This window comes from Aristolochia californica, unplaced genomic scaffold, assembly GCF_029961685.1.
Source record: "Aristolochia californica isolate CCGP_79_NKW_82.1479 unplaced genomic scaffold, dmAriCali1.0.hap1 SCAF_6, whole genome shotgun sequence".
Classification (NCBI taxonomy): Eukaryota; Viridiplantae; Streptophyta; class Magnoliopsida; order Piperales; family Aristolochiaceae; genus Aristolochia; species Aristolochia californica.
Genome location: NW_027182257.1, coordinates 30,497,805 through 30,569,893, shown reverse-complemented (window position 1 = coordinate 30,569,893; position 72,089 = coordinate 30,497,805).

The following is a 72,089-nucleotide window of genomic DNA, read 5'->3' as shown; positions in this document are numbered from 1 at the left end:
TAATAAACGTAAGAGAAGAATATTAATTCACGCACTGAAAATGAACACCAAAGTTTTGTTAGCCATGTTTGGGAAATTCCATTAGTACAACCCACTAATGGCGCCGTGGAATTTTATAAGAAAGAGATTTCTAATTGATCCTAACATGTTTTAAATGTGGATATGCAAGAATAAAACATGTTGATCATTTAAATGACTTAATAATCCAAAAAATTCGAGTACAAAAAATTAAATTCTCAAGCTAACGTGCGGTGGGATATTTACCAGAGCCAAACAACCACTTTTTGCCAATTTTACAAAAAGCAGACCTAACAATCATAGATCATCATAAATGTTTTGATCTATTAATGATGTGTAAGGGCTATAATTTTTATTAGAAATGCTTTATGGTTTGGGAGTCAACACTCAGTTAAAAATGCCTTGTCCCCCTTTTCCGATGATTGCAAAACCTAATATATAAAAAACTAAAAGAGTTTACAATCCATAAAAATCACAGATACTTTTTGGAATTATCTCTCTTAGCATTTGTGCATTTCTATTTTGGATGATCAATTTTTTCAAAACCATACTTAAGTTTTGTTATTCAAGTTTGGGAAATTCCACTAGTACAACACCCGAATGTCTTGGTGGAATTTTATAAGAAAGAGATTTCTAATTGATCCTAACATGTTTTAAAAGTGTATATGCGTGCCTGAAACATATTGAAGATGCAAATGACCTAATGATACAAAAATTTCAACCAATAGAATAAAATAAATCCTCTAGTTTTACCACAGCCAAACAACCCACTTTTTGCCAATTTTACAATAACCGGACCTAACAATCATAGATCATCATAAATCTTTTGATCGATTATTGATGTGTAATGGCTATAATTTTTGTTAGAAATGACTTATGGTTTGGGGGACAACACTAAGTTAAAAATGCCTTGCCCCCCCCTCCCCCCCTTTTCTGATGATTGCAAACCGTAATATAAAAAAAACTAAAAGAGTTGACAATCCTTAAAAATCATAGATACTTTTTGGAATTATCTCTCTCATCATTTTTCCATTTCCATTTGGGATGATAAGTTTTTTTTCAAATCAAAACTTGAGTTTTTACTCTCCCATTTTTTCATAAACAAAAAGATAAGGCAAATAGATCACCAACAAATGAAAATTTTAGAGTTTATGTACGCAAAAAAATTGAAAACAATAATAAATGTAAGTGAAGAAAATTAGTTCATGCACTGAAAATGAACACAAAAGATTAGTTAGCCGTGTTTGGGAAATTCCACTAGTACAACCCTCTCATAGCTTGGTGGAATTTTATTAGAAAGAGATTTCGAATTGATCCTAACATGTTTTAAATGTGGATATGCATGCCTGAAACATGTTGAAGATGCAAATGGCCTAATGATCCAAAAACATCAAGGAGTAGAAAAAATTAAATTCTCAAGTTAACGTGCGGTGGGATATTTACCAGAGCCAAACAACCCACTTTTTGCCTATCTTACGAAAAATCGCACCTAACAATCATGGATCATCGTAAATGTTTTGATCGATAAATGATGAGTAACGGCTATAATTTTTTTTTAGAAATGACTTATGGTTTGGGAGTCAACACTCAGTTAAAAATGCCTAGCCCCCACTTTTTCGATGATTGCAAAACCTAATATATAAAAAACTAAAAGTGTTTACAATCCTTAAAAATCACAGATACTACTTTGGATGTTCAATTTTTTTTCAAATCCTAACTTAAGTTTTCACTCTTCACTTTTCTCGTAAACAAAAAGATAAGGCAAATTGACCACTACAAAATGAAAATTTTAGACTTTATGGATACAAAAAATTAAAAACTATAATAAATGTAAGAGAAGAAAATTAGTTCACGCACTAAAAATGAACACAAAAGTTTAGTTAGTCATGTTTGGGAAATTCTGCTAATACAACCCCTTAATAGCTTGGTGGAATTTTATAAGAAAGAGATTTCTTATTGATCTTAACAAGTTTTAAATGTGGATATGCATGCATGAAACATGTTGAAAATTTAAATGACATAATGATCCAAATCTATCAAGGTGTAGAAAAAATTAAATTCTCAAGTTAACGTGCGGTGGGATATTTACCAGAGCCAAACAACCCATTTTTGCCTATTTTACAAAAAGCGGACCTAACAATCATAGATAATCGTAAATTTTTTGATCAATTAATGATGTGTAACGAAAATAATTTTTGGAAGAAATGACTTATGGTTTGGTAGTCAACACTCAATTAAAAATGCTTCGCCCCCCTTCTCCGATGATTGCAAAACCTAATATATAAAAAACAAAAAGAGTTTACTATCCTTAAAATCACAGATACTTTTAGGAATTATCTCTCTCAGCATTTGTGCATATCCATTTTGGATGTTAAATTTTTTTCAAATCCAAACTTGAGTTTACACTCTCATTTTTCTCGTTATCAAAAAGATAAGGCAAATAGATTACAACAAAATGAAAATTTTAGAGTTTCTGGATGCAAAAAAATTGAAAACTATAATAAATTTAAGTGAAAAAAATTATTTCACGCACTAAAAATGAACACCAAAGTTTTGTTATCCATGTTTGGGAAATTCCACTAGTACAACCCCCTAATAGCTTGGTGGAATTTTATAAGAAAGAGATTTCTAATTGATCCTAACATGCTTTAAATGTGGATATGCATGCCTGAAACATGTTGAAGATGCAAATGACCTAATCATCCAAAAATTTCAAGGAATAGAAAAAAATAAATTCTCAAGTTAATGTGCGGTGGGATATTTACTAGAGCCCAACAACCCACTTTTTGCCTATTTTACAAAAAGCAGACCTAACAATCATAGATCATCGTAAATATTTTGATCAATTAATGATGAGTAACGGCTATAATTTTTGTTAGAAATGACTTATGGTTTGGGAGTCAACACTTAGTTAAAAAAAACCTCGCCCCCCCTTTGCGGATGATTACAAAACCTAATATGAGAAAAACTAAAAGAGTTGGCATTCTTTAAAAAGCACAGATACTTTTTTTGTATTTATCTCTCTCATCATTTGAGAATTTCCATTTTGGATGTTTAATATTTTTTCAAATCCAAACTTGCTTTTTCACTTTCCCTGTTTTTATCGTAAACAAAAAGATAAGGCAAATAGATCACAAGAAAATGAAAATTTTAGAGTTTATATATGCAAAACATTGAAAACTATAATAAATGTAAGTGCAGAAAATTATTTCTCTCACTAAAAACGAACACCAAAGTTTTGTTATCCATGTTTGGGAAATTCCACTAGTACAACCCTCAAATAGTTTGGTGGAATTTTATAAGAAAGAGATTTCTAATTGATCCTAACATGTTCTAAATATGGATATGGATGCCTGAAAAGTGTTAAAGATGAAAATGACCTAATGATCCAAAAAATTCAAGGAGTAGAAAAAATTAAATTCTCAAGTTATCGTGCAGTGGGAAATTTACCAGAGCCAAACAACCCATTTTTTGCCTATTTTAGAAAAAGCATACCTAACAATCATATATCATCATAAATTTTTTGATCGATTAATGATGTGTAATGGCTATAATTTTAATTGAAAATGACTTATGGTTTGGGAGTCAACACTCAGTTAAAATGCCTCGCCCCCCCTTTTCCGATGATTGCAAAACATAATATATAAAAAAAAAAAGATTTTACAATTCTTCAAAATCACAGATAATTTTTGGAATTATCTCTCTCAGCATTTTTGCATTTCCATTATGGATGTTCAATTTTATTTCAAATCCAAACTTTAGTTTTCACTCTCCCATTTTTCATGTCAACAAAAAGATAATACAAATAGATCACAAGAAAATGAAAAATTTAGAGTTGATGTATGCAAAAAATTGAAAAATATAATAAATGTAAGTGAAGAAGATTATTTGACTCAACAAAAATGAACACCAAAGTTTTGTTATCCATGTTTTGGAAATTCCACTAGTACAACCCTCTAAGAGGTTGTTGGAATTTTATAAGAAAGAGATTTCCAATTTATCTTAACATGTTGTAAATGTGGATATGCATGCTTGAAACATGTTGAAGATACAAATGACCTAATGATCCAAAAATTTCAAGGAGTAGAAAAAATTAAATTCTCAAGTTAACGTGTTGTGGGATATTTACCAGACCTAACAAATGTACAATCCACTTTTTGCCTATTTTACAAAAAGCGGACCTAACAATTGTAAATGTTTTGATCGATTAATGATGTGTAAGGGCTACAATTTTTATTAGAAATGATTTATGGTTTGGGAGTCAACACTCAGTTAAAAATGCCTCAGCCCCCTTTTTCGATGATTGCAAAACCTTTTATATAAAAAACAACAAGAGTTTACACTTCATAAAAATCACATATACTTTTTGGAATTATCTCTCTCAAAATTTCTGCATTTCCATTTTGGATGTTCATTTTTTTTTAAAACCATACTTGAGTTTTCACTCTCCCATTTTTTCCTTAAACAAAAAGATAACGCAAATAGATGACTCAAAAATGAAAATTTTAGAGTTTATAAATACAAAAAATTGAAAGCTATAAAAAATGTAAGTCAAGAAAATTATTTCACGAACTAAAAATGAACACCAAAGTTTTGTTATCCATGTTTGTGAAATTCCACTAGTACAACACCCTAATGTCTTAATGGAATTTTATAAGAAAGAGATTTCTAATTGATCCTAACATGTTTTAAATGTGGATATGTGTGCCTGAAACATATTGAAGATGTAAATGACCTAATGATCCAAAAATTTCAACCAGTAGAAAAAAAAATTGTCTAGCTAACATGCAGTAGGATTTTTACCAGAGCCAAACAACCCTCTTTTTGGCTATTTTAAAAAAAGTGGACCTAACAATCATAGATCATCATAAATTTTTTGATCGATTATTGATGTGTAATGGCTACAATTTTTGTTAGAAATGACTTAAAGTTTGGGAGTCAACACTCAGATAAAAATGCCTAGCCCCTACTTTTCCCTTGATTGCAAAATCAAATATATAAAGACCTAAAAGAGTTTACAATCCTTGAAAATCACAGATACTTTTAGGAATTATCTCTCTCAGCATTTGACCATTTCCATTTTAGTTGTTCAAATTTTTTTCAAATTTTCTCGTAAACAAAAAGATAAGGCAAATAGATCACAAGAAAATGAAAATTTTAGAGTTTATATATGCAAAACATTGAAAATTATAATAAACGTAAGTGAAGAAAATTATTTCTCGCACTAAAAATGAACACCTAAGTTTTCTTATCCATGTTTGGGAAATTCCACTAGTACAACCTTCAAATAGTTTGGAGGAATTTTATAAGAAAGAGATTTCTAATTGATCCTAACATGTTCTAGATATGGATATGGATGCCTGAAAAGTGTTAAAGATGCAAATGACCTAATGATCCAAAAAATTCAAGGAGTAGAAAAAATTAAATTCTCAAGTTATCGTGCAATGGGATATTTACTAGAGCCAAACAACCCACTTTTTGCCTAGTTTACAAAAAGCGGACCTAACAATCATAGATCATCGAAAATATTTTGATCAATTAATGATGTGTAACGGCTATAATTTTTGTTAGAAATGATTTATGGATTGGGAGTCAACATTCAGTCAAAAATGACTCGCCCCCCTCTTTTCCATTGATTGTAAAACCGAATATATAAAAAAATAAAAGAGGTTACTATTCTTAAAAATCACAGATAGTTTCTGGAATTATCTCTCCAAGCATTTTTGCATTTCCATTTTGGATGTTCAATTTTATTTCAAATCCAAACTTTAGTTTTCACTCTACCATTTTTCACGTTAACAAAAAGATAAGGCAAATGGATCGCAAGAAAATGAAAATTTTAGAGTTGATGTATGCAAAAAATTGAAAACTTTAATGAACGTAAGTGAAAAAAAAATTTCACTAAAAATGAACACCAAAGTTATGTTAGCCTTGTTTTGGAAATTCCACTAGTACAACCCCCTGATAGCTTGGTAGAATTTTATAAGAAAGAGATTTCTAATTGATCCTAACATGTTTTAAATGTGGATATGCATGCCTGAAACATGTTGAATATGCAAATTACCTATTGATCCAAAAATTTCAAGCACTTGAAAAAATTAAATTCTCAAGTTAACGAGCGGTGGGATATTTACCAAAGCCAAACAGCCCAATTTTTTCCTATTTTAGAAAAAGAGGACCTAACTATCAAAGATAATCATAATTTTTTTGATCGATTAATGATGTGTAACGGCTATAATTTTTGTTAGAAATGACTTATGGTTTGGGAGTCAACACTTAGTTAGAAATGCTTCGCCCCCCTTTACCAGTGATTGCAAATCTTTATATATACAACACAAAAAGAGTTTACAATCCTAAAAAATCACAGATACTTTTTGGAATTATCTCTCTCACAATTTGTACATTTCCATTTTGGATGTTAATTTTTTTTTCAAATCCAAACTTGATTTTACACTCCCATTTTTCTCGTTAACAAAAATATAAGGCAAATAGATCACAACAAAATGAAAAATTTAGAGTTTATGTACGCAAAAAATTGAAAACTACAATAAATATAAGCGAAGAAAATAATTGCATGCACTAAAAAAGAACACCAAAGTTTTGTTATCCATGTTTGGGAAATTCCACTAGTACAACCCCCTAATAACTTGGTGGAATTTTATAAGAAAGAGATTTATAATTGATCCTAACATGTTTTAAATGTGAATATGCATGCATGAAAGATGTTGAAGATTTAAATGACCTAATGATCCAAAAATTTCAAGGAGTAGAAAAAATTAAATTCTCAAGTTAACGTGCTGTGGGATATTTACCAGAGCCAAACAACCCACTTTTTGCCTTTTTTTATAAAAAAGCAGACCTAACAATCTTAGATCAGAGTAAATGTTTTGATCAATTAATGATATGTGACGACAATAATTTTTGTTTGAAATGACTTTTGGTTTGGGAGTGAACACTTAGTTAAAAATGCCTCACCCCCCCCCCCCTTTTCGATGATTGCAAAACCTAATATATGAAAAACTAAAAGAGCTTACAATTCATAAAAATCACAGATACTTTTTAGAATTATCTCTCATCATTTGTGCATATCCAATCTGGATGTTCAATTTTTTTTCAAATCCAAACTTGAGTTTTCTCTCTCCCATTTTATCGTAATAAAAAAGATAAGGCAGATAGATCACAACAAAATAATAATTTTAGAGTTTATGAATGTAAAAATTGAAAACAATAATATATGCAAGTGCAGAAAATTATTTCACACACAAGAAATGAACACCAAAGTTTTGTTATCCATGTTTGGGAAATTCCACTAGTACAACCCCCTAATAGCTTGGTGGAATTTTATAAGAAAGAGATTTCAAATTGATCCTAACATGTTTTAAATATGGATATGGATGCCTGAAACAAGTTGAAGATGCGAATGACCTAATGATCCTAAAATTTCAAGGAGTAGAAAAAAATTAAATTCTCTAGTTAACGTGCGGTAGGATATTTACCAGAGTCAATAAACCCACTTTTTGCCTATTTTACAAAAAGTGGACCTAACAATCATAGATCAGGTTAAAATTTTTGATCGATTAATGATGTGTAGTGTCTATAATTTTTTTTAGCAATGACTTATGGTTTGGGAGTCAACACTCAGTTAAAAATGCATTGCGCCCGCCCCCCCCCCCCTGCCCTTTTTCCGATGATTGTAAAAACTAGTATATAATAAACTAAAAGTGTTTAGAATTTTTAAAAATCACATATACTTTTTGGAATTATCTTTCTCAGCATTTGTGCATTTCAATTTTGGATGATCAATTTTTTTCCAAATCCAAACTTAAGTTTTCACTCTCCCATTTTTCTCATAAAAAAATAGATAATGCAAATACATCACTAAAAAAATGAAAATTTTTAATTTTATGTTTGCAAAAAATTGAAAACTATAATAAATGTAAGTGAAGAAAATTATTTCACGTACTCAAAATGAACACCAAAGTTCTGTTATCCATGTTCAAATTGATCCTAACATGTTTTAAATATGGATATGGATGCCTGAAACAAGTTGAAGATGCAAATGACCTAATGATCCTAAAATTTCAAGGAGTAGAAAAAAATTAAATTCTCTAGTTAACGTGCGGTAGGATATTTACCAGAGTCAATAAACCCACTTTTTGCCTATTTCACAAAAAGTGGACCTAACAATCATAGATCAGGGTAAAATTTTTGATCGATTAATGATGTGTAGTGTCTATAATTTTTGTTAGCAATGACTTATGGTTTGGGAGTCAACACTCAGTTAAAAATGCCTCACCCCCCCCTGCCCTTTTTCTGATGATTGTAAAAACTAGTATATAATAAACTAAAAGTGTTTAGAATTTTTAAAAATCACATATACTTTTTGGAATCATCTCTCTCAGCATTTGTGCATTTCAATTTTGGATGATCAATTTTTTTCCAAATCCAAACTTAAGTTTTCACTCTCCCATTTTTATCGTAAAAAAATAGATAATGCAAATACAGCACTAAAAAATGAAAATTTTTAATTTTATGTTTGCAAAAAATTGAAAAATATAATAATTGTAAGTGAAGAAAATTATTTCACGTACTCAAAATGAACACCAAAGTTCTGTTATCCATGTTCAAATTGATCCTAACATGTTTTAAATATGGATATGGATGCCTGAAACAAGTTGAAGATGCAAATGACCTAATGATCCTAAAATTTCAAGGAGTAGAAAAAAATTAAATTCTCTAGTTAACGTGCGGTAGGATATTTACCAGAGTCAATAAACCCACTTTTTGCCTATTTTACAAAAAGTGGACCTAACAATCATAGATCAGGGTAAAATTTTTGATCGATTAATGATGTGTAGTGTCTGTAATTTTTGTTAGCAATGACTTATGGTTTGGGAGTCAACACTCAGTTAAAAATGCCTCCCCCCCCCCCCATGCCCTTTTTCTGATGATTGTAAAAACTAGTATATAATAAACTAAAAGTGTTTAGAATTTTTAAAAATCACATAAACTTTTTGGAATTATCTCTCTCAACATTTGTACATTTCAATTTTGGATGATCAATTTTTTTCCAAATCCAAAAATTTCGAGTGGAAAAAATTAAATTCTCAAGTTAACGTGCGGTGGATATTTACCACAGTCGATAAACCCACTTTTTGCCTATTTTAGAAAATGTAAACCTAACAATCATAGATCATCGTAAACGTTTTCATCGATTAATGACGTGGAACAACTATAATTTTTAGTTAGAAAAGACTTGTGGTTTGGGAATCAGCACACAGTTAAAAATGCCCCCCCCCCCCCCCCCCCCCCCTTTTCGATGATTGAAAAACCTAATATATAAAAAAATAAAAAACTTACAATCCTTAAAAATCACAGATAATTTTTGGAATTATCTCTCTCTGAATTTTTTTATTTCCATTTCGGATGTTCAATTTTACTTAAAATCCAAACTTTAGTTTTCACTCTCTCATTTTAGTTGTTAACAAAAAGTGAGCCAAATGGATCACAACAAAATGAAAATTTTAGAGTTTATGTGTGGAAAAAATTGAAAACTATAATAAATGTCAATGAAGAAAATTACTTGACTCACTAAAAATGAACATCAAAGTTTTGTTATCCATGTTTGGGAAATTCCACTAGTACAACCCCCTAATAGCTTGGTGGAATTTTATAAGAAAGAGATTTCTAATTGATCCTAACATGTTTTAAATATGGATATGCATGCCTGAAACATGTTGAATATGCAAATAACCTAATCATCCAAAATTTTCAAGCAGTTGAAAAAATTAAATTCTCAAGTTAAGGAGCGGTGGGATATTTACCAGAGCAAAAAAAAACCCACTTTTTTCCTATTTAGCACAAAATGAACCTAACAATCATAGATCATCGTAAATGTTTTGATCCACCCCCCCCCCGATGATTGCAAAACCTAACTTGAGTTTACACTTTCCGACTTTCCTATTCAGCATTTGTCCATTTCCATTTTGGATGTTAATTTTTTTTTCAAATCCAAACTTGAGTTTACACTTTCCCATTTTTATCGTAAACAAAAAGATATGGCAAATAGATCACAACAAAATGAAAATTTTAGAGTTTATGTATGCAAAAAATTGAAAACTATAATAAATGTAAGTGAATAAAATTATTTCACGCACTAAAACTGAACACCAAAGTTTTGTTATCCATGTTTGGGAAATTCCTCTAGTAGAACCCCCTAATAGCTTGGTGGAATTTTATAAGAAAGAGGTTTCTAATTGATCCTAATAGGTTTTAATTGTGGATATCGATTCCTGAAACATGTTGAAGATGCAAATGACCTAATGATCCAAAAATTAGGGAGTAGAAAAAATTAAATTCTCAAGTTAACAAGCGGTGAGATATTTACCCGAGCCAAACAACCCACTTTTTACCTATTTTAAAAAAAGTGGACCAAACAATCATAGATCATCAGAAATGTTTTGATCAATTAATGATGTGTAACGGCTATAATTTTTGTTAGAAATGACTTATTGATTGGGAGTGAACACTCACTTAAAAAGTCTTTGCCCCCCCTTTTCCAATGATAGAAAAACCTTATATATGAAAAACTAAAATTTTTTAAAATCCTACAAAAATCACAGATACTTTTCTGAATTATTTGTCTCATCATTTGTGCATTTCCATTTTGGATGTTATATTTTTTTTCAAATCCAAACTTGAGTATTCACTCTCCCTTTTTTATCGTAAACAAAAAGAAAGGCAGATAGATCAAAACAAAATAATAAATTTAGAGTTTATGTATGCAAAAAATTGAAAACTTTAATATATGTAAGTGCAGAAATCTATTTCACGCACTAAAAATGAACACCAAAGTTTTGTTATCCATGTTTGGAAAATTCCACTAGTACCACCCCCTAATAGCTTGGTGGAATTTTATAAGAAAGAGATTTCTAATTGATCCCAACATGTTTTAAATTTGGATATGCATGCATGAAACATGTTGAAGAAGCAAATGACCTAATGATCCAAATATTTCAAGGAGTAGAAAAAATTAAATTCTCAAGTTAACGTGCAGTGGGATATTTACCAGAGACAATAAACCCACTTGTTGCCTATTTTAGAAAAAGTAGACCTAACAATCATAGATTATCGTAAATGTTTAGATAGATTAATGATGTGTAACGGCCATAATTTTTGTTAGAAATGGCTTAAGGTTTGGGAGTCAACACTAATTTAAAAATGCTTCACCCCCCCTTTTCCGATGATTGCAAAACCGAATATATAAAAAACTAAAGGAGTTTAAAATTCTTTAAAATCACAGATACTTTTTGGAATTATCTCTCTCAGCATTTGTGAATTTCCATTTTGGATGTTAATTTTGTTTTTCAAATCCAAACTTGAGTTTTCACTCTACCATTTTTATCGTAAACAAAAAGATAAGGCAAATAGATCACAACAAAATAATAATTTTACAGTTTATGTATGCAAAAATTTGAAAACCATAATATATGTAAATGTAGAAAATTATTTCACGTACTCAAAATGAACACCAAAGTTTTCTTATCCATGGTCAAAGTGATCCTAACATGTTTTAAATATGGATATGGATGCCTGAAACAAGTGGAAGATGCAAATGACCTAATGATCCATAAATTTCAAGGAGTAGAAAAAAATTAAATTCTCTAGTTAACGTGCGGTAGGATATTTACCAGAGTCAATAAACCCACTTTTTGCCTATTTTACAAAAAGTGGACCTAACAATCATAGACCAGGGTAAAATTTTTGATCGATTAATGATGTGTAGTGTCTATAATTTTTGTTAGCAATGACTTATGGTTTGGGAGTCAACACTCAGTTAAAAATGCCTCCCCCCCCCCCCCCCCCCCCCCATGCCCTTTTTCTGATGATTGTAAAAACGAGTATATAATAAACTAAAAGTGTTTAGAATTTTTAAAAATCACATATACTTTTTGGAATTGTCTCTCTCAGCATTTGTGCATTTCAATTTTGGATGATCAATTTTTTTTCCAAATCCAAAAATTTCGAGTGGAAAAAATTAAATTGTCAAGTTAACATGTGGTGGAATATTTACCACAGTCAATAAACCCACTTTTTGCCTATTTTAGAAAACGTAAACCTAACAATCATAGATCATCGTAAACGTTTTCATCGATTAATGACGTGGAACAACTATAATTTTTAGTTAGAAAAGACTTGTGGTTTGGGAATCAGCACACAGTTAAAAATGCCCCCCCCCTGCCCTTTTTCTGATGATTGTAAAAACTAGTATATAATAAACTAAAAGTGTTTAGAATTTTTAAAAATCATATATACTTTTTTGGAATTATCTCTCTCAGCATTTGTACATTTCAATTTTGGATGATCAATTTTTTTCCAAATCCAAAAATTTCGAGTAGAAAAAATTAAATTCTCAAGTTAACGTGCGGTGGGATATTTAACACAGTCAATAAACCCACTTTTTGCCTATTTTAGAAAACTTAAACCTAACAATCATAGATCATCGTAAACGTTTTCATCGATTAATGACGTGGAACAACTATAATTTTTAGTTAGAAAAGACTTGTGGTTTGGGAATCAGCACACAGTTAAAAATGCTCCCCCCCTTTTCGATGATTGAAAAACCTAATATATAAAAAAATAAAAAACTTACAATCCTTAAAAATCACAGATAATTTTTGGAATTATCTCTCTCTGAATTTTTTTATTTCCATTTCGGATGTTCAATTTTATTTAAAATCCAAACTTTAGTTTTCACTCTTTCATTTTAGTCGTTAACAAAAAGATAAGCCAAATGGATCACAACAAAATGAAAATTTTAGAGTTTATGTGTGGAAAAAATTGAAAACTATAATAAATGTCAGTGAAGAAAATTATTTGACTCACTAAAAATGAACACCAAAGTTTTGTTATCCATGTTTGGGAAATTCCACTAGTACAACCCCCTAATAGCTTGGTGGAATTTTATAAGAAAGAGATTTCTAATTGATCCTAACATGTTTTAAATATGGATATGCATGCCTGAAACATGTTGAATATGCAAATAACCTAATGATCCAAAAATTTCAAGTAGTTGAAAAAATTAAATTCTCAAGTTAAGGAGCGGTGGGATATTTACCAGAGCAAAAAAAAGCCCACTTTTTTCCTATTTAGCACAAAATGAACCTAACAATCTTAGATCATCGTAAATGTTTTGGTCCCCCCCCCCCCCCCCCCCCCCCCCCAATGATTGAAAAACCTAACTTGAGTTTACACTTTCCCACTTTCCTATTCAGCATTTGTTCATTTCCATTTTGGATGTTAATTTTTTTTTCAAATCCAAACTTGAGTTTACACTTTCCCATTTTTATCTTAAACAAAAAGATATGGCAAATAGATCACAACAAAATGAAAATTTTAGAATTTATGTATGCAAAAAATTGAAAACTATAATAAATGTAAGTGAAGAAAATTATTTCACGCACTAAAACTGAACACCAAAGTTTTGTTATCCATGTTTGGGAAATTCCTCTAGTAGAACCCCCTAATAGCTTGGTGGAATTTTATAAGAAAGAGGTTTCTAATTGATCCTAATAGGTTTTAATTGTGGATATGCATTCCTGAAACATGTTGAAGATGCAAATGACCTAATGATCCAAAAATTAGGGAGTAGAAAAAATTAAATTCTCAAGTTAACAAGCGGTGGGATATTTACCCGAGCCAAACAACCCACTTTTTACCCATTTTAAAAAAAGTGGACCAAACGATCATAGATCATCAGAAATGTTTTGAGCAATTAATAATGTGTAACCGCTATAATTTTTGTTAGAAATGACTTATTGTTTGGGAGTGAACACTCAGTTAAAAAGTCTTTGCCCTCCCTTTTCCAATGATAGAAAAACCTTATATATGAAAAACTAAAATTTTTTAAAATCCTACAAAAATCACAGATACTTTTCTGAATTATTTGTCTCTTCATTTGTGCATTTCCATTTTGGATGTTAAATTTTTTTCAAATCCAAACTTGAGTATTTGCTCTCCCTTTTTTATTGTAAACCAAAAAGAAAGGCAGATAGATCAAAACAAAATAATAAATTTAGAGTTTATGTATGAAAAAAATTGAAAACTTTAATATATGTAAGTGCAGAAATCTATTTCACGCACTAAAAATGAACACCAAAGTTTTGGTATCCATGTTTGGAAAATTCCACTAGTACCACCCCCTAATAGCTTGGTGGAATTTTATAAGAAAGAGATTTCTAATTGATCCTAACATGTTTTGAATGTGGATATGCATGCATGAAACATGTTGAAGAAGCAAATGACCTAATGATCCAAATATTTCAAGGAGTAGAAAAAATTAAATTCTCAAGTTAACGTGTAGTGGGATATTTACCAGAGACAATAAACCCACTTGTTGCCTATTTTAGAAAAAGTAGACCTAACAATCATAGATTATCGTAAATGTTTAGATAGATTAATGATGTGTAACGGCTATAATTTTTGTTAGAAATGGCTTAGGGTTTGGGAGTCAACACTAATTTAAAAATGCTTCACCCCCCCTTTTCCGATGATTGCAAAACCGAATATATAAAAAACTAAAGGAGTTTAAAATTCTTTAAAATCACAGATGCGTTTTGGAATTATCTCTCTCAGCATTTGTGAATTTCCATTTTGGATGTTAATTTTTTTTTTCAAATCCAAACTTGAGTTTTCACTCTACCATTTTTATCGTAAACAAAAAGATAAGGCAAATAGATCACAACAAAAAAATAATTTTACAGTTTATGTATGCAAAAATTTGAAAACCATAATATATGTAAGTGTAGAAAATTATTTCACGCACTAAAAGTGAACACCAAAGTTTTCTTATCCATGTTTGGGAAATTCCTCTAGTACAACCCCCTAATAGCTTTGTGGAATTTTATAAGAAAGAGATTTCTAATTGATCCTAACATGTTTTAAATATGGATATACATGCCTGAAACATGTTGAAGATGCAAATGACCTAATGATCCAAAAATTTTGAGTAGAAAAAATTAAATTCTCAGGTAAACGTGCAGTGGGATAATTACCAGAGCCAAACAACCCACTTTTTGCCTATTTTAAAAAAAGCGAACCTACCAATCATAGATCATCGTAAATGTTTTGATCTATTAATGATTTTAATGGCTATAATTTTTGTTAGAAATGATTTATGGTTGAGGAGTCAACACTCAGTTAAAAATGACTCGCCCCCTTTTCCGATGATTGCAAAACCTAATATATAAAAAACTCAAAGAGTTTACAAGCCTTAAAAATCACAGATTCTTTTTGGGATTATCTCTCTCAGCATTTGTGCATTTCCTTTTTGGATGTTCAATTTTTTTTCAAATCCAAACTTGAGTTTTCACTCTCCCATTTTTCTCATAAACAAAAAGATAACGCAAATAGATCACTACAAAATGAAAATTTTAGAGTTTATAAATGCAAAAAATTGAAAAATATAAAAAATGAAAGTGAAGAAAATTATTTCACAATCTAAAAATGAACACCGAAGTTTTTTTATCCATGTTTGGGAAATTCCACAAGTACACCCTAATGTCTTGGTGGAAATTTATAAGAAAGAGATTTTTAATTGTTCCAAACATGTTTTAAATGTGGATAGGCATGCCTGAAACATATTGAAGATGCAAATAGCCTAATTATCAAAAAAATTCAACAAGTAGAAAAAAATAAATTCTTCAAAATCACAAATACTTTTTGGAATTATCTCTCTCAGAATTTTTGTATTTCAATTTTGGATGTTCAATTTTTTTTCAAATCCATACATGAGTTTTCACTCTCCCATTTTTCTCATAAAAAAAGGATAAGTCAAATAGATCACTAAAAAATGAAATTTTTGAGTTTATGTTTGCAAAAAATTGGAAACTATAATAAATGTAAGTGAAGAAAATTATTTCATGTACTAAAAATGAACACAAAAGTTTTGTTATCCATGTTTGGGAAATTACACTAGTACAACCCCCTAATAGCTTGGTGGAATTTTATAAGAAAGAGATTTCTAATTGATCCTAACATGTTTTAAATGTGGACATGCATGCCTGAAACATGTTGAAGATAAAAATGACCTAATGATCCAAAAATTTCAAGGCGTAGAAAAAAATTAAATTCTCAGGTTAACATGCGGTAGGATATTTACAAGAGACAAACAACCCACTTTTTGCCTATTTTACAAAAATCCGACCTAACAATCATAGATCTTCGTAAATGTTTTGATCGATTAATGATGTGTAACAACAATATTTTTTGGTAGAAATGATTTATGGTTTGGGAGTCAACACTAAGTTAAAAAAGCCTCGCCTCCCTTTTCCAATGATTGCAAAACCTAATATAAAAAAACTAAAAGATTTTACAATCCTTAAAAATCATAGATACTTTTTGCAAAAATCACTCTTAATATTTTTTCAAATCCATACTTGAGATTTCACTCTCCCATTTTTCTCGTAAACAAAAAGTTAACGCAAATAGATGACTACAAAATGAAAATTTTAGAGTTAATAAATGTAAAAAATTGAATACTATAATAAATGGAAGTGAAGAGAATTATTTCATGATCTAAAAATGAACACCAAAGTTTTGTTATCCATGTTTGGGAAATTCGGCTAGTACAACACCCTAATGTGTTGATGAAATTTTATAAGAAAGAGATTTCTAATTGATCCTAGCATGTTTTAATTGTGGATATGCATGCCTGAAACTTATTGAAGATGCAAATGACCTAATGATCCAAAAATTTCAATGAGTAGAAAAATATAAATTCCCTAGTTAACGTGCAGTGGGATATTTATTAGAGCCAAATATCGCACTTTTTCCCTATTTTACAAAAAGTGGACCTAACAATCATAGATCATAAAAAATGTTTTGATCGATTAATGATGTGTAACGGCTATAATTTTTGTTAGAAATGACTTACGGTTTGGGAGTCAACACTCAGTTCACAACCAACCCCCCCCCCCCTCCCCCCCCAGCGGCCCTTCTCCGATGATTGAAAAACTAAAACAGTTGATAATCCTTAAAAATCACAAATACTTTTTGGAATTATCTCTCTCAGCATTTTGCATTTCCATTTTGGACGTTGAATTTTTTTTCAAATCCAAACTTGATTTTACACTCTCCCATTTTTCTTGTTAACAAAAAGATAAGGAAAATAGATCACAACAATATGAAAATTTTAGAGTTTATGTATGCAAAAAATTGGAAACTATAATAAATGTAAGTGAAGAAAATGATTTCACGCACTAAAAATGAACACAAAAGTTTTGTTATCCGTGTTTGAAAAATTCCACTAGTACTACTCCCTAATAGCTTGGTGGAATTTTATAAGAAAGAGATTTCTAATTGATCCTAACATGTTTTAAATGTGGATATGAATGCCTGAAACATGTTGAAGATGCAAATGACCTAATGATCCAAAAATTTCGAGTAGAAAAAATTAAATTCTCAAGTTAAAGTGAGGAGGGATATTTACCAGAGCCAAACAACCCACTTTTTGCCTATTTTACAAAAAGCGGACCTAACAATCATTGATCATCGTATATGTTTTGATCAATTAATGATATGTAATGACTATAATTTTTGGGAGTGAACACTCAGTTAAAAATGCCTTGCCCCCCCCCCCCCCCCCCCCTTTTCCCAATGATTGCAAAACCTAATATATGAAAAACTAAAAGAGTTTACAATTCTTAAAAATCACTGACACTTTTTTGAATTATCTCTCTCATGATTTTTGCATTTCCATTCTGGATATTCAATTCTTTTTTCAAATCCAAACTTGAGTTTTCACTCTCCTATTTTTATTGTAAACAAAAAAGATAAGGCAAATAGATCACAACAAAATAATAATTTTAGAGTTTATGTATGCAAAAAATTGAAAACTATAATAAGTGTAAGTGCAGAAAATTATTTCACGCACTAAAAATGAACACCAAAGTTTGTTATCCATGTTTGGGAAATTCTACTAGTACAACCCCCTATTAGCTTGGTGGAATTTTATAAGCAAGAGATTTCTAATTGATCCTGATATGTTTTAAATGTGGATATGCATGCCTGAAACATGTTGAAGATGCAAATGCCCTAATGATCCAAAAATTTCGAGTAGAAAAAAATAAATTCTCAAGTTAACGTTTAGTGGGATATTTACCAGAGTCAATAAACCCACTTTTCGCCTATTTTACCAAAACCCGACCTAATAATCATATATCATGGTAAATGTTTTTATCGATTAATGATGTGCAACGGCTATAATTTTTGTTAGCAATGACTTATGGTTTAGGAGTCAACACTGAGTTAAAAATGCCTCGCCCCCCTTTTTCGATGATTGCAAAACCTAATATATAATAAACTAAAAGTCTTTAGAATTCTTAAAAATCATAGATACTTTTTGGAATTATCTTTCTCAGCATGTCTGAATTTCCATTTTGGATCTTCAATTTTTTTTCAAATCCATACTTCAGTTTTCACTCTCCCATTTTTCTCGTACAAAAAAAGATAAGGCAAATAGATCACTACAAAGTGAAAATTTTTGAGTTGATGATTGAAAAAAATTGGAAACTATAATAAATGTAAGTGAAGAAAATTATTTCACGTACTAAAAATAACCACAAAAGTTTTGTTATTCTTGTTTGGGAAATTCCACTAGTACAACCCCTTAATAGCTAGGTGGAATTTTATAACAAAAAGATTTCTAATTGATCCTAACATGTTTTAAATGTGAATATGCTTGCCTAAAACATGTTGAAGATGCAAGTGACCTAATGATCCAATAATTTCAAGGAATAGAAAAAATTAAATTCTCTACTTAACGTCAATGGGATATTTACCATAGCCAAACAACCCACTTTTTGCCTATTTTACAAAAAGCAATCCTAACAATCATAGATCATCATAAATGTTTTGATCGATTAATGATGTGTGATGGCTATAATTTTTTTTTAAATGATTTATGGTTTTGGAGACAACACAGTTAAAAATGGCTCGCCCCCCTTTTCTGATGATTGCGAAAAAAAATAAAAAAAACTAAAAGATTTTTCAATCCTTAAAAATCACAGATACTTTTTGGAATTATCTTTGTCAGCATTTGTGCATTTCCATTTTGGATGTTCAATTTTTTTTCAAATCCATACTTGATTTTTCACTCACCCATTTTCTCATAAATTAAAAGATAACGCAAATAGATGACTCCAAAATGAAAATTTTAGAGTTTATAAATGCAAAAAATTGAAAACTATAATAAATGTAAGTTAGTACAACCCCTAATACCTTGGTGGAATTTTATAAGAAAAAGAATTCTAATTGATCCTAACATGTTTTAAATGTGGATATGCATGCCTTACACATGTTGAAGATGCAAATGACCTAATGATCCAAAAATTTCAAGTAGTAGAAATAATTAAATTCTCAAGTTAACGTGCAGTGGGATATTTACCAGATCCAAACAACCCACTTTTTGCCTACTTTACAAAAAGCATACCTAAAAATCATCGATCATCGTAAATGTTTTGATCAATTAATGAGGTGTAACGGCTATAATTTTTTTCAAAAATTACTTATGGTTTGGGAGTCAACACTCGGTTAATAATGCCTCGCCCACGCCGCCTCCCCCCCCCCCCCCCCCCCCCCCCCCCCCCCCTCTTTTCTGATGATTGAAAAACCTAATATAGAAAAAACTAAAACAATTTACAATCCTTAAAAATCACAGATACTTTTTGGAATTATCTCTCTTAGCATTTGTGCATTTCCATTCTGGATGTTCAATTTTTTTTTAAATGCATATTTGAGTTTTCACTCTCCCATTTTTCTCGTTAACAAAAAGATAAGGCAAATAGATCACAACAAAAAGTAAATTTTAGAGTTTATGTTTCAAAAAAATTGAAAACTATAATAAATGTAAGTGAATAAAATTATTTCAAGCACTAAAAATGAACACCAAAGTTTAAGTATCCATGTTTTGAAAATTTACTAGAGCCAAACAACCCTCTTTTTACCTATTTTACAAAAAGCAGACCTAACAATCATAGATCATCACAAATATTTTAATCGATTAATGAGGTGTAATGGCTATAATTTATGTTAGAAATGACTTATGGTTTGGGAGTCAACACTTTGTTAAAAATGCCTCGTCCCCGCCCCTTTTTTTAGATGATTGCAAAACCAAATATATAAAATTCTAAAAGAGTTTACAATCCTTAAAAATCAAAGATACTTTTTGGAATTAACTCTCTCAGCATTTGTACATTTCCATTTTGGATGTTCAATTTTTTTTCAAATCCAAACTTGAGTTTTCACCGTCCCATTTTTCTCGTAAAAAAAAAGATAAGGCAAATAGATCACAACAAATTGAAACTTTTGGAGTTTATGTATGCACAAAAATTGAAAACTATAATAAATGTAAGTGAAAAAAAATTATTTCACATACTAAAATGAACACCAAAGTTTTGTTATCCATGTTTGGGAAATTCCACTAGTACAACCCCTAATAGCTTGGTAGAATTTTTATAAGAAAGATATTTGTAATTTATCCTAACATGTTTTAAATATGGATATGCATGCCTGAAACATGTTGAATAAGCAAATGACCTAATGATCCAAAAATTTTAAGGAGCAGAAAAAATTAAATTCTCAAGTTAACATGCGGTGGGATATTTACCAAAGCCAAACAATCCACGTTTTGGCAATCTTACAAAAGTGAACCTAACAATGATAGATCATCGCAAATTTTTTGATCGATTAAAGATGTGTACCGGCTATTATTTTTTTTAGAAATTACATATGGTTTGGGAGTCAACACTGAATTAAAAATGCCTCGCCCCCGCCTCCCTTTTCCGTTTATTGCAAAACCTAATATATATAAAACTAAAAGAGTTTACACTCCTTAAAAATCACAAATACTTTTTGGAATTATCTCTCTCAGCATTTGTGCATTTTCTTTTTGGATGTTCAATTTTTTTTTAATCCAAACTTGAGTTTTCACATCTCTCTCAGCATTTGTGCATTTCCATTTTGGATGTTCAATTTTTTTTTCAAATCCAAACTTGAGTTTTCACTCTCCCATTTTTCTCTTAAACAAAAAGATAAGGCAAATAAATCACAAAAAAATGAAAATTTTACAATTTATGTATGCAAAAAAATGAAAAATATAATAAATGTTAGTGCATAAAATTTTTTCATGCACTAAAAAGGAACACCAAAGTTGTGTTATTCGTGTTTGGGAAATCCCAGTAGTACAACCCCTAATAGCTTGGTGGAATTTTATAACAAAGAGTTTTCTAATTGATCCTAACATGTTTTAAATGTGGATAAGAATGCCTGAAACATGTTGAAGATGCAAATGACCTATTGATCCCAAAATTTCGAGTAGAAAAAATTAAATTAGAAGTCAACATACGGTGGGATATTTTCCAGAGCCAAACAACCCACTTTTAGCAATTTTACAAAAAATGGACCTAACAACCATAGATCATCGTAAATGTTTTGATCGCTTAATGATGTGCAGCGGCTATAATTTTTGTTAGAAATGACTTATGGTTTGGGAGTGAACACTTAGTTAAATCTGCCTCGCCCTCCGTTTTTCGATAATTGCAAAACCTAATATATGAAAAACTAAAAGAGTTTAAAATCCTTAAAAATCACAGATACTTTTAGGAATTATCTCTCTCAGCATTTGTGCATTTCCATTTTGTATGTTCAATCTTTTTTCAAATCCAAACTTGAGTTTTCACTCTCCCATTTTTCTCGTAAACAAAAGGATAAGGCAAATACCTCACAACAAAATGAAAATTTTAGAGTTTGTGCATGCAAAAAATTGAAAACTATAGTAAAAGTAAGTGAAGAAAATTATTTCATGCTCTAAAAATGAACACCAAAATTTTGTTATCCATGTTTGGGAAATTCCACTTGTAAAACCCCTAATAGCTTGGTAGAATTTTATAAGAAAAAGATTTCTAATTGATCCTAACATGTTTTAAATGTGGATATGCATTCCTGAAACATGTTGAAGATGCAAACGACCTAATGATCCAAATATTTCAAGGAGTAGAAATAATTAAATTCTCAAGATAACGTGCGGTGGGATATTTACCAGACCCAAACAACCCACTTTTTGCCTATTTTACAGAAAGCGGACCTAAAAATTATAGATCATCATAAATGTTTTGATCAATTAATGATGTGTAATGGCTATAATTTTTGTTAGAAATGACTTTTGGTTTGGGAGTCAAAACGTTGTTAAAAATGCCTCGCTCCCCCCTTTTCCAATTATTGCAAAACCTAACATATAAAAAACTAAAAATGTTACAATCCTTAAAAATCATAGATAATTTTTGGAATTATCTCTCTCAGCATTTTTGCATTTCCATTTTAATGTTCAATTTTTTTTCAAATCCAAACTTGAGTTTTACTCTTCCTTTTTTCTCGTAAACAAATAGATAAGGCAAATAGATCACAACGAAATGAAAATTTTAGAGTTTATGTATGCAAAAAATTGAAAACTATAATAAATGTAAGTGAAGAAAATTATTTCACGCACAAAAAAGGAACACCAAAGTTTGGTTATCCAAGTTTGGGAAATTTTACTAGTACAACCCCTATAGCTTGGTGGAATTTTATAAGAAAGAGATTTCTAATTGATCCTAACATGTTTTAAATGTGGTTATGCATGCCTGAAACATGTTGAAGATGCAAATGACCTAATGATCCAAAAATTTCGAGTGGAAAATTTATAATTTAGGATCCGTTTTCCACGATCACGAACAAGAGAAAGAAGAAAGAAAAACGAGAAAAGGAGAGGAAAGCTCTCGATAGAGAAGAGAAAATATAAAAAAGAAAAGGGTGAGTTGCACAAGTAAGGAGAGGGAGAAAGAGAGAACCACGCAATTGAATGTGTGAATTTTTTTAATTTTGAATTACCGTTCCTCTATTTATAGTGGAGGAGGAAGTAGAGTCCTTATACAACTTGTCATTCAATCCTAATTACATTCCAACCCTAACTCTTCAGTATAAGTAAGTCAATTCAAACTAGAACTCCTAGAAGACTAATAGGAGTAGAACTAGGAGTCCTTTATTACCCATGAGATTATAAGGGATAAGCCAGCTCGTGGCCTTATCCTTGTGGGCCCTCATGATCCTCAAGCACACCTTGATAAGAGTGCCAGCTCGTGAGATCTTTGTGGGTCCCACTTGATCTTCATGTCTTCTAAATCAATTCAGCTTGTGCCTCTTGATTCCTTAACTCGTGCTTGCATTGGGAGAGGACTCTTCTTGGTGTCCCAAGTCCTCTAGTATTCTTCTTGATGACTTACGTCCTCATGGTGGGTCCCACCAGCTCGAGCACCATGGTGGGCCCACATTGTAACACTCCCCTTCAAACTGGGGGTGAGAAGACGTCATAAACACCTAGCTTTCTGCATATGATAGACATAATCTTGTGAGTGACTGGTTTGGTGAGGATGTCCGCAACTTGATTTTGTGATGAGATATGCTTGAGGGATAAGAGACCAGCTTGAAAATTTTCTTGTATAAAGTGTTTTGTCCTCTCATGGAAGACTGGATTCGATGCAATATGTATTGCTACTTGGTTATCAAAGTATAGGTCCATTGGAGCTTCTTTATTAAATCCCAATTCAGTGAGAAGGGACCTTATCCATAAAAGTTCACTTACAATGTGTGTCATGGCTCTGTATTCTGCTTCTGCACTTGACCGTGCTACTACATTTTGTTTTTTGCTTTTCCCTGTCACGAGATTTCCTCTAACCATCGTGCAATAACCAGAAGTAGATTTTCTATAAAATGGGGATCCAGTCCAGCCTGCATCCCTGAATCCCTCAATGTTGAAGTGACCATGTTTTTAATAGAGGAGCCCCTTTCAGATAACATAGTATCCTCTCAAGTGCTTGCCAATGACTAAGTTGTGGCTTGTGCATGTACTGACTTACCACACTTACTGCATATGAAATGTCTGGCCTCGTTACACATTGGTAAATAAGTCGTCCCAATAACCTTTGATATTTGCCAAGATCAACATCTTCTCCAGTGCCTCCACATAATTTTGTATTTGCATCCATAGGAGTGTCTACCGGTTTGCATCCCATCATACTTGTTTCCTCTAGTAGATCAAGTACGTATTTTCTTTGGGATAGAATAATCCCATGTCTGGATTGTAAGACCTCAATCCCCAAAAAGTATTTCAGTAATCCAAGATCCTTCATCTTAAATTCAGCACATATTCTTTCTTTTATTTTTTGAATGCCCTCATAATCACTCCCAGTTATAATAATATCATCAACATAAACAGCTTGAATCACCTTACCTCTTGTTGTGTTCTTATTAAAGACTGAGTGGTCTACGGAGCATCTATAAAAACCTGCCCATATGATGGCTTGACTAAATTTCTCAAACCATGCCCGTTGGGATTGCTTTAGCCCATATAGAAATTTTTTAAGGCGACATACGGACTCCCCCTCAACCACTTATCCAGGTGGTTGTTGCATATAAATCTCTTCTTTGATATCACCATTGAGAAATACGTTTTTAACATCAAGTTGATATATGGGCCAAGAGAATTAGCTGCCAAGGATAATAATATACGTACCGAGGTCATTTTTGCCACTAGAGAGAATGTCTCATCATAATCAATGCCATAGCATTGAGTGTAACCTTTTGCAACAAGTCGAGCCTTCAATCGTGCAAGGGTCCCATCCGGATTATGTTTTACTGTATAAACCCATTTGCAACCAATGGGTTTTTTATCTATAGGTAGTGGAACTAGAGACCATGTGTGATTATCATTAAGGGCCTTCATCTCTTCATCCATTGCTGCCTTCCACTGTGGATGTTGTAGAGCCTCCTGATGTGACTGAGAAGAAAAAAACTGACAACATAGAGGTGAGAGGCGATCATGAGACACAAAATTGGAGATAGGATGAGAAGTAGAAGGTTGAGTGCATGAACGAGGTTCTTTTCTTATAGCAATAGGACGAGTATCAAGTTCAGGACCAAAAATGACTGGTGATGAAGGACTTACCTCTGGTTGATATGACAACTCGGCAGGTGTGGTATCAGTCACTGTCTCTGGGGCCTGAACAATCTCTGTATCATGAGGCACAACCGGTTGAGTAGAACTTGGTACTGATGACATACCAGGTGGAGCGCTATCAGAATCATATGAGGAGTCTTCAAAGAATGTTACATCCCTGGACACAAATAAATATTGCAAAGAGGGACTATAAAAAACACAACCCTTTTGTGTTCAAGAGTATCCCAAAAAGATACACTTTATAGATTTACTGTCAAGTTTGGTGTGTCTAGGTAAAGTATTATGAACAAAACATTGACAACTGAAGACTTTCAATAGTAATGCAAATGGATCGTCATGTGGTAAAAGTTTCAAGTAGGGGGATTTATTCCCAAGAACAGTAGACGATAGATGATTTATAAGAAAACACGCTGTAAGGACAGTATGCGGCCAATAAAAATATGAGACTTTCATGGCATATAATAGACCTCGAGCTACCTCAAGAATATGACAATTTTTTCATTCAGATACACTGTTTTGTTGAGGAGTGTAGGAACATGATGTCTGATGGATAATGCCATTCTCTTGACAAAAGGAGTCAAAGTCTTTTGAAATATACTCTTTGGCATTATCAGACCGGAGGATTTTTATCTTCTGACCAAATTGTGTGAGTACCATCACATAAAAAGATTTAAAAATGGATGGTATCTCAGAACGCTCCTTAAAAATAAACAACCAAGTTGTGCGAGTGAAATCATCAATAAAAGTGATAAAATATTTGGCTTGAGAAATATTAGAGACACTCAAAGGCCCTCAAACATTAGTATGAATCAATGAAAAAAGGAATGTTACTTTTGACTTCTGGACGAGGAGAGTATGTACTCCTATGATGTATACTTAACTGACATACCTTTCAACTGAATTTTGACCTTATCTTAAGAGATGGAAACATATGTTTAAGAGATTGTATGGAAGGATGTCCCAACTGATTGTGCCATAAACATGTCTCATTCTCAGTAGTAGACACATATTTACCTTTGGCACGTCCAAGTAGTAGAGCCCCCCTTGTTCATGGCCTCCACCAATCACTTGCTTCATTATAAGATCCTGAAAAACATATGAAGTAGGTGAGAAGGTAATCGAGCAATTAAAATATATTGTAAGCTGACTCACAAAGCAAGTTTAAAGGAAAGGAAGGAACAAAAAGAATATCATTGAGTGGAAGTGATGGGGTGATAGAAGTGGAACTTTTTCCTTGGACTTGGGTTTGAGAACCATCAGCTAGGGTAACAAACTTGTGTGAAAGACTCGGAGATAAAGAATGTAATAAAGTTTTGTTACCTGTAAGATACTCGAAGGCTCTTGAATCAATTATCTAGGATGAAGAGGAGGCAGATCGCATACCAGAAGCAGTAGTGGCAGAGGGGCTACAGAAGACCCTAGTATGGTCTTTATTTTATAAAATAATTCATACTCTTTATCAGTAATAATTTTCTGTGCAGCTGGTGTTGAGGGATGGTTTGCTTGCTCATGACTAATGAGGGCTTGATTAGCCCTTGTTGATTCTGACTTGTAATTAGCCTTATAACATATTTCTTTATAGTGGCCATATTTACCACAGTAAGTGCATGTCCTATAATGGCACTGGTCTATAGTGTGGCCTTGAAATTTACAATGAGTGCATTTAATATTATCTGTTCTAGCACCACTATAGGGTCTATGCATTGTATCAGGGCTTGAATATAGTTTAGTACATTTCTCCAAAAATCATATCCTAACATGTTTTAAATGTGGATATACATGCCTGAAACATGTTGAAGATACAAATGACCTAATGATGCAAAAAATTGAAGCAGTAGAAAAAAATTAAATTCTCATGTTAACGTGTAGTACGATATTTACCAAAGCCAAACAACCCACTTTTTATGTACTTTACATAAAGCAGACCTAACTATCATAGATCATCGTAAATGTTTTTATCAATTAATGATGTGTAATGGCTATAACTTTTGTGAGAAATGACTTATGGTTTGGGAGTCAACACTCAGTTACAAAAGCCAAGCCCCCCCCCCCCCCCCCCCCCCCCCCCCCCCCTCCGTTTTTTATGATTGTAAAACCTAATATATATAAAAAAACAGTTTACCATCCTCTAAAATCACAGATACTTTTTGGAATTATCTCTCTGAGCATTTGTGTATGCAAAAAATTGAAAAGTATAATAAATGTAAGTGAAGAAATTTTTTCACGCACTAAAAATGAACACCAAAGTTTTGTTATCCATGTTTCATAAATTCCACTAGTACAACCCCAAATAGCTTGGTGAAATTTTATAAGAAAGAGATATCTCATTGATCCTAACATGTTTTAAATGTGGATATGGATGCCTGAAACATGTTGAAGATGTTTATGAACTAATGATCCAAAATTTTCGAGTAGAAAAAATTAAATTCTCAAGTTAACGTGTGGTGGAATATTTACAAGAGCCCAACAACCCACTTTTTTGCCTACTTTACATAAAGCGAACCTCACGGTCAAAGATCATCGTAAATGTTTTTATTGATTAATGATGTGTAACAGCTATAATTTTTGTTAGAAATGACTTATGGTGCGGGAGTCAACACTCAGTTAAAAAATCCTCACTCCTGCTTTTTCGATGATTGCAAAACCTAATATTTAAAAAATTAAAAGAGTTTACAATCCTTAAAAATCATAGATACTTTTTGGAATGGTCTCTCTCAGCATTTGTGCATTTCCATTTTGGGTGTTCAATTTTTTTTTCAAATCCAAACTTGAGTCTTCACTCTCCTATTTTTCTCGTAAACAAAAAGATAACGCAAATAGATCACAAAAAAATGAAAATTTTAGAGTTTTATGAAAAAAATTGAAAACAATAGTAAATGTAAGTGAAGAAAATTATTTCACGCACTAAAAATGAACACCAAATTTTTGTTATACATGTTTGGGAAAATCCACTAGGACAACCCCTAATAGCTTGGTCGTATTTGATAAAAAAGAGATTTCTAATTAATCCAAACATGTTTTAAATGTGGATATCCATGCCTGAAACATGTTGGAGATGCAAATGATCTAAGGATTCAAAATTTTAAAGAAGTAGAAAACATTAAATTCTTAAGTTAACGTACGGTGGGATATTTACTAGAGCCTAACAACCCACTTGTTACCTATTTTACAAAAAGAAGACCTAACAATCATAGATCATCACAAATATTTTAATCGATTAATGAGGTGTAACGGCTATAATTTTTGTTAGAAATGACTTATGGTTTGGGAGTCAACACTCAGATAAAAATGCCTCGTCCCCGCCCCCTTTTTTAGATGATTGCAAAACCAAATATATAAAATTCTAAAAGACTTTACAATCCTTAAAAATCAAAGATACTTTTTGGAATTAACTCTCTCAGCATTTGTGCATTTCCATTTTGGATGTTCAATTTTTTTTCAAATCCAAACTTGAGTTTTCACCGTCCCATTTTTCTAGTAAAAAAAAAGATAAGGCAAATAGATCACAACAAAATGAAAATTTTGGAGTTTATGTTTGCACAAAAATTGAAAACTATAATAAATGTAAGTGAAAAAAAATTATTTCACATACTAAAAAAGAACACGAAAGTTTTGTTATCCACGTTTAGGAAATTCCACTAGTACAACCCCTAATAGCTTGGAAGAATTTTATAAGAAAGATATTTTTAATTTATCCTAACATGTTTTACATATGGATATGCATGCCTGAAACATGTTGAATAAGCAAATGACCTAATGATCCAAAAATTTTAAGGAGTAGAAAAAATTAAATTCTCAAGTTAACATGCGGTGGGATATTAACCAAAGCCAAACAATCCACGTTTTGCCTACCTTACAAAAAGCGGACCTAACAATGATAGATCATCGCAAATGTTTTGCTCGATTAATGATGTGTATCGGCTATTATTTTTTTTAGAAATGATATATGGTTTGGGAGTCAACACTGAATTAAAAATTCCTCACCCTCGCCCCCCTTTTCCGTTTATTGCAAAACCTAATATATATAAAACATAAAGAGTTTACACTCCTTAAAAATCACATATACTTTTTGGAAATATCTCTCTTAGCATTTGTGCATTTTCTTTTTGGATGTCCAATTTTTTTTTAATCCAAACTTGAGTTTTCACATCTCTCTTAGCATTTGTGCATTTCCTTTTTGGATGTTCAATTTTTTTTCAAATCCAAACTGCAGTTTTCACTCACCCATTTTCCTCGTAAACAAAAAGATAAGAGAAATAGATCACAACAAAATGAAAATTTTAGAGTTTGTGTATGCAAAAAATTGAAAACTATAATAAATGTAAGTGAAGAAATTTTTTTCATGCACTAAAAGTGAACACCAAAATTTTGTTATCCATGTTTGGGAAATTCCTCTAGTACAACCCCAAATAGCTTGGTGAAATTTTATAAGAAAGAGATTTCTAGTTGATCCTAACATGTTATAAATGTAGATATGCATACCTGAAACATGTTGAAGATACAAACGACCTAATCATCCAAAAATTTTCAATGAGTAGAAAAAATTAAATTCTAAGTTAACGAGTGATGAGATATTTACCAGAGCCAAACAACCCAATTTTTGCCTACTTTACATAAAGTGGACCTAACAATCAAAGATCATCATAAATTTTTTTATCGATTAATGATGTGTAAAGCTATAATGGTTTTTTAGAAATGACTTATGGTTTGGGAGTTAACACTCAGTTAAAAAAGCCTCACACCCCCTTTTCCAATGATTGCAAAACCTACTATATAAAAAACAAAAAGAGTTTACAATCCCTAAAAATCACATATACTTTTTGGAATTATCTTTCTCAGTCTTTGTGCATTTCCATTTGGATGTTCATTTCTTTTTCAAATCCAAACTTGAGTTTTCGTTCTCCCATTTTTCTTGTAAACAAAAGATAAGGAAAATAGATCACAACAAAATGAAAATTTAAGAGTTTATGTATGAAAAAAATTGAAACTTATAATAAATGTAAGTGAAGAAAATTATTTCACGCACTAAAAATGAACACCAAAGTTTTCTTATCCATGTTTGGGAAAATCCACTCGTACAACCCCTAATAGATTGTTGGTATTTTATAAGAAAGAGATTTATAATTGATCCTAACATGTTTTAAATGTGGCTATGCATGCCTGAAATATGTTGAAGATGCAAATGACATAATGATCTAAAAATTTCAAGATGTAAAAAAAATTAAATTCTCAAGTTAACGTGCGGCGGGATATGAACCTTAGCCAAACAACCCACTTTTTGCCTCTTTTAGAAAAAGCGGACCTAACAATCATAGATCATCATAAATATTTTGATCGATTAATGATGTGTAATGATTATAATTTTTTTTCAAAATGACTTATGGTTTGGGAGTCAACCTTGAGGTAAAAATGCGTCCCCCCTTTTCCGATGATGGCGAAACCTAATATATAAAAAACTAAAAGAGTTTAAAATCTGAAAAAATCACAGACACTTTTTGGAATTATCTCTCTCAGCATTTGTGCATTTCCATTTTGGTTGTTCAATTTTTTTTCAAATCCAAACTTGAGTTTTCTCTTTCCCAATTTTCTCGTTAACAAAAAAAAGGGCTAATAGAACACAACAAAATGAAAATTCTAGAGTTTATGTATGAAAAAATTGAAAACTTTAAAAATGTAACTGAACAAAATTATTTCGCGCACTAAAATGAACACCAAATTTTGGTTTTTCCATGTTTGGGAAAAATTCCTGAAGTACAACCCCTAATAGCTTGGTGGAATTTTATAAGAAAGAGATTTATAATTGATCCTAACATGTTTAAATTGTGGATATGCATGTCTAAAACATGTTTATGATACACAAGTTAATGATCCAAAAACATTTAAGCAGAAGAAAAAAATACTACACAAGTTAACGTGCGGTGGGATATTTACTAGAGCCAAACAACCCACTTTTTTCCAATTTTACAAAAAACGGACCTAACAATCATAGATCATCATAAATGTTTTGATCGGTTAATGATGTGTTACAACTATAATTTTTGTTAGAAATGACATATTGTTTGGGAGTCAACACTCAGTAAACAACGACCCCAACTCCCCCCTTCACCCTTTTCCGATGATTGCAAAACCTAATATATAAAATACTAAAAGAGTTTACAATCCATAAAAATCACATATACTTTTTGGAATATCTCTCTTAGCATTTGTGCATTTGCATTTTGGATGTTCTATTTTTTTTCAAATCAAACTTGAGTTTTCACTCTCCCATTTTTCTTGAAAACAAATAGATAATGCAAATAGATCACAACAAAATGAAAATTTTAGAGTTTATGTTTGAAATAAATTGAAAAATATAATAAATGTAAGTGAAGAACTAAAAATGAACACCAAAGTTTTGTTCTCCCTATTTGGGAAATTCCACTAGTACAACCCCTAATAGCTTGGTGGAATTTTATAAGAAAGAGATTGCAATTGATCCTAACATGTTTTAAATGTGGATATGCATGCCTGAAACATGTTGAAGATTCAAATGACCTAATCATCATAAAATTTCAAGGAGTAGAAAAAAATTAAATTTTCTAGTTAACGTGTGGTGGGATATTTACTAGAGCCAAAAACCCAAGTTTTGCCTAGTTTACATAAAGCAGACCTCACAACCAAAGATCATCGTAAATGTTTTTATCGATTAAGGATTTGTAACGACTATAATTTTTTTAGAAATGACTTATGGTTTGGGAGTCAACGCTTAGTTAAAAAAACCTCGCTCCCCCTTTTCCTATGATTGCAAAACCTAATATTTTAAAAAATAAAAGAGTTTATAGTCCTTAAAAATCACAGATACTTTTTGGAATTGCCTCTCTCAGCATTTGTCCATTTCCATTTTGGGTGTTCAATTTTTTTTCAAATCAAACTTGAGTTTTCACTCTCCCATTTTTCTCATAAACAAAAAGATAAGGCAAATAGATCACAACAAAATGAAAATTTTATAGTTTATGTTTGCTAAAAATTGAAAACTATAATAAATGTAAGTGAGGAAAATTATTTCACACACTAAAAAATAACACCAAAGTTTTGTTATCCATGTTTGGGAAATTCCACTAGTACAACCCCGAATAGCTTGGTGGAATTTTATAAGAAAGAAATTTCTATTTGATCCAAACATGTTTTAAATGTGGATATGCATGCCTAAAACATTTTGACGATACAAATGACGTAATGATCCAACAATTTCAAGGAGTAGAAAAAATTAAATTCTCAAGTTAACGTGCGGTGGGATATTTACGAGAGCCAAACAACCAACTTTTTGCATATTTTACTAAAAGCTGACCTAACAATCATAGATCATCGTAAATGATATGATCGATTATTGATGAGTAACGGCTATAATTTTTGTTAGAAATGACTTATAGTTTGGGAGTGAACACTGATAAAAATGCCTCGCCTCCATTTTTCGATGATTGCAAAACCTAATATATGAAAAACTACAAGTGTTTACAATCCTTAAAAATCACAGATACTTTTTAAAATTATCTCTCTACGCATTTGTGCATTTCCATTTTGAATGTTCAATTTTTTTTCAAATCCAAACTTGAGTTTTCTCTCACCCATTTTTCTCGTCAACAAAAAGATTAGGCAAAAAGATCACAAAAAAATGAAAATTTTAGAATTTATGTATGCAAAAAATTGAAAACGATAATAAATTTAAGTGAAGAAATTTTTTTCACACACTAAAAATGAACACAAAAGTTTTGTTATCCATGTCTGGGAAATTCCACTAGTACAACCCCAAATAGCTTGGTGAAATTTTATAAGAAAGAGATTTCTAATTGATCCCAACTTGTTTTAAATGTGGATATGCATGCCTAAAACATGTTGAAGATGCAAATGACCTAATCATCCAAAAATTTCAATGAATAGAAAAATATAAATTCTTAGTTAACGAGCGATGGTATATTTACCAAAGCCAAACAACCCACTTTTTGCCTACTTTACATAAAGCGGACCTAATAGTCATAGATCATCGTAAATGTTTTCATCGATTAATTATGACGGCTATAATTTTTGTTAAAAATGACTTATGGTTTCGCTCCCCCTTTTCTGATGATTGCCAAACCTACTATATAAAAAACAAAAAGAGTTTACAATCCTTAAAAATCACCGATACTTTTTGGAACTATCTCTCTTAGCATTTGTGCATTTCCATTTTGGATGTTCAATTTTTTTTCAAATCCAAACTTGAGTTTTCACACTCCCATTTTTCTCGTAAACTAAGGCAAGTAGATCACAACAAAATGAAATTTTTTGACTTTATTTATGAAAAAAAATGTAAACTATAATAAATATAAGTTAAGAAAATTATTTCATGCACTAAAAAAGAACACCAAAGTTTTGTTATCTATGTTCAGGAAAATCCACTTGTACAACCCCTAATAGCTTGGTGGTGTTTTATAAGAAAGAGATTTATAATTAATCCTAACTTGTTTTAAATGTGAATATGCATGCCTGAAATATGTTGAAGTTGCAAATGACATAATGATCCAAAAATTTCAAGGAGTAGAAAAAATTAAATTCTCAAGTTAATGTGCGATGGGATATGTACCTGAGCCAAATAACCCACTTTTTGCCTATTTTACAAAAAGCGGACCTAACAGTCATAGATCATTGTAAATGTTTTGATCGACTAATGATGTGTAATGGCTATAAATTTTGTTCAAAATGACTTATGGTTTGGGAGTCATAACTCAGTTAAAAGTGTCTCGCCCGCCCTACCTTTTGTTAGAAATGACTTTTTGTTTGGGAATCAACACTCAGTTAAAAAGGCCTCGACCCCCCTTTTCCGATGATTACAAAACCTAATATATGAAAAACTAAAAGAGTTAAAATCACAGATACTTTTATGAATTATCTCTCTGAGCATTTGCATTTCGGATGTTCAATTTTTTTTTCAAATCCTAACTTGAGTTTTCTCTCTCCCATTTTTCTCGTGAACAAAAAGATAAGGCAAAAAGATCACAACAAAATGAAAATTTTAGAGTTTATGTAAGCAAAAAATTGAAAACTATAACAAATGTAAGTGAAGAAAATTATTTCACGCACTAAAAATGAACACCAAAGTTTTGTTATCGATGTTTGGGAAATTCCACTAGTACAACCACTAATAGCTTGGTAGAATTTAATAAGAAAGATATATCTAATTTATCCTCACATGTTTTAAATGTGGAAATGCATGCCTGAAACATGTTGAAGGTGCAAATGACCTAATGATCCAAAAATTTCAAATAGTAGAAAAAATTAATTTCTCAAGTTAACGTGTAGTGGGATATTTACCGGAGCCAAACAATCCACTTTTTACCTACTTTAGATAAAGCGGACCTTTCAATCATACATCATCATAAATATTTTTATCTATTAATGATGTGTAATGGCTATAACGTTTTTGAGAAATGAGTTATGGTTTGGGAGTTAACACTCAGTAAAAAAGCCTCCCCCCTCCCATTTTCCGATGATTGCAAAACCTAATATATAAAAAACTAAAAGAGATTACAATTCTCTAAAATCAGAGATAGATTTTTGAATTATCTCTCTCTGCATTTGTGCATTTCCATTTTGGATGTTCTATTTTTTTTCAAATCCAAACTTGAGTTTTTGCTCTCCCATTTTTCTCGTAAACAAAAAGATAAGGAAAATAGATCACAACAACATGAAAATTTGAGAGTTTATGTATGAAAAAAATTGAAAACTAAAATAAATGTAAGTGAAGAAAATTAATTCATGTACTAAAAAATAACAGCAAATTTTTGTTATCCATGTTAGGGAAAATCCACATGTACAACGCCTAAAAGATTGGTGGAATTTTAAAAGAAAGAGATTTTTAATTGATCCTAACATGTTTTAAATGTGGATATACATACCTGAAACATGTTGATGGTCCAAATGACCTAATGATCCAAAAATTTCAAGGTGTAGAAAAAATTAAATTTTCAAGTTAACGTGCGGTGGGAAATTTACTCGAGCCAAACAACAACCTTTTGCCTATTTTAAAAAAATCTGACCTAACAATCATAGATCATCGTAATTGTTTTGATCAATTAATGATGTGTAATGGCTATAATTTTTATTAAAAATGACTTATGGTTTGGGAGTCAACACTCAGTTAAAAATTCCTCGCCCCCCTTTTTCGATGATTGCAAAACGTAATATATAAAAAAACTAAAAGAGTTTACAATGCTTAAAAATCACATATACTTTTTGGAATTATTTCTCTCAGCATTTGTGCATTTCAATTTTGGATGGTCAATTTTTTTTCAAATCCAAACATGAGTTTTCTCTCTCCAATTTTTCTCGTCAACAAAAAGATAAGGCAAATAGATCACAACAAAATGAAAATTTTAGAGTTTATGTATGCAAAAAATTGAAAACTATAATAAATGTAATTAAAGAAATTTTTTTCTCACACTAAAAATGAACACCAAAGTTTTGTTATCCATGTTTGGGAAACTCCACTAGTACAACCCCAAATATCTTGGTGAAATTTTATAAGAAAGAGATTTCTAATTGAGCCTAACATCTTTTAAATATGGATATGCATGACGGAACCATGTGGAAGATGCAAATGACCTAATGATCCAAAATTTTCAAGGAGTAGAAAATATTAAATTCTCAAGTTAACGTGTGGTGGGATATTTACTAAAGCCAAACAACCCACTTTTTGCCTACTTTACATAAAGTGGACCAAACATTCAAAGATCATCGTAAATTATTTTATCGAATAATGATGTGTAACGGCTATAATTTTTGTTAGAAATGACTTATGGTTTGGGAGTCAACACTCAGTTAAAAAAGCCTTGCTCCCCCTTTTTCGATGATTGCAAAACCTAATATATATAAAAAAAAGAGTTTATAATTTTTAAAAATCACATATTCTTTTTGGAACTATCTCTCTCAGCTTTTGTGCATTTCCATTTTGGGTATTCAATTTCTTTTCAATTGAAAACTTGAGTTTTCACTATCCTGTTTTTCTTGTAAACAAAAAGATAAGGCAAATAGATCACAAAAAAATGAAAATTTTAGAGTTTATGTATGAAAAAAATTGAAAACTATAATAAATGTAAGTAAAGAAAATTATTTCACGCACTAAAAATGAACACCAAAGTTTTGTTATCCATGTTTGGGAAAATCTACCCTGATAGCTTGATGGAATTTTAAAAGCAAGAGATTTCTAATTGATCCTAACATGTTTTAAATGTGGATATTCAGGCCAGAAAGAAGTTGAATATACAAATGACCTAATGATCCAAAATTTTCAAGGAGTAGAAAAAATTAAATTCTGAAGTTTACATGTGGTTGGATATTTACCAAAGCCAAACAACACAGTTTTTGCCTATTTTACTAAAAGCGGCCCTAACAATCATAGATCATCGAAAATGTTTTGAGTGATTTGATGATGTGTAATGGCTATCATTTTTGTTAGAAATGACTTATGGTTTGGGAGTCAACACTCAGTTAAAAAAACCTTACTCCCCCATTTCTGATCATTGCAAAACCTAATATGTAAAAAACTAAAAGAGTTTACAATTATTAAAAATCACAGATACTTTTTGGAATTATATCTCTCAGCATTTGTGCATTTCCATTTTGGATGTTCAATTTTTTTTCAAATCTAAAATTTAGTTTTCATTCTCCCATTTTTATCGTAAACAAAAAGATAAGGCAAATAGATCACAACAAAATGAAAATTTGAGAGTTTATGTATGAAAAAATTTAAAACTATAATAAATTTAAGTGAAGAAAATTATTTCACGTACTAAAAAATAACATCAAATTTTTGTTAACCATGTTTGGGAAAATCCACTTGTACAACCCCTAATAGATTGGTGGAATTTTATAAGAAAGAGATTTCTAATTGATCCTCACATGTTTTAAATGTGGATATGCATGCCTAAAACATGTTGAAGATGCAAATGACCTAATGATCCAAGAATTTCAAGGTGTAGAAAAAAATTAAATTCTCAAGTTAATGTGTGGAGGGATATTTACTAGAGCCAAACAACCAACTTTTTGACTATTTTACAAAAAGCTGACCTAACAATCATAGATCATCATAAATGTTTTGATCGAATAATGATCTATAACGGCTATAATTTTTTTTAGGAATGACTAATGGTTTGGGAGTCAACACTCAGTTAAAAATGCCTCGCCCCCCTTTTTCGATGATTGCAAAACCTAATATATAAAAAACTAAAAGAGTTTACAATCCTTAAAAATCACAGATACTTTTTGGAATTATTTCTCTCAGCATTTGTGCATTTCCATTTTGGATGTTCAATTGTTTTTCAAATCCAAACTTGAGTTTTCTCTCTCCCATTTTTCTCGTAAACAAAAAGATAAGGAAAATAGATCACAACAAAATGAAAATATTAGAGTTTATGTATGCAAAAAATTGAAAACTACAATAAATGTAAGTGAAGACATTTTTTCTCGTACTAAAAATGAACACAAAAGTTTTGTTTTCCATGTTTGGGAAATTCCACTAGTACAACCCCAAATAGCTTGGTGAAATTTTTTAAGAAAGAGATTTCTAATTGATCCTAACATGTTTTAAATATGGATATGCATGCCTGAAACATGTAGAAGATGCAAATGACCAATTGATCCTAATTTTTAAAGGAGTAGAAAAAATTAAATTCTCAAGTTAACGTGTGGTGGGATATTTACTAGAGCCAAACAACCCATTTTTTGCCTACTTTACGCGAAGCGGGCCTAACAATCAAAGATCATCGTAAATGTTTTTATCAATTAATAATGTGTAATGGCTATAAATTTAGTTAGAAATGACTTATGGTTTGGGAGTCAACTCTCAGTTAAAAAATTCCTTCTCCTCCTTTCCCGATGATTACAAAACCTAATATAAAAAAAAAATAAAATAGTTTACAATCCTTAAAAATCAAGGATACTTTTTGGAATTATCTCTCTTAGCATTTGTCCATTTCCATTTTGGATTGTTCAGTTTTTTTTCAAATCCAAAATACTTTTTGGAATTATCTCTCTCAGCATTTATCCCTTTCCATTTTGGATGTTCAGTTTTTTTTCAAATCCAAAATTTAGTTTTCACTCTCCCTTTTTTCTCGTAAACAAAAAGATAAGGCAAATAGATCACAAAAAATGAAAATTTTAGAGTTTATGTGTGAAAAAAATTGGAAACAATAATAAAAGCATGTGAAGAAAATTATTTCACGCAGTAAAAATGAATACCAAAGTTTTGATATCCATGTTTGGGATAATCTACAAGTACATCCCCTAATAGCTTGGTGGAATTTTATAAGAAAGAGATTTCTAATTATTCCTAACATGTTTTAAATGTGGATATGCATGCCTAAAACATGTTGAAGATGCAAATGACCTAATGATCCAAATTTCAAGGAGTAGAAAAAATTAAATTTTCAAGTTAACGTGTGGGATATTAAATTCTTAAGTTAACGTGTTGTGGGATATTTATCAGATCCTACCAACCCACCTTTTGCCTATTTTACAAAAAGCAGACCTAACAATAATTGATCATCGCAAATGTTTTGATCAATTAATGATGTGTAATGGATATTATTTTTGTTTGAAATGACTTATGGTTTGAAAATCAACACTCAATTTAAAATGCCTCGCCCTCCCTTTTTCAATGATTGCAAAACCTCATATATAAAAAATTAAAAGATTCTTTTCGAATTATCTCTCTCAGCATTTGTGCATTTCCATTTTGGATGTTCAATTTTTTATCAAATCATAACTTGAGTTTTGACTCTCCTAGTTTTCTCGTAAATAAAAAGATAAGGCAAATAGATCGCAACAAAATGAAAATTTTAGAGTTTAGGTATGCAAAAAAAAATGAAAACTGTAATGAATGTCTGTGAAGAAAAGTATTTCACGAACTAAAAATGAGCACCAAAGTTTTGTTATCTATGGTTAGGAAATTCCACTTGTACAACCCCTAATAGCTTGGTGGAATTTTATAAGAAAGAGATTTCTAATTGATCCTTACATGTTTTAAATGTGGATATGCATGCCTGAAACATGTTGAAGATGCAAATGATCTAATGATCCAAAAAATTCAAGGAGATGAAAAATTTTATTTTCAAGTTAACGCATGGTGGGATTTACCAGTGCCAAACATCCCACTTTTTGCCTATTTTACAAAAAGAGGACCTAACAATCATAGATCATCCTAATTTTTTTGATCGATTAATGATGTGCAACGGCTATAATTTCCCGTAGAAATGACTTGTGGTTTGGGAGGCAACACTCAGTTAAAAATGCATTGTCCCGCATTTTCCAATGATTGCAAAAAACTAGTATATAAAAAACTTAAAGAGTTTACAATCCTTAAAAATCACAGGTATCTCTCTCAGCATTTGTGCATTTCCATTTTGGATGTTCAATTTTTTTTCAAATCCAAACTTCAGTTTTGACTCTCCCATTTTTCTCGTAAACAAAAAGATAAGGCAAATAGATCACAACAAAATGAAAATTTTAGATTTTCTGTATGTAAAAAAATAGAAACTATAATAAATATATATGAAGAGAATTATTTCACGCACGAAAAATGAACACCAAAGTTTTGTTATCCATGTTTGGGGAAATTCCAGTAGTACAACCCCTAATAGCTTAGTGAAATATTTGAACAAGGAGATTTCTAATTGATCCTAACATATTTTAAATGTGGATATGCATGCCTGAAACATGTTGAAGATGCAATTGACCTAATGATCCAAAAATATCAAGCAGAAAAAAAATTAAATTCTCAAGTTAACGGGCAGTAGGATATTTACTAGAGCCAAACAACCCACTTTTTGCATATTTTATAAAAAGCAGACCTAACAATCATAGATCATCGTAAATATTTTGATTGATTAATGTTGTGTAATGGCTATAATTTTTGTTAGAAATGACTTATGGTTTGGGAGTCAACTCTCGGTTAAACAAGCTTCATCTCCCCTCCACCACCCCCCCCCCCCCCCTCCTTTTCCGATGATTGCAAATCACAATATATACAAAACTAGAAGTGATTACAATCCTTGAAAATCACATATACTTTTTGAAATTATCTCTCTCAGAATTTTTGCATTTCCCTTTTGGATGTTCAATTTTTTTTAAAATCCAAACTTGAGTTTTCACTCTTCCATTTTTCTCGTAAACAAAAAGATAAGGCAAATAGTTCACAACAAAATGAAAAATTTCGAGTTTATGTATGAAAAAAATTGAAAACTATTATAAATGTAAGTGAAGAAAATTATTTCACGCACTAAAAATCAACACCAAAGTTTTGTTATCCATGTTTGTGGAAATTCCACTAGTACAACCCCTAATAGATTGGTTGAATTTTATAAGAAAGAGATTTCTAATTGATCCTAACATGTTTTAAATTTGGATACGCATGCCTGAAATATGTTCAAGATGCAAATGACCTAATGATCCTAAAATTTCAAGGGGTAGAACAAATTAATTTCTCAAGTTAATGTGCGGAGGATTTACTACAGTCAAATAACCCACTTTTTGCCAATTTTACAAAAAGTGGACCTAACAATCATAGATCATTGTAATATTTTGATCGATTAATGATGTGTATCGGCTATAATTTTTGGTAGAAATGACTTATGGTTTGGAAGTCAACACTCAGTTAAAAATTAGTCATCCTTCCTTTTCCAATGATTGCAAAAAACCAATATATAAGAAACTAAAAGAGTTTACAATCCATAAAAATCATAGATACTTTTTGGAATTATCTCTCTCAGCATTTGTGCATTTCCATTTTGGATGTTGAATTTTTTTTTAAATCCAAACTTGTGTTTTCACTCTCCCATTTTTCTCATAAACAAAAAGATAAAGCAAATAGATCACAACAAAAAAAATTCAGATTTTCTGTATGTAAAAAATTAAAAACTATAATAAATGTAAATGAAGAGAATTATTTCACGCACTAAAAATGAACACCAAAGTTTTGTTATCCATGTTTGGGGAAATTCCACTAGTACAACCCCTAATAGCTTTTTGGAATTTTATAAGAAAGAGATTTCTAATTGATCCTAACATGTTTTAAATGAGGATATGTATTGCCTCAAACATGTTGAAGATGCAAATGACCTAATGATCCAAAAATTTCAAGTAGTAGAAAAAATTAAATTCTGAAGTTAAAGTGCGATGGGATATTTACCAGAGCAAAACAACCCACTTTCCAATTTTACGAAAAGCGGACCTAAAAATCATAGATCATCGTAAAATTTATGATCAATTAATGATGTGTAAGGGCTATAATTTTTGTTAGAAATGACTTTTGGGTTGGGAGTCAACATTCAGTTAAAAATGCCTCGTCCCCCCTTTTCCGATGATATGAAAACCTAATATATAATAAACAAAAAGATTTTTCAATCCTTTAAAATCACAAATACTTTTTAGAATTATCTCCCTCAGCATTTATGCATTTCCATTCTGGATGTTCAATTTTTTTCAAACCCAAACTTGAGTTTTCACTCTCCCATTTTTCTCGTAAAGAAAAAGATAAGGCAAATAGATCAATAGAAAATAAAAAATTTAGAGTTTATGTATGTAAAAAATTGAAAATTATAATAAATTTAATTAAAGAAAACTATTTCACGCACTAAAAATGAACACCAATGTTTTGTTATCCATGTTTGGAGAAATTCCACTAGTACAACCCCTAATAGCTTAGTTGAATTTTATAAGAAAGATTTCTAATTTATCCTAACAAGTTTTAAATTTGGTTATGCATGCCTGAAACAGATGGAAGATGCAAATGATCTATTGATCCAAAAATTTCAAGGAGTAGAAAAATTTAAATTCTAGAGTTAACATGCAGTGGGATATTTACCAGAGTCAAACAACCCCCTTTTTCCTATATTACAAAAAGCAGACCTAAAAATCATAGATCATCATAAATGTTTTGATCGATTAATGATAAGTGAAGAAAATTATTTCATGCACTAAAAATGAACACCAAAGTTTTGTTTCTATGTTTGGGAAAATCCACAAGTACAACCCTTAATAGCTTGGTGGAATTTTATAAGAAAGAGACTTCTAATTGATCCTAACATGTTTTAAATGTGGATATGCATGCCTAAAACATGATGAAGATCCAAATGATCTAATGATCCAAAAATTTAGAGTAGAAAAAATTAAATTCTTAAGTTAACGCGCAGTGGGATATTTACCAAATCCAAACAACCCACCTTTTGCTTATTTTACAAAAAGCAGACCTAACAATCCTAGATCATCGCAATGTTTTTGATCGATTAATGATAAGTAAAGGCTATAATTTTGTTAGAAATGACTTATGGTTTTGGAGTCAACACTCAGTTAAAAATGCACCCCCTCCCCTTTTCCGATGATTGCAAAATGTCATATATAAAAAACTAAAATTGATTACAATCCTTAAAAACTACAAATACTTTTTGGAATTATCTCTCTCAGCATTTGTGCATTTCCATTTTGGATGTTAATTTTTTTTTCAAATCCAAACTAGAGTTTTTACTCATCCATTTTTCTCGTAAACCAAAAGATAAGGCAAATATATCACAACAAAATCAAAATTTTTGAGTTTATGTCTGCAAAAAATTGAAAACTATAATGAATGTTAGCGAAGAAAGTTATTTCACGGACTAAAAATGAACACCAAAGTTTTGTTATCCATGTTTAGGAAATTCTACAAGTACAACCCCTAATAGCTTGGTGGAATTTTATAAGAAAGTTATTTCTAATTGATCCTAACATGTTTTAAATGTGTATATGCATGCCTGAAACATGTTGAAGATGCAAATGACCTAATTATCCAAAACATTCAAGGAGTAGAAAAAATTAAATTTTCAAGTTAACATGCGAAAAGCTATATATACCAATGCCAAACAACCCGCTTTTTGCGTATCTTACAAAAAGTGGACCTAACAATCATAGATCCTCATAATTGTTTTGATCAATTAATGATGTGTATAGGCTATTATTTTTGTTAGAAATGACATATAGTTTGGGAGTCAACACTCAGTTACAAATGCCTCGCCCCCACCTCCCTTTTTCAATGATTGCAAAACCGAATAAATATCAAATTAAAAGAGTTTTCACTCCTTAAAAATCACAGATACTCTTTGGAATTATCTCTCTCAGCATCTGTGCATTTCCTTTTTGGATGTTCAATTTGTTTTCAAATCCAAACTTGAGTTTTCACTCTCCCATTTTTCTCATAAAAAAAAACATATGGAAAATTCATCGCAACAAAAATGAAAATTTTAGAGTTTATTTATGCAAAAAATTGAAAAATATAATAAATGTAAGTGAAGAAAATTATTTAACACAATAAAAATGAACACCAAAGTTTTGTTATCCATGTTTGGGAAATTCCACTAGTACAACCCATAATAGCTTGTTGGAATTTTATCAGAATGAGATTTCTAATTAATCCTAACATGTTTTAAATGAGGATATGCATGCCTGAAATATGTTGAAGATGCAGATGACCTAATGATCCAAATATTTTAAGGAGAAGAAAAAATTAAATTCTTTAGTTAAAGTGCGGTGGGATATTTACCAGAGCCAAAATACCCACTTTTTGCCAATTTTACAAAAAGTAGACCTAACAATCATAGATCATCACAAATGTTTTGATCAATTAATGATGTGTATCGACTATTATTTTTGTTAGAAATGACTTATGGTTTGGGAGTCAACACTGAGTGAAAAATGCCTCATCGCTCTTTTTCGATGATTGCAAAAGCTAATATATAAAAAACTAAAAGAGTTTACAATCCTTAAAAATCACATATACTTTTTGGAATTATCTCTCTCGGAATTTGTACATTTCCTTTTTGTATGTTCAACTTTTTTTCAAATCCGAATATGAGTTTCCAGTCTCCCAATTTTCTCGTAAACAAAAAGATATGGCAAATAGATCACAACAAAATGAAAATTTTGGAGTTTATCTATGAAAAATATTTGAAAAAAATAATAAATATAAATGAAGAGAATTATTTCACAAACTAAAAATGAACACCAAAGGTTTGGGGAAATCCACTAGTACAACCCCTAATACCTTGGTTGAATTTTACAACAATGAGATTTCTAATTGATCCTAACATATTTTAAATGTGGATATGCATGCCTGAAACATGTTCAAGATGCAAATGACCTAATGATCCAAATATTTTAAAGAGAAGAATAAATTAAATTCTCTAGTCAACGTGCGGTGGGATATTTACCAGAGCCAAAATACCCACTTTTCGCCAATTTTACAAAAAGTAGACCTAACAATCATAGATCATCGCAAATGTTTTGATCGATTAATGATGTGTATCGGCTATTATTTTTGTTAGAAATGACTAATGGTTTGGGAGTCAACACTCAGTTAAAAATGCCTCGTCGCTCTTTTTTGATGATTGCAAAACCTAATATATAAAAAAACATAAAGTGATTACAATCCTTAAAAATCATAGATACTTTTTGGAATTATCTCTCTCAGAATTTGTACATTTCCATTTTGGATGTTCAATTTTTTTTCAAATCCAAACTAGAGTTTTCTCTCTCCCTTTTTTCTCATAAACAAAAAGAAAAGGTAAATAGATCACTACAAAATAAAAATTTTAGAGTTTATGTATGCAAAAAATTGAAAACTATAATAAATGTAAGTGAAGAGAATTATTTCATGCACTAAAAATGAACACCAAAGTTTTGTTATCCATGTTATGGGAAATTCCATTAATACAACACCTTAATAGCTTGGTGGAATTTTATAAGAAAGATATTTCTTTTTTATCCTAATATTTTTTAAATGTGGATATGCACACCTCAAACATGTTGAAGATGCAAATGACCTAATGATCCAAAAATTTCAAGGAGTAGAAAAAATTAAATTCTCAAGTTAACGGGCGGTGGGATATTTACCAAAGCAAAACGGCCCACTTTTTGCCTATTTTACAAAAAGTGGACCTAACAATCATAGATCATCGTAAATGTTTTGATCTATTAAAGATGTGAAATGACTATAATTTTTGTTAGAAATGACTTATGGTTTGGGAGTCAAAACTCAGTTAAAAATGCCTCGTCCCCCCTTTTCCGATGAATGCAAACCCTAAACTATAAAAAACTAAAAGTGATTACAGTCCTTGAAATTCACAGATACTTCTTGGAATTATCTCTCTCAGCATTTGTGCATTTTCATTTTGGAAGTTCAATTTTTTTTCAAATCCAAACTTGAGTTTTCACTCTCCCATTATCTCGGAAACAAAAAGATAAGGCTAATAGACCACTTCAAAATGAAAATTTTAGAGTTTATGTATGAAAAAAATTGAAAACTACAATAAATGTAAGTGAAAAAATTATTTCACACTCTAAAAATGAACACCAAAGTTTTGTTATCATGTTTGGGAAAATCCACAAGTACAACCCCTAATACCTTAGTGGAATTTTATAAGAAAGAGATTTCTAATTGATCCTAGCATGTTTTAAATGTGGATATGCATGTATGAAACATGTTGAAGATGCAAATGACCTAATGATACAAAATTTAATGGAGCAGAAAAATTAAATTCTCAAGTTAAATTGCGGTGGTGTATTTACCAAATCCAAACAACCCACCTTTTACCTATTTTACAAAACGTGAGCCTAACAATCACAGATCATCGCTAATGTTTTGATCGATTAATGATGTGTAACGGCTATAATTTTTGTTAGAAATGACTTATGGTTTGAGACTCAACTCACAGTTAAAAATGCCTCACAACACCCCCCCCCCCCCCCCCCCCCCCCCCCCCCCTTCTCCCCCTTTTTGGATGATTGCAAGGGCTAATATATAAAAAACTATAACAGTTTACAATCCTAAAAAATCACAGATACTTCGTGGAATTATCTCTGTCAGCATTTGTGCATTTCCATTTTGGATGTTCAATTTTTTTTCAAATCCAAACTTGAGTTTTGACTCTCCCATTTTTCTCGTAAACAAAATGATAAGGCAAATAGATCACATCAAAATGAAAATTTTAGAGTTTATGTAATCAAAAAATTGAAAACTATACTAAATTTAATTGAAGAAAATTATTTTACCCTTAAAAATGAACACCAAAGTTTTGTTATCCATGTTTGGGGAAATTCCACTAGTACAACCACTAATAGATTGGTTGAATTTGATAAGAAAGAGATTTCTAATTGATCCTAACATGTTTTAAATTTGGACCTAATAATCATAGATCATCGTAAATGTTTTGATAGATTAATGATGTGTAACAGCTATAATTTTTGTTAGAAATGACTTATGGTTTGGGAGTCAACAATAAGTTAAAAATGGCTCACCCCCCTCTTCTACTGATTGCAAAACCCAATATATAAAAAACTAAAAGTGTTTACAATCCTTAATAAAAATAGATACTTTTAGGAATTATCTCTGTCAGCATTTGTGCATTTCCTTTGTGGATGTTCAATTTTTTTTCAAATCCAAACTTGAGTTTTCACTCACCCATTTTTCACGTAAACAAAAAGATAAGGCAAATAGATCACACCAAAAAGAAAATTTTAGAGTTTATGTATGAAAAAAATTGAAAACTATAATAAATGAAAGTGAAAAAAATTATTTCATGCACTAAAAATGAAATCCAAAGTTATGTTATCCTCGTTTGGGAAATTCCACTAATACAACCCCGAATGGCTTTGTGGAATTTTATAATAAAGAGATTTCTAATTGATCCCAACATGTTTTAAATTTGGATATGCATACCTGAAACATGTTGAAGATGCAAATGACCTAATGATAAAAAAAATTCGAGTTAAAAAAATCAAATTCTCAAGTTAACGAGCGATGGGATATTTACCAGAGCCAAACAACCCACTTTTTGCCAATTTTACAAAGAGCGAACCTCACAATCATAGATCATCGTAAATGTTTTGATCGATTAATGGTGTGTAATGGCTATAATTTTTTGTTAGATATGACTTATGGTTTGGGAGTCAACACTCAGTTAAAAGTGTCTCGCCCTCCCTTTTTTTATGATTGCAAAACCTAATATATAAAAAAATAAAAGTGTTTACAATCCTTAAAATTCATAGATACTTTTTTGAATTATCTCTCTCATCATTTGTGCATTTTCGTTTTGGATGTTCAAGTTTTTTTCAAATCCAAACTAGAGTTTTCACTCTCTCATTTTACTCGTAAACAAAAAGATAAGGCAAATACATCACAGCAAAATGAAAATTTTAGAGTTTATGTATGCAAGAAATTGAAAACTATAATAAATGTAAGTGAAGTGAATTATTTCACACACAAGAAATGAACACCAAAGATTTGCTACCCTGTTTGGGGAAATTCCACTAGTACAACCCTTAATAGCTTGGTGGAATTTTATAAGAAAAAGATCTTTAATTGATCCTAACATGTTTTAAATGTGGATATGCATGCCTGAAACATGTTGAAGATGCAAATGACCTAATGATCCAAAAACTTCAAGGAGTAGAAAAAAATAAATTTTCAAGTTAACGGGCGGTGGGATATTTACCAAATCCAAACAACCCACCTTTTGCCTATTTTACAAAATGGACCTAAAAATCATAGATCATCACAAATGTTTTGATCGATTAATGATGTGCATGGCTGTAATTTTTTTTTGAAATGAGTTATGGTTTGGGAATCAACACTCAGTTAAAAATGTCACACTCCTCCATTTTCGATGATTGCAATAAAAAATATATAAAAAACTAAAAGATTTTACAATCCTTAAAAATCAAAGATACTTTTTGAAATTATTTCTCTCAGCATTTGTGCCTTTCCATTTTGGATGTTTAATTTTTTTTCAAATCAAAACTTTTGTTTTTACACTTCCATTTTTCTCGTAAACAAAAAGATAAGGCAAATAGATCACAACAAAATGAAAATTTTAGAGTTTATATATGAAAAAAATTTAAAACTATAATGAATGTCACTCAAGAAAATTATTTCACGCACTAAAAATGAACACCAAAGTTTTGTTATCCAAGTTTGGGAAAATCCAAATGTAATTTTATAAGAAAGAGATTTTTAATTGATCCTATCATGTTTTAAATGTGGATGTGCATGCCTGAAACTTGTTGAAGATGCAAATGACCAAATGATCCAAAAATTTCAAGGAGTAGAAAAAATTAAATTCTCAAGTTATCATGCGGTGGGATATTTATCAAATCCAAACAACCCATCTTTTGCCTATTTTAAAAAAAGTGAACCTAACAATCATAGATCATTGAAAATTTTTTGATTGATTAATGATGTGTAACGGCTATAATTTCTATTTGAAATGACTTATGGTTTGGGAGTCAACACTCAGTTAAAAAGGTCTCGCCCCCCTCTTTTTCGATGATTGCAAAACCTAATATATTAAAAACAAAAAGAATTTACAATCCTTAAAAATAAAAGATACTTTTTGGAATTATCTCTCTTAGCATTTGTGCATTTCCATTTTGGAAGTTCAATATTTTATCAAATCAAAACTTGAGTTTTCACTCTCCCATTTTTCTCGTAAACAAAAAGATAAGGAAAATATATCACAACAAAATGAAAATTTTAGATTTTATGTCTTCAAAAAATAGAAAACTATAATGAATGTCAGTGAAGAAAATTATTTCACGCACTAAAAATTAGCACCAATGTTTTGTTATCCATGTTTAGGAAATTGCTTGGTGGAATTTTATAAGAAAGAGATTTCTAATAGATCCTAACATGTTTTAAATGTGGATATGCCTGAAACATGTTGAAGAGGCAAATGACCTAATGATCCAAAAAATTCAAGGAGAAGAAACAGGTAAATTTTCAAGTTAACGTGCGGTGAGATACAACCCACTTTTTGCCTATTTTACAAAAAATGGACCTAACAATCATAGATCCTAGTAATTGTTTTGATCGATTAATGATGTGTATCGGCTATTATTTTTGTTTGAAATGACATATGGTTTGGGAGTCAACACTCAGTTAAAAATGCCTCGCCCCCACCCCCCTTTTTTATGATTGCAAAAACTAATATATATAAAACAAAAAGAGTTTACGCTCCTTAAAAATCACAGATACTCTTTTGAATTATCTCTCTCGGCATCTGTGCATTTCCTTTTTTAATGTTCAATTTTTTTTCAAATCCAAACTTGAGTTTCCACTCTCCCATTTTTCTCGTAAACAAAAAAATATGGCAAATTGATCACAACAAAAATGTAAATTTTAGAGTTTATGTATGCATACAATTGAAAACTATAATAAATGTAAGTGAAGAAAATTATTTAACACACTAAAAATGAACATCAAAGTTTTGTTATCCTTGTTTGAGAAATTCCACAAGTACAACGCCTAATAGCTTGGTGGAATTTTATAAGAATGAGATTTTTAATTGATGCTAACATGTTTTAAATGTGGATTTGCATGCCTGAAACATGTTGAAGATGCAAATGACCTGATGATCAAAAACTTTTAAGGAGAGGAAAAAATTAAATTCTCTAGTTAACATGCGGTGGGATATTTACCAGAGCCAAACAACCAACCTTTTGCCTATTTTACAAAAAGTGGACCTACCAATCATAGATCATCGCAAATGTTTTGATCGATTAATGATGTGTACCAGCTATTATTTTTGTTAGAAATGACTTATGTTTTGGGCGTCGACACTCAGTTAAAAATGCCTTGTTCACCCTTTTCTGATGATTGTAAAACCTAATATATAAAAAAATAAAAGATTTTAAAATCCTTAAAAATCACAGATACTATTTGGAATTATCTCTCTTAGTATTTGTGCATTTCTATTTTGGATGTTCAAATCCTAACATGAGTTTTCACTCTCCCTTTTTTTTCTCGTAAACAAAAAGATAAGGCAAATAAATCACAAAAAAATTAAAATTTTGGAGTTTATGTATGCAAAAAATTGAAAACTATAATAAATGTAATTGAAAAAAATTATTTCACGCACTAAAAATGAACACCAAAGTTTTTTTTATCCATGTTTGGGGAAATTCCACTAGTACAACCCCTAATAGCTTGGTTGAATTTTATAAGAAAAAGATTTTTAATTGATCCGAACATGTTTTAGATTTGAATATGTAGGCTGAAACATGTTGAAGATGCAAATGACCTAATGATCCAAAAATTTCAAGGAGTTGAAAGAATTAAATTCTCAAGTTAATGTGCGGTGGGATATTTGTCAGAGTCAAACAACCCACTTTTTGCCTATTTTACAAAAAGTGGACGTAACAATCATAATACATCGTAAATTTTTTGATCGTTTATTGATATGTAACGGCTATAATTTTTGTTAGAATAGACTTAAGGTTTGGGAGTCAATACTCAGTTAAAAATGCCTCGTCCCACCTTTTCCTATCATTACAAAACCTAATATATAAAAATCTAAAAGAGTTTGCAATCATTAAAAATCACATTTACTTTTTGGAATTATCTCTCTCAATAGTTGTGCATTTCTATTTTGGATGTTCTGTTTTTCTTTCAAATCAAACTTGAGTTTTCACTCTTCCATTTTTCTCTTAAAAAAAAATATAAGGTAAATAGATCACAATAAAACTAAAATTTTAGAGTTTATGTGTGCTAAAAATTGAAAACTAAGTGAAGAAAACTATTTCACGCACTAAAAATGAACACCAAAGTTTTGTTATCCATGTGTGGGAAATTCCACAAGTGCAACCCATAATAGCTTGTTGGAGTTTTATAAGAAAGATATTTATAATTGATCCTAACATGTTTTAAATGTGGTTATGCATGCCTGAAATATGTTGACGATGCAAATGTTCTAATGATCCAAAAATTTGAAGGAGTAGAAAAAATTAAATTCTCAAGTTAACGTGCGGTGGGATATTTAATAGAGCCAAACATCCCATTTTTTGCCTATTTTACAAAAAGCAGACCTAACAATCATAGATCAGCGTCAATGTTTTGATCGATAAAAGATGTGTAACGACTATAATTTTTGTTTGAAATGACTTATGGTTTGGGTGTCAACACTCAATTAAAAATACCTTGCCCCTCCTTTTCCAATGATTACAAAACCTAATATATAAAAAACTAAAAGAGTTTACAAACCATAACAATCATAGATTCTATTTGGAATTATCTCTCTTAGTATTTGTGTAATTCCATTTTAGATGTTCATTTTTTTTTCAAATCAAAACTTGAGTTTTCACTGTCTTATTTTTCTCGTAAGCAAAAAGATAAGGCAAATAGATCACAACAAAATGAAAATTTTAGAATTTATGTATGCAAAAATTTGAAAACTAAGTGACGAAAATTATTTCATGCACTAAAAATGATCACCAAAGTTTTTTAATCCATGTTTGGGAAATTCCACTAGTACAAGTTTAATAGCTTGTTGGAATTTTATAAGAAAGAGATTTCTAATTGATCCTAACATGTTTTAAATGTCGATATGCATTCTGGAAACATGTTGAAGATGCAAATGACCGAATGATCCAAAAATTTCAAGAATATAAACAATTAAATTCTCAAGTTAACGTACTGTGGGATATTTATCAGAGCCAAAAAAACCCATTTTTTGCCTATTTTACAAAAAGCAGACCTAACAATCATAGATCATCATAAATGTTTTGATCGATAAAAGATGTGTAACGGCTATATTTTTTGTTAGAAATGACTTATGGTTTGGGAGTCAACACTAAGTAAAAAATGCCTCGTCCCCCTTTTCCAATGATTGAAAAACATAATATATATAAAAAATAAAAGAGTTTAAAATCCTTAAAAATCAAAGATACCTTTTAGAATTATCTTTCTCAGCATTTGTGCATTTCCATTTTGGATGTTCAATTTTTTTTTCAAATCCAAACTTGAGTTTTCATGCTCCCATATTTCTTGTAAACAAAAAGATATGGCAAATAGATCACAACAAAATGAAAATTTTGCAGTTTATGTATGCCAAAAATTGAAAACTATTATAAATATAAGTGAAGAAAATTATTTCACGCACTAAAAATGGACACCAAAGTTTTGTTATCCATGTTTGGGAAATTCCACAAGTACAACCCCTAATAGATTGTAGGAATTTTATAAGAAAGAGATTTATAATTGATCCTAACATGTTTTAAATGTGAATATGCATGCCTAAAACATGTTGAAGATACAAATGACCCAATAATCCAAAAATTTAAGTAGTAGAAAAAATTAAATTCTCAAGTTAACATGCGGTGGGATATTTACTCAAGCCAAACAACCCACTTTTTTCCTAATTTACAAAAAGCGGACCTAACTATCATAGATCATCATAAATGTTTTATCGATTAATGATGTGTAACAGCTATAATTTTTGTTAGAAATGGCTTATAGTTTGGGAGTCAACACTCAGTTAAAAATGTCTCGCTCCCCCTTTTCCGATGATTGCAAAACCTAATATATAAAAAACTAAAAGAGTTTAAAATCCTTAAAAAACACAGATACGTTTTGGAATTATCTTTCTCATCATTTGTGCATTTCCATTTTGGATGTTCAATTTTGTTTCAAACCCAAACTTGAGTTTTCACTGTCTCTTTTTTCTCGTAAACAAAAAGTTAAGGCAAATAGATCACCACAAAATGAAAATTTTAGAGTTTAAGAATCGAAAAAATTGAAAACTATAATAAATGTAAGTGAAGAGAATTATTACACGCACTAAAAATGAACACCAAAGTTTTGGTATCCATGTTTGGGAAATTCCACTAGTACAACCCCTAATACTTAGGTTGAATTTTATAAGAAATAGATTTCCAATTAATCCTAACTTGTTTAAATATGGATATGCATGTATGAAACATATTGAAGATGCAACTGACCTAATGATCCAAAAATTTCAAGTAGTAGAAAAAATTAAATTCTCAAGTTAACGTGCGGATCCATTTACAAGAGTCAAGCAACCCACTTTTTGCCTATTTTACAAAAAGCGGACCTAACAATCATAGATCATCATAAATGTTTTGATAGATTAATGATGTGTAACAGCTATAATTTTTTTTAGAAATGACATATGGTTTGGGAGTCAACACTCAGTTGAAAATGCCACGGCCCCCCTTTTCCAATGATTGCAAAACCTAATATATAAAAAACTAAAAGAGTTTACAATTCTTAAAAATCCTAGATACTTTTTGGATTTATCTCTCTCAGCGTTTGTGCATTTCCATTTTGGATGTTCATTTTTTTTCAAATCCAAACTTTAGCTTTTCGTTCTCCCATTTTTCTCAAAAAAAAAAGAAAAGGAAAATAGATCAAAACAAAATGAAAATTTTAGAATTTATGTATGAAAAAAATTGAAAACTATAATAAATGAAAGTGAAGAGAAATATTTCACACACTAAAAATGAACACCAAAGTTTTTTATCCATGTTTGGGGAAATTCCACTAGTACAACCCCTAATAGTTTGGTGGAATTTTATAAGAAAGAGATTTCTAATTGATCATGACATGTTTATGTTGAAGATGAAAATGACGTAATGATCCTAAAATTTCAAGTAGTAGAAAAAATTAAATTCTCAAGTTAACGTGCGGTGGAATATTTACATGAGCAAAAAAAACCCACTTTTTTACTATTTTACGAAAAGCGGACTTAACAATTATAGATCATCATAACTTTTTTGATCGATTAATGATGTGTAACGGCTATAATTTATTTTGAAATGACTTATGGTGTGGGAGTCAGCACTCAGTTTAAAATTTCTCACCCCTTCTTTTCCAATCATTGCAAAACCTAATATATAAAAAACTAAAAGAGTTTAGAATCCTTGAAAATCACAGATACTTTTTGGAATTATATCTCTTAGCATTTGTGTATATCCATTTTGGATGTTTAATTTTTTTTAAAATCCAAACGTGAGTTTTCACTCTCCCATTTTTCTTGTAAACAAAAGGATAAGGCAAATAGATCACCACAAAATGAAACTTTTAGAGTTTAAGTATGAAAAAATTGAAAACTATAATAAATGTAAGTAAGAAAATTATTTCACGCACTAAAAATTAACACCAAAGTTTTGTTATCCATGTTTGGGAAATTCCACTAGTACAACCCCTTATAGCTTGGTGGAATTTTCTGACAAAGATATTTCTAATTGATCCTAACACTTTTTAAATGTAGATATGCATGCCTGAAACATGTTGAATATGCAAATTACTTAATGATCCAAAAATTTAAAGGAGTAGAAAAAATTAAATTCTCAAGTTAACGTGCGGTGGGATATTTACAAGAACCAAACAACCCACTTTTTGCCTATTTTACATAAAGCGGACCTAACAATCATAGATTGTCTTAAATTTTTTGATCGATTAATGATGTGTAATGGCTATAATTCTTTTTAGAAATGACTTATGGTTTGGGAGTCAACATTCAGTTAAAAATGTCTCGGCCCCCCTTTTCCGATGATTGTAAAACCTAATATATAAAAAACTAAAAGAGTTTACAATCCTTAAAAATCACAGAAACTTTTAGGACTTATCTCTCTCAGCATTTATGCATTTTCCTTTTTGGATGTTTAATTTTTTTGAATTCCAAACTTGTGTTTTCAATCTCCTATTTTTCTCGTAAACAAAAAGATAAGGCAAATAGATGACAACAAAATAAAAATTTTAGAGTTTATGAATGCAGAAAATTGAAAACTATAATAAATGTAAGTAAAGAAAATTATTTCACGCACTAAAAATAAACACCAAAGTTTTGTTATCTATGTTTGGGAAATTCCACTAGTACAACCCCTAATATCTTTGAGGAATTTTATAAGAAGGAGATTTCTAATTGAGCCTAACACGTTTTAAATGTTGATATGCATGCCTAAAACATGTTAAGGATGCAAATGACCTAATGATCCAAAAATTTCAAGGAGTAGAAAAAATTAAATTCTCAAGTTAACGTGCGGTGGGATATTTACAAGAGCCAAACAATCCACCTTTTGCCTATTTAACAAAAAGCAGACCTAAAAATCATAGATCATGCTAAATGTTTTGATCGTTTAATGATGTGTAATGGCTAAAATTTTTGTTATAACTGACTTATGGTTTGGGAGTCAACACTCATTAAAATTGTCGTGTCCCCTTTTTAGATGATTGCAAAACCTAGTATATAAAAAACTAAAAGATTTTACAATCCTTAAAAATCACATATACTTTTTAGAATCATCTCTCTCAGCATTTCTGCATTTCCATTTTGGATGTTCAATTTTTTTTCAAATCCAAACTTGACTTTTCACTCTCCCTTTTTTCTCATCAACAAAAAGATAAAGCAAATAGATCACAACAAAATGAAAATTTTTGAGTAGATGTATGCAAATAAATTTAAAACTAACTGAATAAAATTATTTCACCCACTGAAAATGAACACCTAAGTTTTGTTGTCCATGTTTAGGGAAATGCCACTAGTACAACCCCTAATAGCTTGGTTGAATTTTATAAGAAAGAGATTTCTAATTGATCCTAACATGTTTTAAATTTGGATATGCATGCCTGAAACATATTGAAGATGCAAATGACCTAATGATCCAAAAATTTCAAGGAGTAGAAAAAATTAAATTCTCAAGTTAACGTGCGGTGGGATATTTACAAAAGCCAACAACCATCTTTTTGCCTATTTTACAAAAAGCAGACCTAATAATCACAGATCATCGTAAAATTTTTAATCGATTAATGATGTGTAACGGCTATAATTTTTGTTTGAAACGACTTATGGTTTGGAAGTCAACACTCATTTAAAATTGCCTCCCCCCCCCCCCCCCCCTCTTTTAAGATGATTGAAAAACCTAATATATAAAAAACTAAAATAGTTTAAAATCCTTAAAAATAGGAGATACTTTTGGGGATTATCTCTCTCAGCATTTGTACGTTTCCTTTTTTAATTTTCAATTTTTTTTCAAATCCAAACTTGAGTTTTCCCTCTCCCATTTTTTCTCGTAAACAAAAAGATAAGGCAAATAGATCACAACAAAATGAAAATGTTAAAGCTTATGATTGAAAAAAATTGAAAACTATAATAAATTTAAGTGAAGAAAATTATTTCACGCACTAAAAATCAACACTATTGTTTTGTTATCCATGTTTGGGAAATTCCACAAGTACAACCCTTAATAGCTTGTTGGAATTTTATAAGAAAGAGATTTCTAATTCATCCTAACATATTTTAAATTTGGATATGCATGCCTGAAACATGTTAAAGATGTAAATGACCTAATGATCCTAAACTTTTAAGGAGTAGAAAAAATTAATTATTAAATTCACGTGCGATGGGATATTTACAAGAGCCAAACAACCCACTTTTTGCCAATTTTACAAAAAGCTGACCTAACAACCATTGATCATCATAAATGTTTTGATCGATTAATGATGTGTAACGGCTATAATTTTTTATTGAAATGACTTATGGTTTGGGAATCAACACTCAATTAAAAATTTATCGCCCATTCTTTTTCGATGACTACAAAACCTAATATATAAAAATCTAAAAGAGTTTACAATCCTTAAAAATCATAGATACTTTTAGGAATTATCTCTCTCAACATTTGTGCATTACCATTTTGGATGTTCAATTTTTTTAAAATCCAAACTTGAGTTTTCACTCTCCTATTTTTTTCATAAACAAAAGAATAAGGGAAAAAGATCACTATAAAATGAAAATTTTGGAGTTCATGTCTGCAAAAAATTCAAAACTATAATAAATGTAAGTGAAGAAAATTATTTCATGCACTGAAAATGAACACCAAAGTTTTGTTATCCATGTTTGGGAAATTCCACAAGTACAACCCCAAATAGCTTGGAGGAATTTGATAAGAAAGAGATTTCTAATTAATCCTAACAAGTTTTAAATGTGGATATGTATGCCTGAAACTTGTTGAAGATGCAAATGACCTAATGATCCAAAAGGTTCGAGTAGAAAAAATTAAGTTCTCAACTTCTCATGCGGTGGGATATTTACCAGAGCAAAATAACCCACTTTTTGCCTATTTTATAAAAAACGGACCTAAAAATCATAGATCATCGTAAATGTTTTGATCGATTAATGATGTGTAACAACTATAATTTTATTTTAGAAATGACTTCTGGTTTGGGTGTAAACACTCAATTAAAAATGCCCGCTCCCCCTTTTCCAATCATTGCAAAACCTAATATATAAAAAACTAAAAGAGTTTACAATCATTAAAAGTCATAAAAACTTTTTGGAATTATCTCTCTCAACATTTGTGCATTTCCATTTTGGATGTTCAATTTTTTTTCAAATCCAAACTTGAGTTTTCATTCACCCATTTTTTTTCGTAAACAAAAAGATAAGGCAAATAGATCACAACAAAATGAAAATTTTAGAGTTTATGTATGCAAAAAATAAAAAACTATAATAAATGTAAGTAAAGAAAATTATTTCACACACTAAAAATAACCACCAAAGTATTGCTATCCATGTTTGGAAATCCACAAGTACAGCCCCTAATAGCTTGGAGGAATTTTATAAGAAAAAGATTTCTAATTGATCCTAACATGTTTTAAATGTAGATATGCAAGCCTGAAACATGTTGAAGATGCAAAAGTCCTAATGATGCTAAAATTTGATACAGTCGAAAAAAATAAATTCTGAAGTTAATGTGCAGTGGGATATTTACAAGAGCCAAAGAATCCACTTTTTGCCTACTTTACAAAAATCAGACCTAACAATCATAGATCATCATAAATGTTTTGATTTATTAATGATGTAAAACAGCTATAATTTTTGTTAAAAATGACTTAAGGTTTGGGAATCAACACTCAGTTAAAAATGTCACGCCCCCCCTTTTCCAATAATTGCAAAACCTATTGTATAAAAAACAAAAAGAGTTTACAATCCTTAAAAATCAGAGATACTTTTTAGAATTATCTCTCTTAGCATTTGAGCATATTAATTTTGGATGTTCATTTTTTTTTCAAATCCAAACTTGAGTTTTCACTCTCCCATTTTTCTTGTAAACAAAAAGATAAGGAAAATAGATCACAAAAAAATGAAACTTTTAGAGTTAATGCATGCAAAAAATTGAAAACTATAATTAATGTAAGTGAAAAAAATTATTTCACGCACTAAAAATGAACACCAAAGTTTTGTCATCCATGTTTGGTAAATTCCACTTGTACAACCCTAATAGCTTGGTGGTATTTTATAAGAAAAAGATTTCTAATTGATCCTGACATCTTTTAAATGTGGTGGATTTGCATGCTGGAAACATGTTGAAGATGCAAATGACCTAATGATCCAAAAATTTCAAGTAGTAGAAAAAATTAAATTCTCAAGTTAACGTGTGGTGGGATATTTACAAGAGCCAAACAAGCCACTTTTTACCTATTTTAAAATAAGCGGACCTAAAAATCATTGATCATCATAGTAAATGCTTTGATTGATTAATGATGTGTAACGGCTATAAATTTTTTTAGAAATGACTTATGGTTTGGGAGTCAACACTAACTTAAAAAGCCTAGCTCCCCCTTTTTTTATGATTGCAAAACCTAATATATAAAAAACTAAAAGAGTTTACAATCCTTAAAAATCACAGATACTTTTTGGAATTATCTCTCTTAGCATTTGCACATTTCCATTTTGGATGTTCAATTTTTTTTCAAATCCAAACTTGAATTTTCACTCTCCCATTTTTCTCATAAACAAAAAGATAAGGCAAATAGATAACAACAAAATGAAAATTTTAGACTTTACGTATGCCAAAAATTGAAAAATATAATAAATGAATGTGAATAAAATTATTTCACGCACTAAAAATGAACACCAAAGTTTTGTTATCCATGATGGGGGAAATTCCGCAAGTACAACCCCTAATAGCTTGGTGGAAGTTTATAAGAAATAGATTTGTAATTGTTCGCAACATGTTTTTAATTTGGATATGAATGCTTGAAACATGTTGAAGATGCAAATGACCTGATGATACAAATATTTCAAGGAGTAGAAAAAATTAAATTCTCAAGTTAATGTGCGGTGTGATATTTACCAGAGCGAAACAACCCACTTTTTTCCTATTTTACAAAAAGCGAACCTAACAATCATAAATCATCGTAAATGTTTTGATCGATTAATGATGTGTAACGACTATAATTTTTGTTAGAAATGACTTATGGTTTGAGAGTCAACACTTACTTAAAAATGCCTCGTCCCCCTTTTCTGATGATTGCAAAACCTAATATATAAAAAAGTAAAAGATTTTACAATCCTTAAAAATTACACATAATTTTTGGAATTATCTCTCTCAGTATTTGTGCATTTCCATTTTGGATGTTCAATTTTGTTTCAAATCCAAACTTTAGTTTTCTCTCTTCCTTTTTTCTCGTAAACAAAAAGAAAAGGCAAATAGATCACAACAAAATTAAAATTTTAGAGTTTATGAATGCTAAAAATGGAAAACTAATTGAAGAAAATTATTTCACGGAATTAAAATGAACACCAAAGTTTTGTTATCCATGTTTTGGAAATTCTACTAGAACAACCCTTAATAGCTTGGTGGAATTTTTTAAGAAAGAGATTTGTAATTGATCCTAACATGTTTTAAATGATGATATCCATGCCTGAAACATGTTGAAGATGCAAATGAACTAATGATCCAAAAATTTCAAGGTGTAGAAAAAATTAAATTCCAAGTTAACGTGCGGTGGGATATTTACCAGAGCCAAACAACCTACTTTTTGCCTATTTTACAAAAACTGGTCTTAACAAACATAAATCATCGTAAATGTTTTGATCGATTAATTATGTGTAACGGCAATAATTTTTTTTAGAAATGACTTATGGTTTGGGAGTCAACACTCAGTTAAAAATACCTCGTTCCCCCTTTTAAGACGATTACAAAACCTTATATAAAAAACTAAAAGAGTTTACAATCCTTAAAAATCACAGATACTTTTAGGAATTATCTCTCTCAGCAATTGTGCATTTCCATATTTGATGTTCAATTTTGTTTCAAATTCAAACTTTAGTTTTCACTCTTCCATTTTTCTCTTAAACAAAAAGATAAGGCAAATAGATCACAAAAAAATTAAATTTTAGAGTTTATGAATACTAAAAATTGAAAACTAAGTAAAGAAAATTATTTCACACAATAAAAATGAACTCCAAAGTTTTGTTATCCTTGTTTTAGAAATTGCCCTAGAACAACCCCTAATAGCTTGGTGGAATTTTATAAGAAAGAGATTTCTAATTGATCCTAACTTGTTTTAATTGGATATGAATGCCTGAAACATGTTGAAGATGCAAATGACCTAATGATCCAAAATTTTCAAGGTATACAAAAAATTTAATTCTCAAGTTAACATTCGGTGGGATATTTACAAGAGCTAAACAACCCACTTTTTGCCTCTTTAAAAAAAAGTGGACCTAACAACCATAGATCATCGTAAATTTTTTGATAATTTAATGATGTGTAAAGGCTATAATTTTTGTAAGAAATGACTTATGGTTTGGGAGTCAACATGCAGTGAAAAATACCTCGTCCCCCCTTTTCCGACAATTGCAAAACCTAATATATAAAAAACTAAAAGAGTTTGAAATCCTTAAAAATCACAAAAAAAAAAATGGAATTATCTCTCTGAGTATTTTTCCATTTCCATTTTGAATTTTGAATTTCTTTTCAAATCCAAACGTGAGTTTTCACTCTCCCATTTTTCGTGTAAACAAAAATAAAAAGCAAAGAGATCACAAAAAAATGAAAATATTAGAGTTTATGTATGAAAAAATTGAAAACTACAATAAATTTTAGTGATGAAAATTATTTCACGCACTAAAAATGAACATCAAAGTTTTGTTATCCATGATTGGAGAAATTCCACTAGTACAACCCCTAATAGCTTGGTGGAGTTTTATAAGAAAGATATTTCTAATTGATCCTAACATGTTTTAAATGTGGATATTCATGCCTGAAACATGTTGAAGATGCAAATGACCTAATGATCCTAAAATTTCAAAGAGTAGAAAAAATTAAATACTCAAGTTAACGTGCGGTGGGATATTTACAAGAGCCAAACAAACCACTTTTTGCCTATTTTACAAAAAATGGACCTAACAATCATAGATCATCATAAATGTTTTGATCAATTAATGATGTGTAACGGCTATAATTTTTGTTAGAAACGACTTATGGTTTGGGAGTGAACGCTCAGTTCAAAATGCCTCACCGTCCCTTTTCCGATGATTGCTAAACCTCATATATAAAAAACTAAAAGAGTTTAGAAACCTTAAAAATCACAGATACTTTTTGGAATTATCTCTCTCAGTATTTTTGCATTTCCATTTTGGATGTTCAATTTTTTCAAAAAGATATGGTAAATAGATAAATAGAACACAACAAAATGAAAATTTTAGAGTTTATGTTTGCAAAAAAATTGAAAACTATTGGAAATGTAAGTGAAGAAAATTTTCTCACGCACTAAAAAGGAACACCAAAGTTTTGTTATCCATGTTATGTAAATTCCACTAGTACAACCCCAAAGAGTTTTGTGGAATTTTATAAGAAAGAGATTTCTAATTGATTGTAACATGTTTTAAATGTGGATATGCATGCCTGAAACATGATGAAGATGCAAATGACCTAATGATCCAAAAATTTCAACGAGTAGAAAAAATTAAATTCTCTAGTTAACATGCGGAGGTATATTTACCAAAGCCAAACAACCCACTTTTTGCCGATTTTACAAAAAACAAACCTAACAATCATAGATCATCGTAAATGTTTTAATCGATTAACGATATGTAACGGACATAATTTTTGTTACAAATGACTTATGGTTTGGGAGTCAACACTCAGATACAAAACACAACCCGCACACCCCCCCCCCCCCCCCCCCCCCCCAACACACACACACACAGACACACACACACCTGATTGAAAAACCTAATATATAAAAAACTAAAAGAGTTTACAAACCTTAAAAATCACAGATTCTATTTGGAATTATCACTCTAAGTATTTGTGCATTTTATTCTCGATAAAAAAAAGATAAGGCAAATAGATCACAAAAAAATGAAAATTTTAGAGTTTATGTATGCAAAAAATTGAAAACTAAGTGAAGAAAATTATTTCAAGCACTAAAAATGAACACCAAAGTTTTGTTATCCTTGTTTGGGAAATTCCACTAGTACAATCCCTAAAAGCTTGGTGGAATTTAAAAAAAAAGATATTTCTAAATGATCCTAACATGTTTTAAATGTGGATAAGCATGCCTTAAACTTGTTGAAGATGCAAATGACCTAATGATCCAAAAATTTCAAGAAGTAGAAAAAATTAAATTCTCAAGTTAACATGCTGTGGCATATTTACTAGAGCCAAACAAACCACTTTTTGCCTATTTTAAAAAAACCGGACATAACAATCATAGATCATCGTAAATGTTTTGATCGATTAAGGATGTGTAATGGCTATAATTTTTGTTAGAAATGACTTGTGGTTTGGGAGTCAACACTCGGTTACAAATGCCTCGTCCCCCCTTTCCAGATGATTGCAAAACCAAATATATAAAAAACTAAAACAGTTTACTATCCTTAAAAATCACAGATACTTTTTGGAATTATCTCTCTCAGAATTTGTGCTTTTCCATTTTGGATGTTCAATTTTGTTTCAAATTCAAACTTTAGTTTTCACTCTTCCATTTTTCTCGTAAACAAAAAGATAAGGCAAATAGCTCACAACAAAATTAAAATTTTAGAATCTATGAATGCTAAAAATTGAAAATGAAGTGAAGAAAATTATTTCACGCAATATAAAGGAACACGAAAGTTTTGTTCTCCTTGTTTTAGAAATTTCCCTAGAACGACCCCTAATAGCTTGGTGGAATTTTATAAATAGGATGTTTCTAATTGATCCTAACATGTTTTAAATGATGATATGCATGCCTGAAACATGTTGAAGGTGAAAATCACCTAATGATCCAAAAATTTCAACGAGTAGAAAAAATTAAATTCTCAAGTTAACATGCGGTGGTATAATTACCAGAGCCAAACAACCCACTTTTTGCCTATTTTACAAAAAGTAGACCTAACAATCATAGATCATCGTAAATGTTTTGATCAATTAACGATGTGTAACGGCCATAATATTTGTTAGAAATGACTTATGGTTTGGGAGTGAACACTGAGAAACAATATATAACAACCAACCCCCCCCCTTCCTCTGTTCTGGTGATTGGAAAACCTAATATATAAAAAACTAAAAGAGTTTACAAACCTTAAAAATCAGAGATACTATTTGGAATTATCACTCTCAGTATTTGTGCATTTTATTCAGGAAGTTTAAATTTATTTCAAATCACAACTTGAGTTTTCAATCACCCATTTTTCTCGTTAATAAAAAAAAAAGGCAAATAGATCACAACAGAATTTATGTAAGCAAAAATTTGAAAACTAAGTGACGAAAATTATTTCACGCACTAAAAATGAACACCAAAGTTTTGTTATCCTTGTTTGGGAAATTCCACTAGTACAACCCCTAAAAGCTTGGTGGAATTTTTAAAGAAAGATATTTCTAATTGATTCTAACATGTTTTAAATGTGGATAAGCAAGCCTTAAACATGTTGAAGATGCAAATGACCTAATGATCCAAATATTTCAAGGTGTAGAAAAAATTAAATTCTCAAGTTAACGTGTAGTGGGATATTTACAAGAGCCAAACAACCCACTTTTTGCCTATTTTAAAAAAAGTCGATCGAACAATCATAGATCATCGTAAATGTTTTGATCAATTAATGATGTGTAACGGCTATAATTTTTGTTAGAATTAACTTATGGTTTGGGAGTCAACACGCAGTTAAAAATGCCTCGTCCCCCCTTTTCCGACGATTGCAAAACCTAATATATTAAAAACTAAAAGAGTTTACAATCCTTAAAAGTCACATAAGCTTTTTGGAATTATCTCTCACAGAATTTTTGGATTTCCATTTTGGATTTTCAAGTTCTTTTGAAATCCAAACTTGAGTTTTCACTCTCCCATTTTTCGTGTAAAAAAAAAAGATAAAGCAAAGAGATCACAACAAAATGAAAACTTTAGAGTTTATGTATGAAAAAAATTTAAAACTACAATAAGTTTTAGTAAAGAAAATTATTTCACACCCTAAAAATGAACACCAAAGTTTTGTTATCCTTGATTGGGGAAATTCCACTAGTATAACCCCTAATAGCTTGTTGGAGTTTTGTAAGAAAGATATTTCTAATTGATCCTAACATGTTTTAAATTTTGATATTCATGCTTGGAACATGTTGAAGATGCAAATGACCTAATGATCCTAAAATTTCAAAGAGTAGAAAAAATTATGTGCGGTGGGATATTTAAAAGAGCCAAACAAACCACTTTTTGCCTATTTTACAAAAAGCGACCTAACCATCATAGATCATCATAAATGTTTTGATCGATTAATGATGTGAAACGGCTATAATTTTTGCTAGAGAGGACTTATGGTTTGGGAGTCAACACTCAGTTCAAAATGCCTCACCGCCCCTTTTTCGATGATTGAAAAACCTAATATATAAAAAACTAAAAGAGTTTACAATCCTAAAAAATCACAGATACTTTTTGGAATTATCTCTCTCAGTATTTTTGCATTTCGATTTTGGATGTTCAATTTTTTTTCAAATCCAAACTTGAGTTTTCATGCTCCCATTTTTCTCGTAAACAAAAAGATAAAGCAAATAGAACACAACAAAATGAAAATTTTAGAGTTTATGTATGCAAAAAATTGAAAACTATAATAAATGTAAGTGAAGAAAATTATTTCACGCACTAAAAATGAACACCAAAGTTTTGTTATCCATGTTATGCAAATTCCACTAATACAACCCCTAATAGCTTGGTGGAATTTTATAAGAAAGAGATTTCTAATTGATGCTAACATGTTTTAAATGTGGATATGCATGCCTAAAACATGTTGAAGATGCAAATGACCTAATGATCCAAAAATTTCAACGAGTAGAAAAAAATAAATTCTCTAGTTAACATGCGGTGTATATTTTACCAGAGCCAAACAACCCTCTTTTTGTCTATTTTACTAAAAGCAGACCTAACAATCATAGATCATCGTAAATCTTTTGATCGATTAACGATGTGTAACGGCCATAAATTTTGTTAGAAATGACTTATGGTTAGGTGGTCAACACTCAGTTACATTACACAATCCCCCCCCCCCCCCCCCCCCCCCCCCCCTCCCCCAGTTCCAATGATTGGAAAAACCTAATATATAAAAAACTAAAAGAGTTTACAAACCTTAAAAGTCACAGAAACTATTTGGAATTATCACTCTTAGTATTTGTGCATTTTATTCTGGATGTTCAATTTATTTTCAAATCCCAACTTGAGTTTTCAATCACCCATTTTTCTCGTTACCAAAAAGATAAGGCAAATAGATCACAATAAAATGAAAATTTTAGAGTTTATGTATGCGAAAAATTGAAAACGAAGTGACAAAAATTATTTCACGCACTAAAAATGAACACTAAAGTTTTGTTATCCTTGTTGGGAAATTCGACTAGTACAACCCCTAAAAGCTTGGTGGAATTTTAAAAGAAAGATATTTCTAATTGATCCTAACATGTTTTAAATGTGGATAAGCATGCCTTAAACATGTTGAAGATGCAAATGACCTAATGATCCAAAAATTTTAAGGTGTAGAAAAAATTAAATTCTCAAGTTAATGTTCAGTGGGATATTTACAAGAGCCAAACAACCCACTTTTTGCCTATTTTAAAAAAAGTGGACCTAACAATCATAGATCATCGTAAATATTTTGATCAATTAATGATGTGTAATGGCTATAATTTTTGTTAGAAATAACTTATGGCTTGGGAGTCAACACGTAGATAAAAATGCCTCATCCCCCTTTTTTCGACGATTGCAAAACCTAATATATAAAAAATTAAAAGATTTTACAATCCTTAAAAATCACATAAACTTTTTGGAATTATCTCTCTCAGCATTTTTGAATTTCCATTTTGGATTTTCAATTTCTTTTCAAATCCGAACTTGAGTTTTCACTCTCCCATTTTTCGTGAAAACAAAAAGAAAAAGCAAAGAGATCACAAAAAAATGAAAATTTTAGAGTTTATGTATGAAAAAATTTAAAACTACAATAAATTTTAGTGAAGAAAATTAATTCACGCACTAAAAATCAACACCAAAGTTTTGTTATCCATGTTTGGGAAATTCCACTAGTACAACCCATAATTGCTTGGTGGAATTTTATAAGAAAGAGATTTATAATTGATCATAACATGTTTTAAATGATGATATGCATGCCTTAAACATGTTGAAGATGCAAATGTCCTAATGATACAAAAAGTTCAATGAGTTTAAAAAATTAAATTCTCAAGTTAACGTGCGGTGGGATATTTACAACAGCCAAACAACCTACTTTTTGCCTATTTTAAAAATTGTGAACCAAACAATCATAGATCATCGTAAATGTTTTGGTTGATTAATGATGTGTAACGGCTATAATTTTTTTTAGAAATAACTTATAGTTTGGGAGTCAACACTCAATTAGAAATGATTGGAAAACCTAATATACAAAAACACTAAACGAGTTTACAATCCTTAAAAATCACAAATACTTTTTGGAATTATTTCTCTCAGAATTTGTACATTACCATTTTGGATGTTCAATTTTTTTTCAAATCCAAACTTGAGTTTTAACTCTCCCATTTTTCTCGTAAACAAATAGATAAGGCAAATAGATCACAACAAAATGAAAATTATGAGAGTTTATATTTGCCAAAAATTAAAAACTATAATAAATGTAAGTGAAGAGAATTGTTTCACGCACTAAAAATGAAAACAAAAGTTTTGTTATCCATGTTTGGGGAAATTCCACTAGTACAACCCCTAATAGCTTGGTGGAATTTTATAAGAAAGAGATTTCTAATTGATCCTAACATGTTTTAAATGTGGATATGCCAACCTGAAACATGTTGAAGATGCAAATGACCTAACGATCCTAAAATTTCGAGTAGAAAAAATTAAATTCTCAAATTAACGTGCGGTGGGATATTTTTCAAGAGCCAAACAACCCACTTTTTGCCAATTTTATTAAAAGCAGACGTAACAATCATAAATCATCATAAATGTTTTGATCAATTATTGATGTGTAATGGCTATAATTTTTGTTAGAAATGCCTTATGGTTTGGGAGGTAACACTTAGTTAAAAACGCCTCGCTCCACCTTTTTCGATGATTGCAAAACCTAATATATAAAAAACGAAAAGAGTTTATAGTCCATAAAAATCACAGATACTTTTTGGAATTATCTCTCTCAACATTTGTTCATTTCCATTTTGGATGTTCAATTTTTTTTTAAATCATAACTTGTGCTTTCACTCTCCCATTTTTCTCGTAAACAAAAAGATAAGGCAAATACATCACAACAAAATGAAAATTTTAGAGTTTATGTATGTAAAAAATTGAAAACTAAGAGAAGAAATTTATTTCACGCACTAAAAATGAACACCAAAGTTTTGTTATCCATGTTTGGGAAATTCCACTAGTACAACCCCTAATAGCTTGGTGGAATTTTATAAGAAAGAGATTTCTAATTGATCCTAACATTTTTTAAATGTGGATATGCAAGCCTTAGACATGTAAAAGACGCAAATGACCTCATGATCCTAAAATTTCAAGGACTTGAAAAAATTAAATTCTCAAGTTAACGTGCGGTGTGATATTTACAAGAGCCAAACAACCCAGTTTTTGCCTATTTTCCAAAAGTGGACGTAACAATCATAGATAATTGTAAATGTTTTGATCGATTATTGATGTGTAATGGCTATAACTTTTGTTAGAAATGACTTATTGTTTGGGAGTCAACACTCAGTTAAAAAATGCCTCGGTCCCCCTTTTCCGATGATTGCAAAACCTAGTATATGAAAAGCTAAAAGAGTTTACAATCCTTAAAAATCGCAGATACTTTTTGGAATTATCTCTCTCAGCATTTCTACATTTCCACTTTGGATGTTCAATTTGTTTTCAAATCCAAACTTGAGTTTTCACTCTCCCATTTTTCTCGTAAAAAAAAAAGAAAAGGCAAATAGATCACAAAAAAATGAAAATTTTAGATTTTATGTTAGTAAAAAATTGAAAACTCAAAGAAGAAATTTATTTCATGCACTAAAAATGAACACCAAAGTTTTGTTATCCATGTTAGGGAAATTCCACTAGTACAACCCCTAATAGCTTGGTGGAATTTTATAAGAAAGAAATTTCTAATTGATCCTAACATGTTTTAAATATCAATATGCATGCCTGAAATATGTTGAAGATGAAAATGACCTAATGATCCTAAATTTTAAAGGAGTAGAAAAAATTAAATTCTCAAGTTAACATGCGGTGGGATATTTAGAAGAACAGAACAAACCACTTTTTGCCTATTTTAAAAAGAGTGGACCTAACAATCATAGATCATTGTAAGTATTTTGATCGATTAATGATGCATATTGGATATAATTTTTGTTAGAAATGACTTCTGATTTTGGTGTCAACACTCAGTTAAAAATGCCTCCCCCCCCCCCCCCCCCCCCCCATTTTTCCCAGGATTGCCAAACCTAATATTTAAGAAAACTAAAAGAGTTTACAATCTTTAAAAATCACATATACTTTTGGGAATTATCTCTCTCAGCATTTAAGTATTTCAATTTATGATGTTCAATTTTTTTTCAAATTCAAACTTGAGTTTTCACTCACCCATTTTTCTTGTAAACAAAAAGATAAGGCAAATTGATCACAACAAAGTGAATATTTTAAAGTTTATGTACAAAAAAAATTGAAAACAATAGTAAATGTAAGTGAAGAAACTTATTTCACGCACTAAAAATGAACACCTAAGTTTTGTTATCCATGTTTGGGAAATTCCACTAGTACAACCCCTAATAACTTGGTGAAATTTTATAAGAAAGAGATTTCTAAATGACCCTAACATGTTTTAAATGTGGATATGCAAGCCTTAAACATGTAAAAGAGGCAAATGACCTCATGATCCTAAAATTTCGAGTAGAAAAAATTAAATTCTCAAGTCAACGTGCGGTGGGATATTTACAAGAGCCAAACAACCCAGTTTTTGCCTATTTTACAAAAAGCGGACGTAACAATCATACATCATCGTAAATGTTTTGATCGATTATTGATGTGTAATGGCTATAATTTTTGTTAGCAATGACTTATGGTTTGGGAGTCAACATTCAGTTAAAAACGCCTCGGTCCCCCTTTTCTGATGATTGCAAAAACTAATATATAACAAAATACAAGAGTTTACAATCTTTAAAAATCACAGATACTTTTTGGAATTATCTCTCTCAGCATTTGTACATTTCCTTTTTGGATGTTCAATTTTTTTTCAAATCCAAACTTGAGTTTCCGCTTTCCCATTTTTCTCGGAAACAAAAAGATAAGGTAAATAGATAACAACAAAAAAAAAAATTTAGAGTTTATGTATGTAAAAAATTTTAAAAACTAAGAGAAGAAATTTATTTCACGCACTAAAAATGAACACCAACGTTTTGTTGTCCATGTTTGGGAAATTCTACTAGTACAACCCCTAAGAGCTTTGTGGAATTTTATAAGAAAGAGATTTCTAATTGATCCTAACATGTTTTAAATGCCGATATGCATGCCTGAAATATGTTGAAGATGCAAATTACCTAATGATCCTAAAATTTAAAGGAGTAGAAAAAATTAAATTCTCAAGTTAACGTGTGGTGAGATATTTACAAGAGCCAACCAACCCACTTGTGGCTTATTTCAGAAGGAGTGGACCTAGCAATCATAGATCATGGTAAATGTTTTGATCGATTAATGATGCGTAATACCTATAATTTTTGTTAGAAATGACTTCTGATTTGGGGGTCAACAGTCAATTAAAAATGCCTCCCCCCTCCCCCCCCCCCCCCCCCCCCTCTTTTCCTTGGATTGCAAAACCTAATGTATAAAAAAACTAAAAGAGTTTACAACCTTTAAATATCACATATACTTTTTGGAATTTTCTCAGAGCATTTAAGGATTTCCTTTTTGGATGTTAAATTTTGTTTCAAATTGAAACTTGAGTTTTCGCTTTCCCATTTTCTCGTAACCAAAAAGAGAAGGGAAATAGATCACAACAAAATTAAAATTTTAGAGTTTACGTATGCAAAAAATTGAAAACTATAACAAATGTAAGTGAAGAAAATTATTTCATGCGCTAAAAATGAACACCAAAGTTTTGTTATCCATGTTTGGGAAATTCCACTAGTACAACCCCTAATAGCTTGGTGGAATTTTATAAGAAAGAGAATTCTAAATGATCCTAACATGTTTTAAATGTGGATATGCAAGCCTAGAACATTTTGAAGTTGGGAATGATCTAATTATCCAAAATTTTCAAAGAGATGGAAAAAATAAATTCTCAAGTTAACATGCGGTGGAATATTTTACCAAAGCCAAACAACCCACTTTTTGCCTATTTTAAAAAAATCTGGCCTAACAATCATAGATCATCATAAATATTTTGATCGATTAATGATGAGTAACGGCTATAATCTTTCTCAGCATTTGTGCATTTCCATTTTGGATGTTCAATTTTTTTCAAAATCCAAAGTTGAGTTTTCACTCTCCCATTTTTCTCAAAAACAAAAAGATATGGCAAAACGATCACAACAAAATGAAAATTTTAGAGTTTATGTATGGAAAAAATTGAAAAATAAGTGAAAAAAAATATTTCAACAACTAAAAATGAACGCCAAAGTTTTGTTATCCATGTTTGGAAAATTCCACTAGTACAACCCCTAATAGCTTGGTGGAATTTTTAAAGAAAGGGATTTCTAATTGATCCTAACATGTTTTAAATGTGGATATGCATGCCTAAAACATGTTGAAGATGAAAATGACCTATTGATCCAAAAATTTCAAGGAGTAGAAAAAATTAAATTCTCAAGTTAACGCGCGGTGGGATAGTTACCAGAGCCAAAAACACCATTTTGTGCCTATTTTACAAAAAGAGGACCTAACAATCATATATCGTTATAAATGTTTTGATCGATTAATGATGTGTAATGGCTATATATCGTATCTCCCCATTTTACGATGATTGAAAAACCTAATACATAAAAAATTAAAAGAGTTTACAATCATTTAAAATCACAGATACTTTTTGGAATTATCTCTCTCAACATTTTAGCATTTCTATTTTGGATGTTCAATTTTTTTTCAAATCCAAATTTGAGTTTTCCCTCTCCCATTTTTCTCATAAACAAAAAGATAAGGCAAATTGATCACAACAAAATGAAAATTTTAGAGTTTATGTATGCAAAAAATTGAAAACAAAGTGAAGAAAATTATTTCACGCACTAAAAATCAACACCAAAGTTTTGTTATCCATGTTTGGGAAATTCCACTAGTACAACCCCCTAGTGCACTCAGTTAAAAATGCCTCGCCCCCCTTCTTCCGATGGTTGCAAAAAATAATATATAAAAAACTAAAGAGTTTACAATCTATAAAAATCACTGATACTTTTTGGAATTATCTGTCTCAGTATTTGTTCAATTCCATTTTGGATGTTCATTTTTTTTTCAAATCCAAACAAGAGATTTAAATCTCCCATTTTTCTCATAAACAAAATGATAAGGCTTATAGATCTCAACAAAACGAAAATTTTAGAGTTTATGTATGCAAAATATTGACAACTATAACAAATGCAAGTGAAGAAAATTATTTCACGCACTAAAAATGAACACCAAACTTTTGTTATCCATGTTTTCGAAATTCCACTAGTCCAACCCTTAATAGTTTGGTGGAATTTTATAAGAAAGAGATTTCTAATTGATCCTAACATGTTTTAAATGATGATATTCATGCCTGAAACATGTTGAAGATGTAAATGACGTACTGATCCAAAAATTTCAAGGAGTAGAAAAAATTAAATTCTCAAGTAAACATGCGGTGGGATATTTACCAGAGCGAAACAACCTACTTTTTGCCTCTTTTACAAAAAGCAGACCTAACAATCGTGGATCATTGTAAATTTTTTGATCAATTCATGATGTGTAACGGCTATAATTTTT